The 61,688-nt window shown below is 36.5% G+C and overlaps 2 protein-coding genes across 2 annotated transcripts; one reads left to right on the forward strand and one right to left on the reverse strand.

The window, feature by feature from the left end:
* Positions 1-14,831: 14,831 nt before the first annotated feature.
* LOC137393212 (blastula protease 10-like) lies at positions 14,832-40,958 on the forward strand. The gene is made up of 17 exons (XM_068079663.1): positions 14,832-14,945; positions 16,420-16,542; positions 17,026-17,187; positions 17,899-18,004; positions 21,204-21,314; positions 22,375-22,511; positions 23,534-23,615; positions 24,152-24,249; positions 25,032-25,146; positions 27,438-27,676; positions 30,941-31,059; positions 31,763-31,893; positions 33,390-33,446; positions 34,243-34,361; positions 37,251-37,401; positions 37,868-38,061; positions 40,692-40,958. The coding sequence occupies exons 1-17, from the start codon at positions 14,844-14,846 to the stop codon at positions 40,788-40,790; spliced, it is 2,145 nt and encodes a 714-aa protein (XP_067935764.1). The 5' UTR covers positions 14,832-14,843; the 3' UTR covers positions 40,791-40,958.
* A 141-nt stretch (positions 40,959-41,099) lies between these two features.
* On the reverse strand, positions 41,100-60,584 carry LOC137393213 (uncharacterized). Its single transcript, XM_068079664.1, has 4 exons — positions 60,434-60,584; positions 59,793-59,940; positions 44,984-45,163; positions 41,100-41,882 (listed from the first exon to the last, which is right to left on the reverse strand). Exons 1-4 carry the CDS (start codon positions 60,572-60,574, stop codon positions 41,644-41,646), a joined length of 708 nt encoding a protein of 235 aa, XP_067935765.1. The 5' UTR covers positions 60,575-60,584; the 3' UTR covers positions 41,100-41,643.
* Between the last annotated feature and the right edge of the window lie 1,104 nt (positions 60,585-61,688).

A 61,688-nucleotide genomic window follows, 5' to 3' on the forward strand; every position in this document is an offset into this window, starting at 1 on the left:
TGCTAGCTAAAGACAGTTTTCACAGTGCCGCGGTTTTGTGTCACACAAAAATTGGTCAACACTATTTGCTGTGACTGAGTAGGTAACTCCATGAATGTTGTCCGCAAAACTTTGGTTTGGCAAATTATCATCAATTTTTGTGTATGCAGATGTTGTATTTTTTTAAACATTAAGAACACGGTTTACCGTTTTTGGATTTTCTATTGGGTGATCCAGCTTTTCATCCGGCTACAAGACATATCAGCAGAGACATCATTTTGGAGATGTTGTTTCCGGTTGCTCACCAGTGTTCCTTGAAGTTTGAGCAGCCCGTGGTTGAGTAGATATAATTTCAACTTGTATGAACCGACACAGTTGCCTGCTGGAAACCAAAATCTAAATGGTTCAAGAGATAGTGAATTAAGATGGCCATCTGTTCCAGATCATTACCCAGATTTATTGCCTTTTTGGATTGATAAAGAGCAGTTCTGACAATCTGCCGTTGGCTATCAGCTTGAATCGCCTGGTACCAGATCGACAAGCAGTTGCGAAGTGCCTCAATCGCACAGGGCAACCTTTAACCCTCAGGTCTGGCGCTACCATAGGCACCTACACAGAAGTGGGAAACCAGCAGTTAGACGACGATGATTCTTAGTAGGAGAAAACTATGGAAAGAACAGCATCAAAGAAAGGAGTGTCTGCACACCTAGAAGCCTTGCTCAAAGTTACTCAAACCAATTACCAAGAGCCATGCCGAGCCAAAAGGTTGAATGACCTACTGACCAGCTACCCACCGTTTTGAGCACAGTTGATTGAGACGTAGAGCAGACCTTTGAGATTGAACATTTCCTCTCACTCATGACGTGCACTCGCCTTCTTTGCCAGCTTCTCCAACTGTTTGGGATAAAAAAGAGGCAGAGGCAAAAAGACAAGTGTAAGAACTTCTGCAGAAGAGCCTTATTGATTCCGCTAAAGGAACCTAAAGCTTGCTGGTGGTGCAAATCCGGAAAAGGATTAAAAGTGGTAATTATGAATTGAATACCTGGTCATGGAGTGTTTGCTGCATGTCCTCTATTGGCACACCCCCTATTAATATATCTGAACAATATAGTTGTGATCGCTCTGAATTTTGAGGCACACTTGCGCAGCCTCAAGGTGGTCTTTCAAAGACTACAGTAAATCAGACTGAGGCTGAAGCCATTCATGTGCAAACTGCTTCAGCTAAAGTTTGATACCTTGGCCACATCGTCAGCAAGGACAAACTATTCACTGACTTGGCCACTATGGAGGTGATGAGAGAGTTTCCTGTGCTTTGAGAAAATCAAAAAGCTGCAAGGGTTTCTGGATACTATTGGGTATTACCAGCAGTTCATCCCCGAGTTCGCCACAATTGCCTAACCACTGCATAAGCTGATAGCTAAGGGAAAACCATGAATTTGGTTCAAATAAGAGCAGACAGGTTTCAAGAATCTCAAAGGCAGCATCATTGTTGTGATGTCCTGGAATAGCTGAATTTTTAGGGGCAGTATATCCTGAATATAGACTCCAGCGAACACTGTGTAGGGAAAGTGCTGTCCCATATGCAAGAAGACAAGCAAAAGGTGATGGTAGCATACTACAGCAAAACTCTGACACCTCTAAAACAAAAATTCTGTGTTATGCATACCGATTTTCTGGCAGTAATTAAGGCCGTAAAGCATTTCAGGCCATAATTGCATGGCTAGATCATGCCTATCTTTGGTGGCTATAACAGAAGAGTGAGCCCTTCAACTAAGTGGCTGAATGGCTGGGGATATTAGCTGAGTTCTGTGTCACTCCGCAACACTGAGCTGGCCAGTAACATGGGAACGCAAACAGCTTAAGCAGGCAGACCTGCAAAGATTTTTGCCACTGCAAATGCATCGAAGTGAATGACGGTAGGCCCCCTTTGGAGGGAGCTGACCAGGGAGAACCAAGAAGGGCCAACTCATGAGTGCTAAACTACACAAGGGCACCAGCCTGCTGCATAGAAGTGTCTTTCGCCTTGAAAGTGGCAGTTTCCTAGGATAGCTCTTGGAACTAGAAAGCCCTAGGAGCTCCCTAATGGTAGCTCCCTAGCTCCCTCATTAGCCCAGCTTGGAAAAATCAAAAAGAGAGAATCGTACTCCTGATGGCCATATCCTGGCGAGTCACAAAAGAAGCACGTCACTCACACCAAACAGTAAGTCCTAAAAGCAGAAAGTCACTGGAATAAAGCTTGGGGCTTGGCAGCACAGGGCCTGGGTTCAGCTGGCTTTTTCACTATAGTTCTGGTCTAAAAACAGTGCATCCAATGGGGGATTGTGCAGTGAGAGCTAGCCAGCCTTATATCCGAGCGAACCTATCAACTTGGCCTGACTCGGATTCACTTGGTTTAGCTCAACTTGGTTCAGTTTAGCCACGATACCAGCAAAGAACCAGCCACAAAGGGAGGGGCTGTGGAAAAAAAGACAAAGATGTCACAAATACACAGCTGTGGATGGAAGAGCCACGTCAGAAGGGAATGGCCACAGGCCGCAACAGCCGGGCTGACTACTGATTGCCCAAAAGCCTCCAATTTGTAACCCTGACACTAGACAACCCATGTTAGATTAAAGCCCTACACAATGGCCTCCAGACGGCCAAAGGCCTTTGTCCAAACCGGTTTGGCCAAAGGCCAAACCAGAACTCTACTCGACTCACTTTATCAGGAGTCTCGAATGCAACTATATACTATTCAACTATGCAGATATATTGTAAACATACACTAAGTATAACTCATTATATTTATTGCGTAAATATCCTTTATTCTCAGCTCAAATTGGCTGGTTCTTACAAGTGTGGAGAAGTAAAGAGTCGCAGTAGAGTCTTTATAATACATAACTTTTTCAATGCATGTGATTGAGCTCTTCTGATGCAGGCTGTTGAAGCCATTCAAGAAATAGTCAAACAAGTGATTACTCAAAGTGAGGGGGAAGTTAGACCACCCGCCATTGTGTTCTGCTGTGAAAGTGGCAGGGACAGGACAACCACCGGCATGTCTTTGGCGGGACTCTCCTTCTGCAATGCCAAGGTACTAATTATAGCTTGTTTCAATCCATTAGACACTACATTTTCAACTTTGTAATTTTCCTCAATTTAGTGTTTTAGATATTTAGCAATAGGGTTTATGCTTCAAAAGAAGCTAACAAAAATTACAATCAAAAATAATTAGATTTTGTAATATTTGAGTGATTTGATGACAAAAAATATTAAATGTAAAAAGCCTGATATAAATGCCGCTGAAAAAGTTGAAGCAATTGGTGGCCTTATTTTGTGACAGTTAACCACAAGATGTGGTGTCATTTTATAGTAAGCCCATAGTCTGAATGAATTGTAAACAAATTGTGCTGAACTCGTGTTCATTTAAATAAGATTGAACTTTTTGGTCTTCTCGACTTATGAACGATAATTAAAAGTCAACTAACTTGAGAGATATGATGGAGGCACAAGGCTGTTTCTATCTTACACTATTGTATGGTGGGAATCACACCAGGTCTTTTCACTTTCATTTACATGCTGTGCTAACAGCGATTATTACTAAATAGACATGTAAATAGACTCTGTATAGTCCTACGACCAAACGAGCGGGAGCGAAGTTTGAGAGTTTTTATGATAAATGCATGTGCACACAACTTACGAAAATTATTCATCAACAACGTCGCAAACCCTTGTATCGAAATCTCATCAACAAATTTAACCATTTCTTTGTAGAGTCGTTAAAGTATAATAACGATACAAAACACATACAAGCTTATTTGAATATGTTACCAAGTCATTGAAAATTGTCGACATATTCCTAAACCTTACCCATTTGATCGGATTATACACAAATAGACAGATTAATTTGGCCGAAAATCTTTATTAAAACTGGCCAAGCCTTACTTTTATCAAATATACATGAAGGACCGGCAAACGAAATGCCGAGCGACAGAGAATAGAACCATTAAGTCGTGCGTATTTCACGAAAAAAATAACGTGCAAATTTCACCAGTCTATAGCATTGTCGAATTGCTGAAGGTTTCTGTACTTAACGTAGAAGTACAGAAATCATTTCTTTTTTGCCGATTTTAAAGTAACTGACATTTTGGAAACTTGAGTACTTTGGTATTCTAACTGATGTCCAACGCAGTGAAAGTAAAGGAAATGACGATGATATTTTTTTCTAACGATTCTTATAAGATTATCACAACTTCTTGATATTGTTAGCTATGACGTTTTGAAATGTAAACAAAATTGTGCATTGGTTTTCTATTATTACCGTATTACTATATTAATAATATTGGTTATTCTAATAATATCAGTGCATTTTACTTCTAATATTGAATTTCTCCTATTGCAGGGGGAAAGATATAAACATATAATCTTTTCCTTTCATTATTGCTGTTTGTCATGACCAAACACTTTTTTAAATATATTTTCTAAAAATCTATATAAATATTACAACTTCTTGATATTGTTAGCTATGACGTTTTGAAATGTAAACAAAATTGTGCATTGGTTTTCTATTATTACTGTATTACTATATTAATAATATTGGTTATTCTAATAATATCAGTGCATTTTACTTCTAATATTGAATTTCTCCTATTGCAGGGGGAAAGATATAAACATATAATCTTTTCCTTCCATTATTGCTGTTTGTCATGACCAAACACTTTTTTAAATATATTTTCTAAAAATCTATATAAATATCACAACTTCTTGATATTGTTAGCTATGACGTTTTGAAATGTAAACAAAATTGTGCATTGGTTTTCTATTATTACTATATTAATAATATTGGTTATTCTAATAATATCAGTGCATTTTACTTCTAATATTGGCCAATATTGCATTTGTCCTATTGCAGGGGGAGAGATATAAACATATAATCTTTTCCTTTTATTATTGCTGTTTGTTGTATATAATAACACCCACACCCAGTACATTACAGCTACCATTGCAGTTATCATATTGCACTGCAGTGCCATTTGACTGGTAATATTGCATTTCTCAACCATCAGTACCCTTTTTTTTCAATATCACTTTGGTCGTGGGCTGTATGACAGGAAAATTTCTAGTTTATAATATATATTCTATAAACTATCATATACAATCTACAGTCTACGATTTATAGTCTATAATCTATAGTCTACATGTAATGTTTATGAACAATAGTTTTTGTGATCTTTAGAACCTAAAGATTATGAACTATAGGCTACAATCTTTAATCTATGATCTCTAATTTATGATCTCTGGAATGGATAATCTTTTAATGTATAATCTGTAACATAACTTTGCAATTGCTGTTCCTAGAATTTGTCAAAACGTAAAGTTTATCTATGACTTTAGGGCTATGGCCATGGAGCTGCTAAAGGAGAGGAAGAGAGAACAGCAATATGGAATGGCATGTACACAAGAGGAGAATTCAAGGTGAGTATCTTTAGTTGAAAATCAATCAGAATGGTAAACTGGAATAACATCCGTAAGGTCACATCACTATTATAAGAGAGGAATAATACATGTAAGGTATAATAATGTATAATAAGGTATAAGAAGGGCGTCGGAGGGCATTCATCTAGTAATCTACACCTTATACACAAGGCAATTGTGTACACAACAAGTAGAAAGAGTGCAGGCTGATTGGGTTAAAGATGTGATTGCGTCAAACTTCAGTTGATTTTAACAAAAAGTATCGATGTTTTTCTATCATTTGAGATGTTGTTTGTTGTTTTATGGGATCTCACTGTCAAGATATTTAAAGATTAATATCGACAAGAAATTGATCGCGGTAAAACGCTCAGAAAAAATATTTGCCCGGACTTGCCAAAAATGATGTACGTATTGAGATGGTCTGTCTCAATTCCTCGTATTCACATCGGCTATTGCGATAAAAGTCGAGTCCTTCGCGGCTCTATTGGCATATATTTTATTTTGTATTTGCTCATGATTGCTAGAATAAAATTTTACATCCCGCTACAGATACATTATTATGTCTCAAACGCCTCAAATAAGGATACTTAAAATTTGTCATATTAGTTTCCTCTAAATGCTGTGTAAACATCTGAGTATTGACTACGATTCTGCCAGTCTACGGTAATTAGGTCGTCGAGTTAACTTATTTTATTGCGGCCTTTGTATCAGCGAAGTTCTCAGTGGCTACTCACACCGGAAACTAGTTACTATAGATAGAATGAGCAAGCCACATCTTTGAAAAGAATATGTTCAAATATATAGTGAAACCAACTGTATCCTTAAAAAGTAATGTATAGTCAACGATATTTAGTCATTATTAGTATCAATTTGTAAAAAAAGTTCACTGGTCACATTTGATTAGTCGATTCAAGTACAAAACAAATGGTTTTTGAGTTGACAAAAAAGTGAACGCAAAACAACATCACTTTTTTTAAAATCAATGCGATCCAATAATTCAGTAAATTCCTTAACGATGAGAATCTATGTTTTACTAGCGAAAACATTTAATATAAACTATATAAACATTTTATGCTAATGATTGGCTAAAGAAAATATCATATATTTATTGCTTGCGGACTCTTTCATATACGCTCACTATACACGTCACAAATAAAGCACTCGCTTGAATCTGAGCATTTCAAAAAATGATCTCATTCAAACGCTCATATCTCTGGACAGGGTTAGTCTACAAAGACAAAAATGACATCAAATTGTAGCTGATGTTTTAGCCTTATATCGGTCTTAATTTCATTTGAATGGTTTCAATGGTGCAATCACATCTTTAAACTTCTGAATAAGAAATTGGTTTTATAGCGTCCCAATTCAATCTTATGTGAATTTACATACACAATTATCTGCTGTATCCATTGAACACTGTCTCTGCTGATACGCTATTATAAATATATTATATATATATATGTTGACATTATCGTATATATTACTATATATTATATAGACTATAATCATTGTGAAATTATAGCTATGGATTTTTTGTCTTAGAAATATTCTCTAAATCAATTACATTTTGATGATTTGAGGATGATGCTTACAACAGAATCCACAAAAACCTGTGAAACAGGACAATCCAAGTGTGAGCTCTGTGAAACAGGACAATCCAAGTGTGAACTCATGTATTTTTGGTTTTTGTAACTTAAGTGATGTTAGCTTTCACTCTTCAATTGATCTTCAAACTGACCAAAAAGGAAGCACCAAAAGTTATAAGCTGAGCTGTTAAAATTTTGTAGCTAGATAAATGAGAAACAAAACAAGTTGCCACGGAGTTATCATTATTTGAATAGATAACTCCTGTCTAACAGAGCTCTGTGCAGTACACAGTGTGATGAATGATGCTCATAGTTAATACCTGTATGTTTCATTATAATCATTGATGAGATGCAGCAGCTCAAAATTGTTGCAGAAAAGTTAAAAAGACATTTGTAATGTTGCAGATAATTCAAAGGCTAGTGTCAGCGATGCCAGGAGGACATCAGAGCAAGAGGGAGGTGGACTTTATTCTGGACCAGTGTTTCGAGACCAGCTCTATGATGCATTACCATGTTAGAGAGGAAATATTCGTCATATATAATAAGGTGAACTTGAATACGATGATATGAACTTCAGTATCTTTTGGTTTTAGTGATTGCGAGATACCACTATAAATGTGTCTTTCGTCATCTGCAGAGTACAAATGTATGCCGATAATAAAGTACTATCTAGAGAAATCAGAAACATTAAGTTTTATAGTTTCAGTTGTAAGCTATTTTTCTATTCTTAGCTTTCATCTCTTGCTTGCCTTTGTTTCTCTCCAAAACATGTACATGTATCATGTATGTAAACATGCATGTACATGTTCCTATGTTTCATTCGTTTGTCCTTTCAATCAAGATATATACATCTTACATCTATATATTTCTCCAAGAATGTCTGTCTTCTGTCATATATCTGTACGCATTTCGGCTATCGATCTTAAAATCTTGGAATAAAGAATGCATGCCGAAAAAGATTTGATCTCGGACCCACCCGCTCGCAAATCTAGCGCTGTACCATTTAGACCACAGAGATCGATTGCTTCACCAGCTGATATATGTCGCTATATGAGAGCAAATGCCCAACAGCTTTGCGTACAACGCAGGGCCATAACATAATGTCACGAAAAGCTGTTGACTCTCATTATTAAGCGTAATCAAATTTTTCATTGGCAATGTACCAGGCTAATAGCAAGTGGAAAGGCAACTCTCATTACTTCTCATTGTTTGAAAGCTGATTTTTATTACCCGGGCAACGCCGGGTAGCACAGCTAGTATACATACCCAGATGGGCTGTTAGGAAATGCTAACAATCTGTTGAAAGTTTCCTAGCTTAAACTTACAGAGGTTCTTAAAGGTTGTCTTGCAACAAAATTCACATTACAGTTATTTGGTATCAAAAGATTCACCATGTTTTACTCTGCTGTGTTGTAGGTGCAAAATATGTGGGAATGTGATTACAAGCTCTTAAAAGCTCAAAAACGAACAGTTAATCGCAGCCATCACAAAAACCGCCGTAGATCGGAATCAGTTTATTTCTCTGACGTAGTTATTACATTTGGTTATTGTTTTGTCACGTGATGTTCTCATGTAAATTAAAAGGCCGATAAAGGCTCAATATAAAACTTCTCGTCGCACTAGTTTATGACAAACACTTCGGGTTTTACCGAAAAGCCCATTTTTCGATTATCACAGGTGACCAACAGGCTCGTCATGTTTATCAGACAATGATATGTACTCCTTCGAGCTAAAGTTAAAAAATTAAATGAATTTTCATGATAGGTTATAAAATATCAGTGTTGAAAGCGACAGCATTACAATGACGATAAAATAGATGCGTAAGAACAATAGACATGGTTTTATTGAATGCGTGAAGTATATTTGTGAAAATATTTTGACGAATGAGATTGCGTGAAAGTGTAAACAAAAGCCATCTTGTACAACTACGTCCCATTTGAGCCGTTTTGGAAAGAGATTCTAATCTATGGCGGTTTTGTGATGGCTGCGATTAACTGTTCGTTTTTGAGTTTTTAAGAGCTTGTAATCACACTTCCACATATTGTGCACCTACAACACAGCAGAGTAAGACATGGTGAATCTTCTGATACCAAATAACTGTAATGTGAATTTTGTTGCAAGTCAACCTTTAACAGTAGTCAAGCACCTGTTATCATATGTACTTCTCAAGGGAGTTCATCTCCACTCATGGCTAGCAAGGCTAGTGATGTACTATTTGAATTTGTTCCTATCAGGTGCCATTCTTTAGCACCTGTCTGATGATGTCATGATTGGCCTTTGATTATGGCTAGTACTTTGTGTAGGATAGCATTTTTGGGCAGTTATTGTCAGATATCGTTATCCAGTAAACACTCCTACAACATAAGTATTCCGCTCCAGGAACATTTACATTATAGGGTTTTTACATTGCGTTTACATTATAGGCACAACACTCTAACACCTGCACCAATCAACCTCGTTTAGGTATTTCTGAATAATTGTACAGCTTCTTATTCTCTCCACTTCATCAGCACACCTGGTGATCTCTCATAACACACTAGACTCCCACGGTACTAGCCGATATAATAGTGATACCTCTATACATTGTTTTCTCACCTAAGTGTGGCATGAGAAGTAAGATATTTCTAAAGCTAACTATCAGAATCTTGTTATGCAAATAGAATTTGAAAACTGGTATATATATTCATATGTATATATTGTACATATATATTTCTTAACTTGTATTCTTGTAACAAAATTTGCTTTCTCTGTATCTTTTGAACTTGTCTGTTAAAACTTGTTACTAGGCAACACTTGTTTTTTGTTTATAGCCCAATATATAAGGTGACCTGGAACACCGTTTCCTTTTTGCAAGCATAGCTGACATTTCAGTAGTGTAGGAGCAGAGAATTGTGATATGATTGCTTTTAGTAAAATCAGAGAAAAACAAGAGAACACTATTGAAAGATTTCAGCAAATATTTGGAGAGATTGTTCTTAGTTAAGGTAGTGTTTACGAATGGATAAAAAAGTGTCAAGGTTGCCCAACCAGCATCAAAGATGAGGCCAGATCTGGAAGACCAACAACCAGCTGAAATGAAAAAAAATGTAGCTCTTATCTATGCCAAAATCTATAGAGTCTGGGGAATAACATGCTGAAAACCGGTCAATGATAGTGGATTATCAATTGGGCGTCTACTGGACATCTACTGGACAGTTTACTTGACAGTTTACTGAATGTCTACAGTCTACTGCAAAACTGGATATGATACGCGTTTTAGCAAAGTTTGTTCTACGGGCAGGCGTTAAGTGATGACCAAAAGGATTGTAGAGTAAGTCTGCAAGAAATGACCATCTGACCAAGCGTCCGCGAAACATGCATCTGCGTCAAACAAAGCGTCTGACCCTGAGTTTATTGACTCATTGATAACAGGCGATGATTCCTGGGTGTGTGGCTATGACACAGAAACAAAATTACAGTCGTCTGAGTGGAGGTCACATCTTCTTCTTACCCTAAGAAAGCCCGAATGTGTCGTTCTCGGGTCAAGACCTTGCTGGTAACAGTTTGTGATTCTAAGGGACTGGTGCATTGGGGTACCTACCAGAAAGTACCACTGTCACAGGTAATGTATACATAAAAATTTTGTGGTGTTCAAAAAAGAATAGGTGATGCAGGAGACCTGAACGATACCATGCTAACTCATGATGTTTTTATCATGACAATGCCCCCATTTCTAGAGCCAAGAACACCAAGGAGTGGCTTACAAAAAAGGTATTATTGTTGTGAAACATGTTTTTTATCGGCTGGATTGGCTCCTAATGATTTCCATTTGTTTCTGAAGATGAGCTTTCACCAATAGGAGAGCGATTTATGAGCATTGCAGCTGTTATCAACACAAATCATGTGCTTAATACCCGAAAACCAAAGGTTTGTAGATACTGCATTACAAGTGGCAGGAGAAATGGCAAGAGAGGTGATAGGAGATGTGGTAGGAGGGGTGGCTGGAGGGTGGCAGTAGAGGTGTTAAGAGAAGTGGGCAAGATAAGTAGCAAAAAGGTAGGTAGCAGTAGAGGTGGTAGGAGGGTGGCAAGATAGGTGTCAAGATAGGTGTCAAAAGAGGTCGGCAAGATAGGTAGCAGGAGAGGCGGCAAGAGAGGTGGTAGGAGAGGTGGTAGGAGATGTGGTAGGAGAGGTGACGAGAGATTTGGCAAAAGAGTTAGCAGGAGGGATGGCTTGAGGGGATGCACATGTTTAAGTCATTATATGAGAATTTTATAGCTTTCTCATTAGCTACCTTAATAAAACAAGAACTTTAGTAACACTTCTAGAAACTTTTTGTATGCCCCTCATACTTAACCTTTCGTTTAGCGAGGTGTGTAAACTAGATATTTTAGTGTTGAACTGTCATTACTTTCTGTTTTTCTTTTTAGAAAGAAAAGTTTCGATTGGAGTTGGCGCGAGATACTGATGGTACGGGCACTATCTGCGTCAAAGGGCCAAAAAAAGGCACCGGCCTTGAGATAAATGTAAGGACATACTATGGTCAGTTGCACAAGCTCTCTCTTGATAACCTGGAGAAGTACGCCTTTCTCATCATTTATAACCACTACCTCAGGCATAGCGAGGTCATGAGGGGATGTGATAACTATGCGTCCTTTGAAGTCTGGCTACGGGAGGTAAGGAACGAAGCTACTGGTTTATTTTAGATGCTTCTATCTATGAGTCACTGCTTGAGTTTCTTATTTCTGTTTCTATTGCAAGATGGCGACAGCTAAAAGAATGATGAATTTACATAAAGCTACAAGTAAATGCTTTATAAGATCAATTGTAAGGCGGATCAGAAGTCCAATATGTGCATTTAATATAGCTTCATTCTTGAAATTCTCAAGTTAGGTCTTTAGTGCGATACATGTTAGCTTTGTATTTTTACAGATGTTAACCTGTGCCCTACACAGTACATTCTTTTGGCAGTTTACAACGCTGACTGGCCAGTGCCCATGCATATTCGATAACCAGCTGAATCTCTGGCTCTAAATTTAGCATTAGCTCTCCTCTTTATTTCCTAGTGATTTTATCCATAATTGTATTTGTTGCTTTTACTAGGGTACATACACATGTGCAAATTATCTTGGTACATTGCATATAATTTAAATTTTCTTATCATTAGATTTCAAACAGAAACTGACGTTTTCATTGGGCTAACTGCCATAAACAAAATTCCGAGTGTACACAAAGACTTCTTATATGAAGAGGTGTAAATATAGTATGCTGTCAGTACTGAGAGTGTTAACACATCAGCTGGTATGTTACTGAGAGTGTTAACACATCAACTGTTATGTTACTGAGAGTGTTAACACATCAGCTGTTATTTTACTGAGAGTGTTAACACATCAGCTGTTAAATGCATGCTACATTTTCAAAAGCTGCAGCTGCTTTCACCAATGTAATGAACAATCATATTTGTAGAAGTCATGCCACCCTGTCTCAACAATTATGACCTTAACTTCTGCTGATTTATCTTTTGTTAATTAAAGAAATTGTACACACTTCATAACATTGTTTCAATTTAATCAGATTCGTACCTAGTGTATTATAGAAACCTGTCGGGCAAAAAAACATGGATAAAATGTGTTCTCAATATATTCAAATTATTGCAACGTTGCTCAAATGTTGAGAGTACCTATTCGCTAAAGCCTTTTGTCTAGAATATTATGAATGTACATCCTTTTTTTCAGGTTGGTTTGAATGCAGGACTGATTCGAATGCTGGATGAAATCCAGTTTTGGGAATTTGAAGATGCGTGCCCTCTGCAGTATAGATTGGGTAGAAATTGCTATCTCCCACCTTCATCAGAAGCTCCGCATGGTATCTAAGATATGAGAATGCCATGCTACGACTCTACTACTCACAGACTCTACTACTCACAGATTCTACTACTCACAGACTCTACTACTCACAGACTCTACTACTCACAGACTCTACTACTCACAGACTCTACTACTCACAGATTCTACTACTCACAGATTCTACTACTCACAGACTCTACTACTCACAGACTCTACTACTCACAGATTCTACTACTCACAGATTCTCATCTGTGATTCGCTAGTTGTGTTCTCGCTTGCTTATTAAAACTCATGACCGGCGCAGGTTATATTTGGTTCTCTTGCCTGTTGTGCACACCTGCTTCGACTGACTAGATGTCAGCTACTATTCTCTGTGTCTTTTTCTCTTGGAGTTGTCTATGAACTTAATCTTGACCATATATGGTCATTTGAGCTTATGCGCTTTACAGAGTAAGTATTGTGTAGATCAGTAACTATTTTTCTTGTCACAAAACCTTTAAAAATGGCCGTGACAAGGCTATCTTTAATAGTTGTGGTGATACTGGAAATATCTCCATTTCATAGATAACTGTTACATGGTCACACCTTGACTGTTACATGGTCACACCTTGTTTGTTACATGGTCACGCCTTGAATGTCATGTGTTTTGTTGGAAAAACATGATGAATGACCAAGTTAGATTAGTCAAACACAATTTTCACTCTATATTTTATGACAGATGTTATTCTTTGGAGCCCATTATAGTGGATAGGTTAAAGCTACCTCTAATTTTACCTTATTCTTGTGTTTATCAATTTTCTATTTCTTGCTAGATTTCAAGCCAAATTAATAGAGTTTATTATTTTTACACAAGTAGGTTTTAGCAATCCAGCATATTTTTTTATACTTAGATGAGTGGTTCCACTGGTTTGCTGTTGAAGCCTTGATGAATAGTTAGTGTTGAATTGACGATTGTTCATGACTTTCCGGTATACAATATCAGCCTATAATTGCCTTAGATTCTCGTTAGATTATCATAAGTTTATCTACACCTTTTATTTGTATGTTTTCTCATTTCTCATCATCATTATGTATCAGCTGTTGTAGTGGTACCAGATATCATATAATAGAAATATGCAATGTCTTGAAGAGTTGTCCGACCAGTTCGTTCTTGTTCTGTACAATAAACATATTTGCGGTTTCGCAATTGTAGGCTCTTCTGAATACTAGATGTGAGGTAATTTAATGTATTCAATTGGCAATAGATCTGTTCCTTTTGTGTCAAGGTTCTACAGTCAATAGATATGTCTTGTCTGCTTTTAATAAGACATATTTGAGGTGTCTAGTTCATGTATCTATGGTCTGTGAAAGTTATCTGTATAGATTTTAGTGGGTGGGTTATTCCTTTCTGCTTGAATTTTTTTAAGTTGTCTAAGTGTTTGATTTGTGTACATCTATGCTATAAAGGCTGTACATTTATTGCATGTACATGCTTTGGACTTTCATACAGAGTTGCAGATAGATGTATGTTTATGTTAGTCTCCTGTAAAACCAACTATTAGATGTGCTTGCCAGACCAGCTATGGTGAGTGGTTTTTTAATGAATTTGTTAGTTCTAAGCAGCTATGGTGAAGTTCTGTAAGCTAGTTGCAACACGGCACTGAAGGTTAAACCTTCCAAGTAGCCTTACCTTTTGCTTTAGGTGAGTTGCCTTTACTTCCCTTTCTCAATTAGCAATTAGGATTTACTGTCTTGACCTTTCGGTGTTATCATTGAATTGGCTTTTTCAAGTAAGATTTCTTAGGGATACTACGAGTGTTGCTAATGGAGTTATCTTCTCGATGTGTTACATTGGTGCACTTCGAGATAGCTATTCTAAGCGTATCAGAATGATTAATGTTCTGAATGATTGTGTTATTATTAGAGTTCGGCTATCCATCATCACCATAGTGACAGTTTTCAGCGTCTGTGGAAGTACCTTATGCATGCGCTGAAATGTTTAGTCATGCCTTGAAGCTGAACGATGGTAGAGGCACAAAATATGCTTTCATACTGTGAGCAACTTCAAACATTTGCTGTTTTTACTGTAGTAGTGCAGCTACTTCTGACACAAGTCTTTGCTGAGGTAAGTTGGCGGCACCAGTGTGCTCCAATACGGTTGGTAGCCATTCTCGTTACTACTTGTTAGTTATCAGGAGTCATTACAACTTGTTGGTTACCAAGGGTCACATCAGGAAAGCAGTGCGACAGGAAGAAGCTAGCGCAATTAAGCTTTTAGAAGGCCGGTTATAATTGAACGACTTTTCAGTGGAAGATTTTGAAGCGTAGTGCAAAAGTAGCAAAAACAGGTTTCTGAACATAGTTCTATGTTGTGTATAAAACAGGTTTGTGAAGGGGTATATCGGTCATGCTGTCAAGAACTGTTTAACAGCATTGTATAGCCAACCATCTTAGAGTCTAACGAAATTACATTTTAATTTAACTTTCTCCTTATAGAGGAGAGTTAAAAGTTGAAAATAGCTGAAATAGTGCAAAGTTGAACTTGAACAGCTTCAGTTGACAGTTGTAGGAAAAAGTCATCATTTTTAATTTGCAGAATCTGGATCAACATTTTTTTCTTTGGTTAATTTCACTGTGTGGTATGCCATAGCTTTGTCTTTCACATTGTCCTTTGCTTCAATAAATTTATTATAGCCTGACTGTCATTATCTAAACATAAGAAGTCAGCATCACGCTAATACCTATTCATAAAGTAACAGTAAGGCTAATTATAGAAGTAAGACCTCAGACTAGAGAGTAGTATCATTGCGTGGCCACAATTAAAAATTTTTGGCCAAGTTGAAAGTCTTGTATGAATCTTTTTCTTCAAAGGTTTTATAAAGTTGTCATGGTAACTTATTAATGACAGCACCTCTGTTCTGCTGCTTACTTAGTACAAACCTGGGCACTACTTATTTGTTTGAACAGAGATTCAAGTCCTGCAGATCCATATCACCAAGTTGTTCAAGTCTTGCAGATCCATATCACCAAGTTGTTCAAGTCCTGCAGATTCATATCACTAAGTTGTTCAAGTCCTGCAGATCCATATTATCAAGTCGTCACAAACCAGAAAACACTCAGATCTCATACTAAAATTATTGCTTATTCGTTTTCTGTTAACATTTGATCACAAACATTTCACTTTGCCTGCGCTTATGTCCATTTTGTGGGCGCATTTAGTCACTTTTTGGTTAACTTTATGAGCATGCCTGATGATAAGAAAGTGCTTATATAATTCAATCATATGGTGCAATCATACTCACTTCTCGACATGTGTAGCCGAGATTCTGCTGCAGATAAACCTTGTTTATAAACGAATAATTATTAAACTTGTTTTACTTTTGTTTCACTAATTTTCTATTAGCTAAAATAATGCATTGTTCATGGCATTTTCGTACCAACAGCATCTTTCATGGTCAAGTTTGCTGTAGCTGCTGAGCAAATAACCTATCTCTTGCAACATTCCACATTCCATATCTTACTAGGATTTTCACTGCCTGTTCATGTCAATTTGAGTTTTATAACTCTGCATCAATTCATATGTCGTTTTGCATCTGTAGGAGGTCTCATGTAGTGGCTCCGCAGTCGATGGAATATCTGAAATGGACTACCGAATAAAACAGTTCCAGTTGGCGAGGCAAGACATATTGTACGAAAAAGATGGAGAGATTCTAGATTTTCAGGTAGTTCTTGACATAAACATTCTAGTCTGTTGTTATATAGTATAATCAACATCTCATAGTCTGTTGTTATATATTATAATCAACATCTCATAGTGTGTTGTTATATATTATATTCAACAACATCTCATAGTGTGTTGTTATATATTATAATCAACAACATCTTATAGTCTGTTGTTATATATTATAATCAACATCTCATAGTCTGTTGTTATATATTATAATCAACATCTCATAGTATGTTGTTATATATTATAATCAACATCTCAGAGTTTCCTGGTACACAATGCAATAAGTAGTCTGTTGCATTGCCTTCTTGAACTTGTTCCATTTGAGAATGTTGAGGCCAAGCAATGTTTAATATACTGTTTGGACTTTAGCATCGAACACTTTTACATTTGTGTCATTTATGCTCGATAAGAATTTCCCACCTTTGAACCCTGTTAGTATACAAGGTTTTTAGGTTCGATGAATTTTTTATTTTAGCCTTTGTCATACGAAGCTTTCCAAGACCTCACAATGATGAAAACCATTGCTGAAACCAACCAAACAATGGTCACTTCTGATATCTATGATTCCGATACTTTGCAAAGTACATTTACAGATATAGAAACAAACTCGGAAGATGAAGCTATCCCCACAGATACCGTAAGAAATTGTTTCAAGTTGTTCCTTACTATCTTTCATTATTCATGCAGCCAATAGATAGAGAGAAATGAAATAAAGGACTATTGTCCATGGGTCAGCGGTAGTGGTCAGTAGGTCATTTTATTGCAAGAATTCTCATAATACGGTAGGCTGAACAATGTATTGATAGAAGAAATATAACACTCACATTCTTGTCCTCTACAGTCTAGTCTACAGTACTCAGGTTAAATGAGAAAAAACTACTCCAGGTGTAGATGTATTTTATGTAACTGTTTTACTGTAATCATTTAACTTTTTATGTGTAACTATACAAAGTTATATATATAGATTACAGTAGTACATGTCCTAATTTCCTATAATGACTCTCATCAGATTTAGCAACCCCTCAGTGAACCAGAACTATTTTTAAGTTCTCTAGGCAATTTGATAAGCTTTAACAGCAAAAAAGGACATCGGTGTTAATTATGAGCTCACTTCGGGATTGTAGAAAATAATTAATGAGGTTTTGTGTTCAACTAGTTTCACCCGTGAATGCTCACACGATTTTTTTTCTTCAAATGGCAGAACGCCAAACGTTTCTGGTTTCTATTTTAAGTTCTTGATCACTATTGTTCTACTTTTGTTTTTTTAAATAAGAATGTCGTAAGTGGCTTAGACAACAATACCCAGTGATGTAATCATTAATAAAAATCATATTTTTTGCTCTTTCAGAGAGTTAGAAAAAAAAGACAAGTTCGACTATCAGCTATCCGAGGTGCTAATGTATGGCCAAGCAATATTGTTGTTTACTATATTGACCTCAATACTTACCGTACAGGTAAATCTTCACTTTCTTCTTTTGGATTATAAATCTTTATAAATAGAAAAACAACCAGATATTATTACATTATTCTTATTATGCTCTAGGTTGCTCTGCACGAGGTATATTGTTTGTTATCCGTAAGCCTTGCCCAGGTTTCTCAAGGAATATATTGTGAAGGCTGAAGAGACGGAGTAATAAAAACTAGCTTCGGTTTAAAAGAGGAGGAAAGAATAGGACAATTTTTCAGGAATAGTTACTTTTAGCATATAGCCTATGCAGTCGACTTACCTACAGTTTAATACTTGATCTTCAAATTAGTTAAATACCTGAATGATGTAAATAGTTTCTATTATCGCTTGGACCTAAAAAAATTTTCAAAAACATAGTATGCTAGACAATAGATTTTACACTATAAACATAATAGAAAATGAAAAGTGCAAAAATTAATTAGAACTGAGATTTCGAACAGAATGTGAATCTTCGGTCAATAATTATACTAAGTGAACAATTGTCATAGATTCATTCTACATGTACTCTCATGTCCTTGAGCTGTTGATGTATATGAGCGGATAACTCTACACTAAGCTGATACGGTAGAGGATTGAAGTCATTTTAGCTATTAGCATTCTTGGATTATTACAACATAAGTTATTTCTGCTTTCTCAATATGTCCGCCCAAGTCTAATCCTGCATTTATTGGAAAATCCGATAATTATTTATTTATCCTAGCAGCGAGATGATAAGCAATTTCAAAAATCTTTCAAAATTACAGTGCTGAGAATAATGCTTTGTAACAATTCTTTTTAAAGTAAAAAGCAATTGTTGATATACTGTTGCATTTTCCGGCTCTTCAATATTAACAAATAAAATAGAAAACAAAGTTTGTATTGCAATCGTTTAAGATGGTCTAAGATGGTTGTGTCTCAAGTATTTCTTTCTCTCCACTAAAAGCCTTGATACTGCACTCTCTCCAAGACACTCGAGTTTGATTGGCAAAGGAAGCGATGGCCTACTAAATTTCTATTGGGATAAAGTGTGCAGGAAGCCTCATGGCTCGTGTTTTTGCATTTATAATAGGTGTATTCCGTGAAAGTCTATTAAGGTGTGACAACACCTGATTGATTAAGCTCTTCCGTTATACAAATTTATGCAGATTCGATTTGCAAAATGGAGAGGCTGTTTGAACAGGCACGGCACCATCTACATTATTTGAAAGATTTTGGCAGAATATATGCTGGCACTCACATCATCCTCTCTAAAGAAAACTTATAAACCTGATAAACGATATTCCACTTGCGCGTGCTATGTACAAGCTGACTCCATGGGTCCACTTGCGAGTGCTATGTGCAAGCTGCCTCCATGGGTCCACTTGCGCGTGCTATGTGCAACTGCCTCCATGGGTCCGGCGGTGCAAATCATTCTGCTTTGTTGAAAATAAAAACCTTTTTGAATGCCTGGTTCAGTGGTTTCATATTTTCTCATAAAATCTATTCACATTATTTGCATCAAGTAAAAATGTGTTTTCCTGCGACCAAACGCGAGCGGAGCGATTGTTTGAGAGTTTTATGATAAATACATGTGCACACAACTCACAAAGATTATTCATCAACACCGTCGCAAACCCTTGTACCAAAATTTCATCAACAAATTTAACCATCGTTTTGTAGATTAGTTAAAGTATAATAACGATACAAAACACATATAAGCCTATTTAAATATCTTACCAAGTCTTTGTGAATTGTCAACAGTCTCTTAAAACTTACCCATCTGATCGGATTATACACAAATAAACAGATTAGTTTGTCCGAAAATCGTTATTAAAACTTGCCAAGCCTTACATTTATCAAAATTAAGACTGGCAAACGAAACGCTGAGCGACAGAGAATAGAACCATTAAGTCGTACGCATTTCGCGAAAAAATAACGTGCACGTTTCACCAGTCTATAGCATTGTCAATTGCCGAAGGTTTTTGTAATTAATGTAGAAGTACTGAAATATAATCGTTTCATTTTTGCCGATTTCAAAGTAACTGACATTTTGGACACTTTTGAGTACTTGGGTATTCTAACTGATGTCCAAAGCAGTGAAAGTAAAGGAAATGTCGATGATATTTTTTCTAACGATTTTTATGAGATTATTACAATATTTAATTATAAGTTTGGATGACTATTGAAGTCTTATAGTCACACTAACAACATTAATGATGGGCAATATGTTACTGTTATTATTTTTTCTAAATACATGTAGTTTTGTTAAATAGATTTTCTAAAAATCTATATAAATATCACAACTTATTGATATTGTTAGCTATGACGTTTTGAAATGTAAACAAAATTGTGCATTGGTTTTCTATTATTACTGTATTACTATATTAATAATATTGGTTATTCTAATAATATCAGTGCATTTTACTTCTAATATTGCATTTCTCCTATTGCAGGGGAAGAGATATAAACATATAATCTTTTTTCCTTCATTATTGTTGTTTGTTGTACATAATAACACCTACACCCAGTGCATTACAGCTACCATTGCAGTTATCCTATTGCACTGCAGTGCCATTTGACTGCTAATATTGCATTTCTCAACCATCAGTACCCTTTCTTTTTTCCAATATCACTTTGGTCGTGAGCTGTATGACAGGGGAATTTCTAGTAACATGAAAATGAATCAAATTTAAAACTATGTGCTGTCCAATGGTCTATATATTAACTCCCAAACAACTTTTTGAACATCTGATATTTCCTTTGTCCTTTTTAAGCCTATCAATTTATATGATAACTACAGCATCTTGACAGCCATGTTTATCGGCCATGTTTATCAACCATGTTTATCAGCCATGTTTGCTTTTGCATTTTTAGCTTTTAATCACTTTCTATTGACTACCTGTAGTTATTTGTTATATAAAACACATGCATATACTTTCTATTGACTACCTGTAGTTATTTGTTATATAAAACACATGCATATACTTTCTATTGACTACCTGTAGTTATTTGTTACATAAAACACATGCATATACTTTCTATTGACTACCTGTAGTTATTTGTTACATAAAACACATGCATATACTTTCTATTGACTATCTGTAGTTATTTGTTATATAAAACACATGCATATACTTTCTATTGACTACCTGTAGTTATATGTTATATAAAACAGATGCGTATACTTTGAACATTTGTTAAATGTTTGTAATAAAACAATGTTTTAGCTTTCTCAAGAGGGCTGATTCAAACTAAAGTGAGTGATGGGCTACGCGCCTTAGAGTTACTAACATGTGTGAAGTTTATAGAAAGAAGTAAACTGGACTCAGTCACCCAAGGTAGTGTGATGACAGTCGATAAGATAATGCTATCATTCCATATCTTGATGTTGTTATAATCCACTTGCACTACTCTGTTGAAGCCCTCTTTGCCCACTCAGCTAGAGACTGTTTCTAGCATGTAGGATGTCCACTCAGCTAGAGACTGTTTCTACCCTAGCATGTAGGATGTCCACTCAGCTAGAGACTGTTTCTACCCTAGCATGTAGGATGTCCACTCAGCTAGAGACTGTTTCTAGCATGTAGGATGTCCGCTCATCTAGAGACTGTTTCTACCCTAGCATGTAGGATGTCCACTCAGCTAGAGACTGTTTCTACCCTAGCACATAGGATGTCCACTCAGCTAGAGACTGTTTCTACCCTAGCACATAGGATGTCCACTCAGCTAGAGACTGTTTCTACCCTAGCATGTAGGATGTCCACTCAGCTAGAGACTGTTTCTACCCTAGCATGTAGGATGTCCACTCAACTAGAGACTGTTTCTACCCTAGCATGTAGGAGTACCAGACAATCAAAATTCATAGCTTTCCTACTAATACAAACTTTCTTAATCTCTGGAGATTTATCGACCAATTTCGTATTACAATATTTACTAAAGTGAATTTTCTTAAGCTAAAAGTGAGACATAAATCACAAGTCTCGTTTGGCTAGCAAGAACTAAGGATTCTTAACATTCAATGGTTTGTTGCAATCAAATAACTCAACTGTCATATTGAAGCAGCTGAGTGCAAAACACACCCGATTTAAAAAGGCTTATTTATTTTCATTTCACATCAAATAACTTTATAAGATCTTCTCGATATACTAAATGTGGCTTGTAGTCGATATGCCAAATATGGCTTATTTGGCATATTGCGAAACCTTTTTCGTAATTTTAGTTTGATATCAAAAGAGATGGCCAACTCCCTTTGAGCGCTATAATGCTATTTTTACATTCTTTGCCTGAGGAAACTGCTTTATATTCGGTTCTTGTCAACGCAGTCAGGACCTCAGCAGGTCACTCAGTTATTATAGCATAACGTACAGCTACTGTAATTATACACAATTTAATCACTTATAGCAAGAATTGGTCACAGACATTCTGTAAGGATATTCAATGGAAACAGATGTTGGTCTCATTCCGGCTGTACAGGATGTCACAGACAGACTTCGATCAGAACTACTCAGGATCTAAGTCTAGCTACTAGCTGCACAAGCGTAAGTACATAGATACACTCAAGTTTTAGATTGTTAAAAGAGACAAATAGTTGGTATTGCATGGCAAAGGAGAGAGATGCGCACTCAGTGTGAAGTTTTGGTGAATTTGTATACACTAGCATAAGTACAACTGGAGAGTTTTCTGCTCACTGATATAACTATCACATTCTAGTTTTCACTCATGATCCTTGTTGTTTGACAATTTTAGGATATTTATAGTTCACTACGGAAATATGTTAATTATATATACATGTACACGCAATAGGGGTATGTATCTTATACAATCGTCAACGGCAATGCTAGTCCATATATAACAGAGGGTGCTATGCCGCCCCCTATTATATTGAAGACTGGTTAGCTAGACCAATACATCAATTGTACAGTATTGTCAGTATGGTTATTAATATCCCGTTTCTGCTAGCAATAATCATGTTGTACATAGAAACGAGGGTGTGATTGGCTAATAATTCCTCACATATGTATAACCTGTCATTACTTCCTAATTTGCCCACCTGGCACTTGGATATATTATAGATACAGGCTAGTATGCTTGGATATATTATAGATAGAGGCTAGTATGCTTGGATATATTATAGATACAGGCTAGTATGCTTGGATATATTATAGATACAGGCTAGTATGCCTAATTCTTAGATACGTCTGAGATAGTGTTGGAGTTAATATACTTTTTATGTGTTCATCTTTACCAAGGATAGGGAGATTTTGAATTGTGCCCATTAGATGTCACCTATTGCTATAGATTTAGACAAGAACTCAGTTACTTTGAGTAACATTTGATAGCAGGGTACTGCTCTCAGTGTTTATTAAATATTTCCATTATAACGGCTAATGAGGCGACATACACATTCATACCAGCGTACTAGGCGCACGTGTTTTAGCAATCAAGCTTTGGGGCGATCTCAAGCATTTTTTGTGCAACTTAGTGGAAATATTTATCCTTAGCAGGTGTGGTGCTGTTTGGTAGCTGTGGATTTTCTACCAGGTTTCTTATGGTGTTATAGGCTGAAATTGTACAGCATGAATTTGGACATGTTTTGGGACTGACCCATGAACACACAAGAACAGACATGCACAAGCACATAGGTTTGCTTTCCTTATTAAATATCTCCTTCTACTCGACCAGTATATTTGCTCTCATCTTGTCTGCTTTAACTATAAGCCTTTGTGATTTACGTTTAGGGACTTAAAATAATATTAGGAATAATTTAATGTAGATGAAAGGCCATGCTGACTTAAAATTCCTGCATGAAAGGGAGTAGGAAGAGGGAGAGAGAAAGAGAGTGAGGGGGAGCGGGAGAGAGAAAGGAAAAAGGGACAATTGAGAGAGGGGGAGGAAAGGGATAGAGGGAGAGAGAGACTGAACCTCTTTAGCAACATAACGGCTACCAGAATCATGTCTGAATCAACTTTAGTTGGCGGGTGATTGAAGATATATGATAAAGATGAAATTATATATTAATGAGAGATTATAGATTCAGATTAAGGGATTAACTAACCCAGATTGGTACTTTCTGTTTATATATATAGATTGGTTTAATTATTCACGCCGCCTGCACACGTTTGCTACGACATGTATCAGCTGGTGGTTGTTATAATAAAATTTTAGTTTACTCTTTCAGTTGTAAACTACACTCTAGTGAGAAATCCTGTGGAATTCTACAGAAAGACACACCCTGAGTTCATCAATAAGGCACCCTACGACTTGAGTAGCATTCAGGTAGGAAGCCTGGAAGTCATGACCCAAGCTGAGTCATATTTTAGTCAAAATCTTTATATGTAAATTTTGTGTCTGTCCAGTTATAGCAATAAATGTTTAGTAATGAAAAGTCCACTTGGCCAAGGGTTTGATCTTAGAATCTCCAGTTTTGGAGGACTCAACCTTACTTACTGGACTACGATGTTCAACTGAGCATCGCAAAGAATAATGGTAAAGGTATTCATTACATCGGTTAAAATACACATAAGACATTGTGTCACTTGTAACAATTATCAGCTGGCCTCACTAGGTGAATGCTCGGTGTTGCACAGGTAGTAAATGCAGCTTATAAACGGTTGCAGGTAATGCAGTGTAAAGATAATTTTGTAGGTAAAGTAATGTAGATAAAGTAAGTTTATAAGCTGTTTCTACTACATGTGGGATGCGGGGTATTCAGTTAGTATGACTATATAATAATTGTATATGTTACTACATAATATAAGTTCTTCAAAACATTGTACTACCATAATTTCAAAGTTCTTTTTAAGTGATAAATTGACTTGTGTTTAAGCCATTCTTAAACACAATCGCTTCAAACTTCACTGCCTTGTTTCGTACTAGCAGAAGCTCGTAGTACAAGTTGCTGTGAGTTGATGCAAAAACATTAAATATTTACAAAAAAAGCTCAGGTTGTCAAAATATTTTCGGCAAATATTTGCTATGAGCCTTGAAAGTCCACGATTTTTTGTGTATGAATAATTCTAATCAACAGAGCAAGTAGTAAATGGAACGATATGTTGTAGCACTACCAGACAAGTGCCCTACTCACTCATAGCCCTGATGACATGTGGTTAAAGACCGGCATTGGAAGATTGACACATTACGATGAGTGGAGCATAAATGCGGCATACTGTGCAGGTGAGCTAATATTTTTATCACATCCTTGCCAGAAGCAACTTCCTCAGTCATTTGTAACTAAGAACCACAACTGGCTCTTTATGTAACATACAGTCGTGGTGCGACCAACTATATACTTGGACCTTAGTCTAATGTTTTATAGTTGAGACAATACGTCCCCAACTTGTACATTCAAGGTGACACAGTTAGATTTCTGAACTTCCTATTTTTTGTTGACAGTCAACATGAAATCCACATAAACATTTTTGTAACTATTTTATTTTATTTTGCTATCAGTGTTGACAAACTTTGATTTTCTAAACGGCAGAAAACTCTGCTTGCTAGAATTGACTAATTTTAAGACAAATCTTCAAAATACAACTTATAAAACTAATACCAGTAGATACAAAGAAATGCTTTCTTTAACTACCAAGTATTGAAGATTTATCTATACTCTTCTCAGTGATTGCCTATATTTTATCTTAGTACATATTATATTATCCTTTCAAGAATTATATTTTAAAACATTGTTAATAGGAATAAAGAAGAAACTGTGATATATGTATGGTTTCTCCTAAAAGATGTTTGTTAAGATTGAGCGAGTGCTAAGGACACAGGAATGCAGGGGAATTACACAGTAATTTTGCATACATTACAACTTTTCTAATGTGCAGGAGACACTTACTGCCACTAAAACTGCGCCCCTATTGCAAATTGCCAACTGCGATCTACTGCGCATTTACTTTTATGACGTATCACCTGAAATGTATTATTGTTGAATCTGCATGTGTACTGCATCTGCGCATTAGTATGAAGTTGATACTTTGAATCAACTGTCACTGTTGATTTTACAAACATCTGAACTGCATTATATACAATCAGATGTTATGTTCAGTTACAGAAGCTTACTAGAGTCAGCTTATTAGAGCTAACTCCAATATTATTTCAGAATAGTGAGTCAGGCATTATTAACATTCCGATCAATGAAATTAATGTCGTTGTAGTATATTTTCGTTAACATTATACATTACAGCTATATAAACTTTTATTTCAACTGTTTATAACATGCAAATTGTGATCAATTTGTTTGCCCACTCACACTAAAGTTTGAGCAGCGTTCAAATCTAGCAATCGTGTTGTGATTGCACCTTAGTCAACTCAATACTTGATTCTGTGATGAGTTTTCACGACAATGTGCTCTGTCTATATCTAGAGTGTAATGCAAAAGTTCCTACTGCATCTACTATTAAGAAAAGCATGCTAGCAACATACCCACGGCGTCCAGCACAGCACATTCTGTAGTAGATAATATAGCCACTGCACCAATACTGCATACTGCGCAGTAGCAAAATTTAATAGTTGCACTGCATGTATACTGCATACTGCGCAGTAGTAAAAGTGTGTAATGCAATTTTATTGCATACTGCATGGTTGTGACATGTTTACTACTGCACTGCTAATGCTACTACATACATGTAGATATACAGGCAAACCCATTATATCCACATTTACATGTGCGTGCCTGTGAGTACTTATCAATTCACAGTTAGGATCTCGCTTGTATGGTCTCAACTTCGCTACTTCCTACTCGCCTTAGTTGTCCAATGTCGACAATTGTCATGTTGTTAACAGCGCACCATTACAGCTTACTCAATAGTTTTACCATTTCCGTCGCTCCTAAAGTTGTGGCTTCACATGTCTTATAACGCCATCAAGTATTTGACAGAAGCAACGAGTTTACCGTAATATTAGCGTTCATCGTATCTGCACTGTTGATATGAGCAGAAACGAGAAGGCACCATTCTAGCTATGTGAATGTCTAAATGTCGTTCGCCCAGTCATTCTTCTATCGACAGTTTTGCTCTAGCCATGCTTGTTTATGCAGAATCCAAAACATAAATTAGGGAGACTCACAGAAACCAATTATAATATGTGTTTTTCATAATTCCACACTGAAAATAACTAGAATACATTAATCTACATTATAGTACGCAGTGAAACATTTTGAAATAGTCATAAGAGACTTGAACCAATAAGGTACAAAGTAGTATAATTACATATATTATATAATGACATATATTATATCATGACATATATTATATAATGACATATATTATATAATGACATATATTATATAATTACATATATTATAAAATCAGCAGACTTAATTGATGACTCACTATGACAAACAACAAACCCATTGAGAGGTCAAATGTCAGAAAAGACTCATGTTTTGCTTCTCCATTATCGTATCACTTACCCCTCTCATCAATCCAAGCATCATAAAGTTCTGTGCTCTTTATAACTTGCAGTTGGATGTGACAAGTCACTATGTAAAAACGATGGTTATATGACCAACAGAGATGGCAGGTGCAAATGCATATGTCCAAAAGGATTAACTGGGCCTACCTGCGAAGTGATTGCCACTGATGTTGGGCCAAAGTGTGGTGGTGAAGTTCAACTAACATCTCAATATCATCAGAAAGTTCTAGAAACACCAAATCTTACTCAGCCTTATGACTCACCCATGACATGCGTTTGGTTAATAAAGGTAAACGAAATGGCTTCTTTTTTAAAGATGCAGTTTGCAGTTACTTCCTGGTCGAAATATCGAAGTAGCAATATTAACAACTCAATTTTTAAGGTTTCTTTATGAGTTGAATAATTGTTAAACAAGATACAAGCAGCTAAAGTAGATTCTAAGCCAATCATGCTGTTTAATTCTAAGCCAATCATGCTGTTTAATTCTAAGCCAATCATGCTGTTTAATTCTAAGCCAATCATGCTGTTAAATTCTAAGACAATCATGCTGTTTAATTCTAAGCCAATCATGCTGTTTAATTCTAAGCCAATCATGCTGTTTAATTCTAAGCCAATCATGCTGTTAAATGCTGATAATATGCAATTTATGACCTCAATATTTGCAAGATTTAGCTATGCAGATTAGGATAGAAAATCCCACGCATTTGAGTATTCCCTCAATCTTCAGTAGGATCTTGATAGGAGAATAAAATTTTCAAAAGAATTATTTGCTAAAATATCCCACTTGTATTTTAAAACAGTTTGATTGTATCAAAAGGGTCATTGTGAAAAGTTGTTACAAGTCGCGAAAAATCTACTTGTCCTAAATTTAAAGACATAAGACCATATTCTTGAGTTGTTTTCTGGTGCATTTCGTTTTGGAAATACTTGGAAAATACTTTTTGATGCGTTTGAATAACCATAAAATGGGCCCTAATCAAAAAATTCAGTTTAAAATGTTGCTTCTGGTATAACATTTTGGCAGCTGTTCTCCTAGTTCAATAGTGTAATAAAAGTAATTCAAACTTTCATATTGTTGAAGCAATGACGCTGTCGTTGCCATCATTCGTTGAAATGATGATAGCAGTTATCAGCTAATATCAGCTAGAGTTCATAGTAATATCTACACGCATGCATGATGGAAACCGGGTGTATGTTAACATGATAGGAGCACGAAGTATATGTTAACATAAACGTAACATAGAGTATATGTTAACACGAAAGGAACATAGAGTATATGTTAACATGAAAGGAACATAGAGTATATGTTAACACGAAAAGAACATAGAGTATATGTTAACATGATAGGAGCACGGAGTATATGTTAACACGAAAGGAACATAGAGTATATGTTAACATGAAAGGAACATAGAGTATATGTTAACACGAAAAAAACATAAAGTATATGTTAACATGAAAAGAACATAGAGTATATGTTAACACGAAAGGAACATAGAGTATATGCTAACATGATAAATTCGCTCTATAAAGATATTTGATACAAAGCATGTGCCACTAGCAGCTTTACTAGACAATGCAGTCTATGATAGACATTGGTAGCAAGTGACTGCAAGATGAAGGTGCTGGTCTGACAGTGAAACCAATGCGGTGAATATCATGAGATTCACGAAGGTTTTTTGGAAGATAAAAAACTGCCTATCAAGCACTTTGACACAACATCCTGTCACAGGTGTAGTTTTATGACTTCTTGACCCTTTTGTTTAATCTGATTCACCAGCATGGTTGAGGTGTCCTTCAACTGAAAATGCATAGGCTTTTTGAAGGTCATGCGAAGGTCACGTGAAGGCCATGCGCTTGCTTATGCCATTTTTACTGTTTTCTGGCTGCTTTCAAGTATCCTTAAATGTTTCCTTAAATGTTTAATGTTATGTCAGCGGTGTAATGTTATAAAAAGCTTTTACGTTGCTCAGTATATCAATAGCTGTACCACAGGTATTAGCAGTAATAGCGGTATTCCCCAGAGAGAGAGAGAGAGAGAGGGAGAGGGAGAGGGAGAGGGAGAGGGAGAGGGAGAGGGAGAGGGAGAGGGAGAGGGAGAGGGAGAGGGAGAGGGATAGAGAGAGAGAGCACAAATCTCCACTTTTGAGATTTTTCAAGTCATTACGTACCAGAATGTCTGATATTTGCATCTACCTTAACTAGCTGTACATCTATCAATAGTAGTGCATACATCTAAAGGTGCAAACACACTGGGCGATATTTAGTGCGATATCGCGCTAATCTGCGCTAGAACTCGCTCAGGGAGCTCATGCAGGGTGATAATGCTAGACATGCTCTATTACAACTTTATCACTAGCGAAATGCATTTCGATTAGTTGGTTTTTCCCAGAATGCACATCTATGGCTGGGAATTCTTTCGTATCTACATATATGTTCACCAACATACAACGACAACATTTTGCTATTTTGTGATGATTGAAACATCATCAAAATGAACACTGAATTGTTCATAGATTTAATAAGAGCACACCCAGTACTGTATCACACAACACACAAAAAGTACAAAAAAACCCAGTTGAAAACCAACATTTGGGAGTCAATCATTGCGCGGGTTGGTCATCTTGAGAATGGTAAATATTTATTACATTAAAAATAAACAACTACTACAAAGTACTGCTGTAAGATATTAGTAAAATTGAGATATTACTGTTAAAAATACAAGAATCGTTTTTTCTTATGACTCTTCTTGTAGTGTACAATCCGTGAATAGGCCTAATAATAAAAGCGAAAGTTGTTTACGTCGTTGCCTAGGACTACTGACTTAAATTTATTAACAAATCCGAAGAAACTAATGATACTGAATTTTATTGGCAGTTTGTGAGCGTGCCCGCGTTGTTGTTTGCTGGTGAATTGCTCGTCTGTTTAGGGTGATATCTCCGAGCTGCTCGTGACAGGCGTAATAAAATCGCCTAGTGCGTTTGCTCCTTTAGACTTTACAAGCCTGGCCACGCCAGCTGATTTGTGATGGCTATTCACGCAGATGCACAGTTGCATGCATGTAGTTGTACTGAAGTGCTTTGCATTGCTCGCATCGCATTTCATTATGAATGTTTCGTGCGCGGTTCTTTTTCATTTGACAAAGTAACAGAAATGAAAAGTCCATAAAAGCAAAAGAGAGTTGAAATGCAAATGAAAAGTAGAAAAAGATCATTTCCAACGGTCTTGATGCCAACAGTGCGATAGTCTACCAGTAAACAGTCAGTTCAGGCATTATTCAAACACAGCTAGTAGCTGTAAAGCATCTTACGGAAAACAATATGTTTAACTTCGGCTTGGTTTGGTAAAGGCTTCAAAACTATGCCCTTTTGCTTCCATTGGTACACTAGAATTTCTGTGACCAATGCATTATCGATCATTGATCTCTGTATCATTTATCCACCAATCTTCCATCATTCCATCCGTTTACTTCCTTTCTCTCCACATCTTTACAATCAAGCTTATCAACGGTTTCCGGCTTAGAAAACTTAAATGATAGATGACATGTATTTTACAGGCCCCTGCAGGCAAAATTATCGAGTCTAAAATCACATACTTGAATTTACCTGCGGACAGTTCTGGCTGCAAGCATTATGTTGAGATAAGAGACAAGCTCCTAGGCCAAGTCGCACGAGAGTAAGTGTCATGCCATAGCAATAGTTAAGGAGTACTTATTCAGTTCTACATGTCGGTGGGAACGTTAGGCGATCAACCCTGCCATAACCTGCCATATGACCTCCCAGGCAATATTGTTTATCAATCTTTAAGAGTAATTCATTTTTCCTTTGGAATTTGTCCGAGTGCCACCTTCCTTGTGTTGTTCCCATGATGCTTATTTCGATATCTAATAAAGGAAGCTCATCAAATAACCTTTATTATTATTGGATGACATCCTGATCTGCTGATCATTGGATCTGCTGATTAATCTGTTGGAAATTCCACGACTCAGTTCCTGTCACTTGTGACTAAAAGCCTGTGAGCAATCATCTTGACTGACAACATTAATTAAAATTTTGCCGGTCTGCAATCTCCGCTTTGTTAAACACGGCGGAATTGGTTGCAGTTGAATGCTTGGCATTTATCTGCTTCCTCCTGTTTGTAAACCTGAGATAATTTACTTCGCGATACAACATTTAATTACAGAACATATGTACTGGTGATCGCAACACGGAGTTAAGACTGTGTCAAATTTATGTATTCCAAACATGCTTCCACTTTCTTAGCAGCATCTGCATAAAGCAGGAGTTTGTTGAATTAATGGAAATATTTGGAGTAACTTGTTATGTACAGTTTTATTCGTGCATCTTTGCTCGCTACTCCATGTGAAATTTGTTCACAGGAAGTGTGGCCGCTGTACTAATGGGAATTGTTTCACGAGTCAGAGTGCAGCTAATGTTTCCTTGGTGATCTTCGAAGCCCAAGAACATGCGGTTGCAGGGAGAGGGTTCAGAATGAACATTCAACTTAAAGGTCAGGAACTGATGCTTTGCCAAAAACTAGGTTAATCTTCACGACTGCTGGAGCAGAGTTGCAGACTGACTCGCAGCCGAGTATTTTAAATAAGCGTTAAGACTGGTTACTTGTGAAAGCAAATTGTTTCTCTTGTTTTTTCTTTTGTATGTAGTTCAGCAGAGATACTTTTTACAGTAAATACCTTTTTTAACAAACAATTATCAATACCATACTATACCAAGTAATTATTTAAAATACGATACTATGTTATGAAGTTATTTTAATTATGATAGGCCTACTATACAATAAATTATTTAAAATACGATACTATATTATGTAAATATTTAAAATGTGATACTATATTTATTAAGCAATTATTTAACCTGAGTAGGGTTTGTCTTAAATGCAAAATCTTGTTTTTCTTTGCTGTGATTTAAAAATTATTTGAAAAATCACAATTTTCATTCTTTCTGGATAAAATCGCTGATTGTTTTTCTGATCCATAGGTCAGCAAATCAATAATTTTATAGAAACATTCTTCTATTTTCTTGCTCAAGTTATTAAATTCTATTGCTATGTAAGAAAGGTTCTAGCAGAAATCAAGCAATTGTAGAGCTTGCCATATGTGCATCTTTTCAAATGAAAAGTTCCTCGTGTCTTTTGAACTAGGTTAGTACAACTAAAATTCATAACACAGTTTTGTCTGACAGGAAGTATGTAATCGACATGTTCAGAGCCAACAGAATAGAAAAATGTTATAATCAGCCGTGACTAAAAGAATTAAAGAATTGCTGCATAACACCAGCATTTTGATGCTTCTTCATTTAAGAATGAACTTATACAAATGTTTTGTAGATTTTATCAAAAAGTATTGGCATTTGTCTATCATTTGTGATGTTTTTTATGTTTGAGGTGATCAACTGCCAGAATGTTTCAAGATTAAAATTGACAAAACTTGATCGTGATAAAAACGCTCAGATCAATTAAATATTATTATGACATATATAATTGCAAAGAGACGGAATAGACGTGTAATGTTTTACCTTGAACCCTGATAATAGCTGATGTCAACTATTGCAATGATAACAACTAATGACATCATGTTGCACTTATTTTTTATAAGTGTTTTTTTCGCGATGAAGTTTTATCGATTTTCAGCTAGAAACATTCTGGCGATCAGATCACCGCAAACATCAAAAACAATCACGAATTATCGAAAAATACCGATACTTTCTGATAAAATCTACACACATTTTGTGTAAGTTCATCATAGATTATTTCTATTACTCATATTTCTTAGCAAGTTGAGGGCTATAAGTATGGTACTGTGGCAAGTTCATGTCCCACATAATCACATAATAACAACTAGTTAAAACCTTTGTTAGTCAGCAATATTGATGTTTGTGCCAAGAAACAGGGTAATTGACAATAACTGACTTATGACAGGCTTGCGAGTTATTGGAAGCTATAATAATTAGGGCGATGAGTTGAGCAACCGTCATATGTTGTTTCAGATGACTGCAACAATTGCCGAGGTGCGCCATGTCGAGATGGTCATTGCTATCCAAAGTGTAAGTATATTCCAAAGAGCGAGTACATCAATATTTACCTCTAGTCTCTGAACTCTGGGCTGCTCAATCACCCGTAGCTTCTCGATTCACCTGCATACCTTATTTTTGTTTTCCCATAACATTGAAGCATTGTTGTATCAAACTTGGCTGAGTTTTGCATACCTTGAAACAAAATTTCCAAAATTTTACGGATGACTGAACAAGTTTTTCCTCAATTCTGTGTCCTGTATAATTACTATCATATGATATATGTTGGAAAGAACAAAAAGAACGTTATCTTTTTGAGCTGAGCGGGAAAGCTGGTCAGGGGGTTGCAACTCCATATTAAAGAGATCAGTCAGTGGGTAATCTGACTTGTCCATATAAGGGCAAACATTTGTTAAGCTGTCATTATGTAGCTTGTTATCTGGCTTTTTTCTTTCAAGTTCAACATAGAAGAATAATAGACTTGTTGTCTATTTGAGATATACAGTCAGACCTCAACATAGACTGTTCATTCGCTTCAATATTTGCTTTGAGAACATCAACGCCGTTGTATAAGAATACATTCGTTTGATTTGGTTTAATTCGCTTCAGTTTGCTTCAGCGCTCAAAAGCAAAAGTAAAAACTTCCAAGTATTATTATATAGCATTAAACAGCTTTTTCATAAGAGCGATACCATCCCGTAATTGAGGTAGTCTTTCTCTACCTACAAGTATATTTTCTGTTTCACTAAACAGCCTATATTACATCGATGCTTAGGAGTAAGAAGCAGTATAGCCAAGTTGTATCTATGAATAAGTAGCTCTATTGCAGATGGTGATATGAGGTGTGACTTTGAAGAAGGTTTGCTGGGAGGATGCTCAGATATTAAAATTCATGATGCCTACCAAAAGCCGTATGACGATTTCACGTGGACCGAGTCTGCATGGGAGGTTAGTAACAGGTGTTATGATGCTTGTAAGCCAAAACTTGGGTAATATTTGGATGACCAAACTTGGCAATTATTGAAGTTTGACAGCTTTAGCTAAAAATAGTGGACTTCACAAAAAGAATGACGCGTATGCAAAAAGACATTACTTGTTTTTGCATCGACAACAATAAATGAATAAATTAGCATTTGGCTCATGAGACATTCCATGAAAAACTTCAGCCACCAGGTGCTACAGTGATATTATAGGAGCTGCAGAGTCAATGATAATGCAGAAATTTAAAGCAGAAATTCATACTGTGCACAATCTCAAACAACATGCAACAGAAATAGAATCCGGAAATTAAATAGTAATGTATTGTAATCATGTTGTACGTAGAATGTTTGCTAGTGTAGAGATCAATGCAGTTATACTGTTATGGTTGTTTTGTGTTTGAGCAATCCCGGATAGACCGACTATGTCTCCTTTACTCGCTGGCGGCTAGCAGAGGCTGTGATTGCTCTTAGGAGCATTGTTGGGATAAATGTTGATTCTGTGATCTTAGCTGGCATGCGACCTCTATGATTGGTGACATTCCCAATTGAGGTGGTATGGTTCAAGGCTAGTTGCTATTCCTGCCACCATTGCTGGCCTTTTCTAGCAGTATAACTACCTTCTGTTCGCGGATCAGGTTGCTTTCAAATACTGGTCTATTATTTGACCCTAAAAATACTTTGACTTTAAAGGTTGACTTGCAACAAAATTCACATTACTGTTATTTGGTATCAAAAGATTCACCAAGCAAGACTAATACTGAAATGATGTTTTTTTTCTTGGTTTCTCTAAAGTATAGAATAGGATTTACTCCAAAGATTGACTACACATCTGCAGTCTATTGCCAACCCCAACCAAGTGCAATGATTGACTACACATCCGCAGTCAATTGCCAACCCCAACCAAGAATTCTTGTCCCAACATTGGCCTACAACTCCAAATGTTTTAGTCTCCGAGAACTTCTTCTCTGTTTTGTACGTCGACCATTGAATGTTTGTTCGTAGCTCCTCTTTTTTTATAAAGCTGTTGGCCTCTTCCAATCAAGAGAAGAACACTGCCGACATTTTTCGCAATATCTCCCATCAAAATTTCCAAGAATCTTGCATCAAAACATGACTGTTTCGGTTTAACAATAGGCGGTGCAAACGTCATTTATGCCGAAATACATTGTTTATAAATTTCACCTAATCATCGAGTCGTAATCTGATCATGTGACCCATACTTGTTGCAAACAGCGCGAACAATTTCCGAGGCATTTTTCGATTAACACCGGTGACCAACAGGCTTGTCATGTTTACTAGAGAATGATATGCAATCTTTCAAGCCAAGATTAAAAAATTAAACAAATTTTTACGGTAGGTTTTGAGATATCAATGCTATCCACATTACAATGATGATGAAAAAGACACGTAAGGACAATAGACATGGCTTTTTTAAATGCCTGAAGTATATTTGTGAAAATATTTCGACGAATGAGGCTGCATGAAATTGTAAACAAAAGCCATCTTGTTCAGCTACGCTCCATTTGAGCCGTTTCGGAAAGGGATTCTAATCTACGACAGTTTCCTGATGGCGGCGATTAACTGTTCGTTTTTGAGTTTTAAAGAGCTTGTTATCACATTTCCACATATTTTGCACCTACAACATAACAGAGTAAGGCATGGTGAATCTTTTGATACCAAATAACAAGTTGAATTTTGTCACAAGTCAACCTATGACTATGATCAAGACTGTGCTGTCTCGCCCATGCCGTAGAATGAAGGGGGCTATGCCTCGGTCGAAAAGTAAGAGTTTCAAAAACCTGTCTGATGACTTCTTGACAAACTCTCATCAATAATTTCTATGGTCAGTAAAAGTGAAGTAACTTCTACAATTGTTGAGAAAGAGGTTGAAACAAAATCTTCCAGCATGCTTCAGCATTTACTTCAACATTTACTTCAGCATTCCAGATTCTGCATTAGCCTGAGCCCTGAAGTAAATAAATTAGGCAGCTAGTCCTCAGGCCTGCCAACCCAAGAGTGGAGCAATGCTTGAGATTTGGTTTTGGGGCAATTGATGTATCGATGATAGTATATATAAAATTGTGGAAATTGGGGCAAAAATCTCACACATTTCTCACTCATTTTCATTTTTTCTTTGGTGTGATTGCGTGAGTCTCTCGCCCCATGCGTGAGAGTTGGCAGGCCTGAGTCTGCCAAGTGCGTCAGCTCCTTGGGTTCTGATTTTTCCTTAGCATGTGATGCCAGTATATTTTAAATCTGAAACATAGCACACACTGATAGACAAACTCGGTACTTGATCAGCGACTATGTTTAAAATGTTAAAATTTTTTAACCCACTTATCTGAGCTTATAGCAACAAAATAAGACTATGATATACAGAGTTATCTACCCTTTCAGTAATGATGGAATGAAATTGAACAAAAATCTTCAAGGTTATAGGTGATCATGGAAGCTTTCACTAAACTGCAAGCACAATTCATTCAAAAACTGTCAATGCGTGAGCAGCCAAAGCTCTTTTTAGTATAACTATACAGGTGAATTGAATATATAAATTGTGTATAGAAATTTCTTTCTTGCTCCCAGGACATTTTCTTAGTAAATTTGAATGCTGCTACCTATCAGATACATGAGCTACTTGCCAACTAAGAAACACAAAAATATGATTTGATTACATTTTCATTTCAAACTACATCAAGAATAGACAACTTATTTTTGCTCCACCTTTTTTATGACTTTTATTATACATGTAGGCTACTTAGGAATAGCATCATACTAAGCCTTTCGGTTCAAACATGTAGAAGGGACAACTAACGATATCCACCATTGCTAAGTGTTCTATGGCATGCTAACATTTTAGATAGCTGAACAAGGTCCTAGATTGACTGCTAGAAATAGCATCACAAGATCAGCTGGTGGCCGGCTCCACCTACTTTCCATTAGACCAAGAAACCTTACCCGAGGCCCTTATGAAGGGGTGTTCAGAATTGTCCCATATATGATATATCCAGGTAGCTGTTCAAGGCTATTTTCTGTTTATTAAGCTTATACATGCAGGCAACAGATACCATACATGATACCAGATGCTCATACATGTTGCTAATCATGTCATGTTTCTCATATAAGTTTTTTAATTCATTATTTCCATCTGCACCTTGTAGATGGCGTCATCTATATAATAGGCGTCATCTATATAACAGGCATCATCTACCTATATAATAAGCATAGTGTGCCAATATTGTGATAGCTTAGCTTTTAATCTACCAACTCTAGAAATCTTCATACTTAGAAGGCGCTACGAGGCTATTTCACCAAAATTTACACGATCTATCCGAGTGTTTGCAAGTAGAACACAAAATTATGACTAGTCATTTTGGAATATAATCACGAATAGGGCGACTCTACGTAAGCTCAGCTGACAATTGACAGTTAGTCTTCATAGTTGTACCCTTTTTCTCATACTCACTCATTTTGTAGAAAGGTCACGGTGTCTGAAGTTTGAGATGTTCCTGTGTTGTGACAGTATGGTGACGCTAAGGGTGCACACCGCTATGAATGGAGAGCTCAGTACAAACCCAGTGCTTTTTGTAACCGAGCATGAAAATAGATGGAGAGAAGTCGAGTTGGAAATCAAGGCACCGACATACTTAACCAGCCCTGAACCGATAGAGGTAATGGATTAAAATTGAAGCAAAGCTGTACCTTCAGTCAGCCATAGAGCAACCTTTTACACAATCACTCTTGCTTACAGTGTCTTTTATTTATTTTTCTCGAGTTCAGTTGGCATTTATAGTAATAGAACATGGCTTTAAGAGCTTCACATTCAGAGATCTACTATTAAAAAAAATGAATGCATTAAAAAAGATAGAAACGTTTGCTTGCAACCTTAAAATTAATGTTATGATACACTACCTTTTAACAAGGGAGCCCAACTACTGCTGTTCGATTTTCTAGATGGGTCTATTACATTTATATACCTTGCATCTAAATATCTATAGATCTCAAAATTCGCCGTCCTCGCCTGTCTAGATTACAACTAGACAGTTATAGCTATTAAAAACTCGGAATGAGAAGCTCGCTTCGTGCTGGATTTAAACTAATGGAGATTGCAACTGCGAATATCTAACCACACATTTAACCACTGAGCTATACACAGTCTTTTGCATGTTATTGCTCTTATCCTATATCATATACCCTTTTCTCGATTGCACACGCTAAATGATATATTAATTGATACTGTGCGCCTACACCTTACGATATTCCTGTTATAAAATATTTTTCGCCTGACTATGAAGCACGATGCTTTCGCATCCTCGCCGTACTAGGATGAATTTGTTTTCCGCCACACAATATCAACAATAAGTTTTTTGAAACTAAACTTTGGCGATTGTTAGGCGTTATCTGTTTGTGAATCCGTCATGGTAAAAACGGATTTGCAAACAGATAAGTGATGAAATTTTAGTTAAAGGTTTACTAAAATACATACTAAAACTTCCTTCAAGTATGTTTAGTAAGATAAATTCATCTAAGTTAGATTCAGCATTTACGTTACATGTCTGTCTTGAAGGTAAGAACTCTGCACATGGTACATTGTAATGTTACATTTTCCTGCCAGATCATAACCACAAAACGCATGTGTTATTGTAGGTAACTATAGTCACTATGGTTAACATCAGAGTTGGCTCGATTTAAACCAGTGGTTTAAACTGAGCGGTTTAAACCAGCCAAAAAACCGGTTTTTATGGTTTTTTTCATTATTTTTTGTGAAAAACAATATTTTAAGCTCCTAGTGGTTCATGTGCGGTAGAAATGCAATTATATGTAATTATCAGCTGTGGAAGTTTATTTAGGACGCAGTAGTAATTTGATGGCAGAGTTCAAGTTGAAACTACATGACATCCTAGCACAACAGTAAATTAGTGAATTTCATTTTCAATCGCTTTTATCAAGTGATATAATGATCTCTTTAATGATGAAATATAAAAACCATGTGAAATACACTAATCCAATCATCGTCTCTAATAATGAATACTTTTTCAAGTCTGGTCAATGAGAAAGGATTACTTATAATTAGAAATTAAAACAAAATCCTTTTGAGCAAAAGCTTCAAGTTTGCAAACTAATATTTCATTTATTGGGCACAAGCCAAAGTAGTTGGATTGTTAGAATTCAGTTTATCAAGTTTATCAAATTTCCAACACACCTCGCAAACAGGATCCCGTTTGGCAGTTTTTCACTCGAACTGCAAAAGGTAAAGTTTTTAAGGCAAAATATAATAGGTGTGCTGTCGTAACGCGAGGTCACGCAGATAGGATTAAAGCCCACGTAGCAAAATGTTAAGCTGAAAACACCAACTTAGACAGCGATGTTAGTATTCAGGTGATAGAAGTTGAGTCATCTGCCACTGCTCCAAACACGAGAAATGTATCTGAATTACGCTCTGCTCTACACTACCACACGACTAATCACTGGGATTAAAGTTCCTACTTATACATAGAGCTGTATGTAAAATATTCACTTTATGTCATAAGATTTCTGCTCTGTATTTCATCAATCATGTTTGATTAAAGACTCATTCCGAAATTTCCATGTTTTCTTTCTTTTTTCCCATAACAACTCCCGCAGTACCATCTTTAACAGATGATTCCACATATGTATGTTCAATACTCAATCATGCAGCTATAGTAAGTGATGTTAATTAGACAAAATTGCAAAAACCTTAGTAAAATTGTAAAAACCGGTTTAAACCAACTCCAATCCAATCCAACCAATCCAACTCTGGTTAACATATTGTTTTGTTACTATTTTTTAATGATGCTATTGTTGATGATTTTTACCAGGAGGCGATTGCATTAGACAACTACTATGGGTTTGTATACCACTATGTCTATACGATATTTTCGCCTTGTTATGCCAACACTGAAACGAACTAAAATCATATAATTCTATACCGAATAATTTTTCACTGTAATCATAATAAAACAGACAATATTTAGCCATTACTTGCTAATGATTTCACATTTACATTTAAAAACTGACAGTTTTATTTTTCCTTTTAATTTATTTCAACAAAACACTTCTTTTGAAAAAGTTTAAAAACCTTCACAGTTGTCTTCTTTTTTATTTTAATTCATCTGAACTGCACAAAAATCGCTTCGCATGATATGTTTGAATGGTAAATGTTGTATATAAATACAAGTTTTTTAAAATAAGAATTTTCTCCTGAAGACTTTTTTATTATCCGGGCATTCACTAGTTTTTGTATATAATTAAGATAATAATTGTAAAGTTTCTGTTACAGGTGGTATTCTTTTCAAGTCATACAGTGCCAGCAGGGCGGGGTACTGCCCACCTCGGTATAGACAATATAGAATGGAGGTTCGGTAGCTGCCAGCGATAGGCCACAAACTATCAAGGACCTCTTTGTAGAAAAAAGATATCACCATCAGCCATGTTTATATACATATTACCTCAACACAGCCAGTCCAGATATCAAAAGATGTCCTTTCTGCACCAATCAGCATCGAGCAGATTTTATGAACGGAATAAGTACAATGACGCAATAGATACGGTTGTATATATGAACCAATTGGATTACAACCCATTTTAGCAAATTAATTCAAATGCTAGCAGACATCTTGCATTCTGTTTAGCTTGAAGATTTCCTGCAATCAGTATTATACCAGTTTTGATTTTACTAGCCCCCATACAAACAGGTTAACATTATGTATATATTAGACACCAATCAGATATTTATATCAAGCTGCGGTCTAATAAAATTAGTGATCACTGTCAACTGTATATAACGATATATATGAAATAAAAGAATGTTTTGTGATTAATTATATAAAATATTTGTGAGCAGAGCTGAATGTCACTTGCATGGTTAAACCTATATAAGCTATGTATATAAAATATCTTTGTACGAGATGCCTAGCAGAGTAAATACTACTGATTTAATGGTAAGGTATATCGATAGTTTCCAAAGCGATTAGATTATTGTTGCTGGTGAGAATGCAAGGAGCGTTAGAGAGAGCACAAAGAGCAATAGATTCACACAGGACTAAATACCTTAGGTCTGGGTTATACCCTAGACAATATGGCCCCAAGGCTAGGTTGTAGGTTGAAAGAAGTCAATGAGCAGACGTTATACACTGGTACATCGAGTAAAGATCCCTTAAGTAAACTAACTAAAAAACTAGTATGAAAATTACTTCTACCATTGGCCAACAAATGCATCGCAATAGAGGCAATCAGAAGTCGTGATCACTAGAGAGGTTAAAGTACTGAGCACTGAACTTGTTAAACCCAATCCAAATACAATCATCGGCATCCAGCATTGTCTTGTACACGCGTGCCATTTCTGACCTATTCAATGGAAACAGAACCTTTCCGCTAGAGAGATCCATTTTCCAGCCATGCCAAGGACAGGTGACGCAGACAGAGCCAGTTGTTGGTAGCGCCTCAATGTCTCCGAGGTGAAGTGGTCCACCTACATACAAATGCTCAATCGAACCAACCTGTGCGAAGCTATTAAGGTCAAGGCTATTGAGGACTTACTGAAAGCTTATCGGAGAGCCGAGTCAACAATGATCTCTTGTATAATTCAAATTCAAAGCTGTATAGTCAAACCTCGACATGAGGTTGCGCACGAGGCTGATGAACAGAGATTTGTCTTGACATAATTCATTTCCATCCAACAAACCTTAACTTAAGGGCAAATCTACATATGAATTTTTTATATACAGTAACACCTAAAACCTGATCAAATATTTGTCTCAATAATATACAGTGTTCCAAATTGTTCCCGCAACATTACAGATGCGTACATAAGAAAGTTGGTAGAAATTAGAAATGGCCTCTTCAGTAGAAGCCATTTCTAATGGTGCTTCTCTAGTACTAAGCAGTCCTTCATACCCTCCAATGTTAGTTTAAAACCACAGATCTTAAGACCAGTTCGAGTGGTATTACGGTGAAAAAGAGGTAATGTTTTTGGTAACTGGACTTTTGGGGGACAGTCAACAGGGCGACAGACACTTAGGGGACACTTTCGGTTCAAAAGGCGACAACTTCAGACGGAAGGGCAACAATTTTTTTGGCTGTTTGGTTGAAGGCTATTATGTGTATTATATTATGGCTATTATTATATGTAATGTACTGACAAACTATGAGATTCTGCCGTCGTGTACAATGCTTACGTATATTTTTGAAAGTAGCCTATTGTTTTATTTTTACAGACTTTTTTTATAAATTGAAATAGTATTTTTAAACGCCATTGGTGGGATTTTTCTGATCATGCTATTCAGATCATGCTATCATGTTCAGACATTTAACAAAATATTAAGGCTATTTTTATAAAAATATATCTAACTTATTCAATTAAAACACCAAAACTTGTTTTTGTGTCAGCATGTTAGTTCAAAACGGTTCGAAAAGTCACGTTCTCGGATGAAATGTCAACAATATTGTTTCTGATTGTCGAAACTTTAGAGTTATCTCATCTCGAGAAAAGATAGTTTGATGGTTTCGATCGTCAAAATTCATAGTAGCCTGGGAGAGAAGTTTGCTCTTTGTGTGAGATGAAAAGACAATTCCCTATTATTGTGATTTCTCATTTACTTGTGGAAAGAATGATTTCCTTATCCTTGTTTCTTTATAATAGGCTAAATTACGGTTCACACTAATCTATGTTTGTTGAGATTTTATTGGAGTATGAAGAATGAAGGCTTTTTCTGACATAGGTGTCTACGATATAGCCATATTTTACTAACTTCTGCAGTTTGTCGCAAGAAAACTAAACAGCATCACAGAAAGCTTATGGAGAAATTATCCATTCCAAAGCATAGAAATCAACCGGTCCTGATGCCATGTTACCCTTAGAGCCACTTGAGATATTTGACCGAATCACTTTTGTCACATATCCCGATGGCACACACAACTTGTAGTTTGAGACAATGAGAAGTGATCAACACCTCAAAGACCTTTGTGATATATACTCAGCTGCAGGTTAATGCTGCCATGTGCCACATCATATACTATATTTTGCATTTTAACACGCACTATGAATCTTATTTATACACGACTATTTTAACAAAGGACAGACTTCAGAAAAGATTAGAAAATATTACATAGACTTTGATGATAACTTTATTAAAGAGCGGTGCAGGGAATTTCCCGCTATTATTTTTGTTTATGATTGGAGGTACAAGTACATGCGAGTACATGCGAGTCACTGTTTATAATTATAGTCCTGTAGTTCAAGTTATCTTTTCATGTAAGTTTTAGAATTAGTAGAAAGTAATATTCAGTTGCCAATTTATAACCGTGAACCTGATCTCGTCATTCTAGATAGGAAAGAGAAGTTCTATCCCTAGGTGGGTTTATCTACATAGTATCAATCAGGATAAAGTCATTGTAAAAAAAGAATGCTGCAAACTATTGATAGACGTATTTTTGAAAATAATATATGATAAAAATCAGCTTTACTATTTGTATAAATATACCAAAAAGCAAATTTATTAATATGTATCAAGCTACACTCAAATGTATGTATTTATTTTCATACTGCAATTAGAACAAGAATATACATTAGTTAGAGAGTTACTACTGAGGGTCCTAATACATGATACATGAGCCAGCGATAGTATAATTCATTAACAGCAATATGTTATTGACTCAAGAATGTATCGCTTCAAAGGGGTTAAAAAAGTTGGTACCTCTATGATGTCATATATTAGGCAGTAAGGAATCTCAGACTCTTGCCACATTGATAAGCAACTTGCCAGTTTTCCCAAGCATTCAAGGAAGGAAGTGAAAAAGATAGTAGTGACTGTCTAAATGACTTCTGAGCATGTGGAGTTGACAAACTCTAGAGTTCAATTTGTGGAATTTTGATGAACAGAAGAGTAGTTGGGCTATTAAAGACAGATTAAGCTCAGCCGTTTTTTTTTTAATAATAACCATCTCAATTAAATGAATAGTTGGGTACCTTCATTAATAGATTATAAGATTCTGTTGTGTGTACAAGAATAATGTAATCAGATTAATGAGGATATAAGCAGGTAATAGATGCCAAGGAAATAAGGTGGAGCAATGTGTGAAAAATGTACTATGTAAGATTTCCGATCTGGGCATCAATAAAGTTGGCGTCTTGTTACTGTTCACTACTAATTTACAACAACATAACATTTGAATTAATTCTGTCCTCAGAATTGTCGCCTCAAAGTCTGGAATTGCCGCCTGTTTGTCCGCTGTGTCGCCCTTCCGTCTGAAGTTGTCGCCTTCTAAACCGAAAATGTCGCCTAAGTGTCTGGCGCCCTATTGACTGTCGCCTAACCGTCCATAATTCAATGCTTTTGTTTTATAATTGAAACAAATAATTCCAGTTTGTCGGTAGGTCACATAATGACCAGATGCGATTGACCACACATTTCCGATGCTTTATGGTCAGTTTTAATATTGAAGACAAAGATACTGGAAAACAGAATGCTAACATAAGTCCAAGAGTTGATTCCCAGAAATACATGTACACTGTCAACAGAAAATTGCAATGTCTCTCGCATCACCAAAGAAAAGGGTTAAGATGTTTCTTACCAGCGTGTGGACATTTTTCCATAACAGCAAATACGCTCTCTTCAAACCTGAAGAGGGCAATGAGCTCCTCATTGACTTCTACTGTAGACCCAGCAGAACTTTTTTGTGTTACCAGTCCTCTTGTTGGGTTCACGGTGGTTACACGGCATTCCGATTGACGACTGGACCAGTCATAAAGATCTAAATGAAGAGACCTAGGGTGAACTTGACTTAAGTATGGCTGTATATGGAAGTGTATGGCTGTGTATAACCGCATGCTCTCCTGTATAAAACTGTGCTAGTGTACAAAGTACTCTAATAGAAAAAAACCGTAAATAACTTCAATTCTAGATCAAAAATAGTTAGCACCATCAACAATCAATGAATGATAATGGAAGATTGTAACAATGACCACAAATGGTATACAACTGATACAAGTCGACCCTATAAATCGTACGTAACTAATTGTAACGAGCCGTATGTATATATCAGAGCAAAAGGTTGTAGAAATGAAGCTGGTTTTGCAATCTTAGTACAACACCAATTCTGATGGGTGAGTAGTTGTATAATTAGCGTATCGTGTCTGCTTAATCGAAAGGAAACAGTCATCTGTTTGCGTTGAGCCAATGGAAAACATGTTTGCATCTCACCTGACCTTACGCCTGGTTCTCACATACACCGCAAGCACGGTGAACTGGGAACCCATGCGCCAAGTACCGCCAGTAGTTGCCGGCAAGAAACGCATAAGTTCAGCGCTGTTCAACGTTCACAAGGAGCTGCAAACAAAACCTTCCTAAAATGCACTGTACAAGTGGAAGTCAGCATTTTAAAACGGCGTGGCCATTTTTAAGCAATCATTAGCGACGCAGCTTTATGTGAACATAAAGCTGTCTAGCCTAGCGCAGCAAGCGTCTTGCTGCACGAGATTACCACCAGGGTCTTTCAGCTGATATGGAAACCACGCTTTAGTTTCGTTTTTCAAAAGCACATTTTTATAGCAATTTGTTCTTCGAGATGATCAGAAGCATTACAGTTATAGGAATTTGTTCTTCGAGATGATCAGAAGCATTACAGCTATACAGGTTTCACTAATTCTAGATCAATGGACTTCCGATAATTATCTATTATCTTAGTACAAAACAGGTTATACAGGTTTATACAGGTTTCACAAGTTGTCGATTAATGAACTTCTGATGATTATCTATTGGGCAATAATAGTAGTAGTGACAGTGAGTATTTACTCTTTAACAGTAATAATAATGCCGTAAGTTATAGTAATAGTAGAAACTCATCTGACTCGGAACTTGCTTACCTTGTCCACCACGATAGTATGAAAGGGACAAAAAAGTGTCAGTATTACTGCAACATGTGTAGCCTTTTTATGGCATTAAATGATGTACAATTTTATGCTACTTTAGTAGCTTAAATGATATGGCAACTTATATGCGCCAATGTCAAATACATGTATTTTGTTTACCGAATATTTGTCTTCATAAAAATTTGTTTGGTAGCGAAAGAGTTAATTATAATGGTAACCATTGTTGTTATGTTTTACTTTTATTAATAAAGTTCAGTTAATAAGGGTTCGGAGTTATAGTTATGAAAATTAAGTTACCATTATGTAATTTAATTTGCTTTCAATCAAATTTACGCTCGTATGAGTCAGACCCCTTAGTTTTGTACAAAATCTTTGCGTTCTAGGATCGGCTTATATGCGGGGATATACGGTATATAATTATCAAATTACATACATAACCAAAAAAGATTGATAGCCTATACATATCTTTATAAATATATATATAACAAAACATATACATTTATAACATATTTATATACATATTTATTAATATATTTATAAATATATACACAGATATAAATATGTATATATACATATTTATATATGTATATATATAAGTGTGTATATATATATATATATGTGTGTATATATATATATCCTGACACCCTGGCAGCTGAGGCTACAAAATAAGATCAAGGAATTGCGCAAGAAAGTTAGTAGGCTCAGTAAGAGATCTAACCACAGTTTGGAGCGACCAAAAAAGGAAGCCACAATAGAAGCTCTAGAATCTGCCAAACAGCAGCTAGTAGCACTCTCGGCATGACTGAAGCGGTACACCAAAGAGCGGGATAACAAGAGAATGAACAAACTGTTCATCAATAATCCATCTAGAGTGTATTCTCAGTTCAAAGGTGAACTGAAGAGGCCAATGTCAGAGCCTCCCCGATCTAGCACTTCAAAGTTCTGGAAGGACATCTGGGAGAAAGAGACTACTCATAACACCACTGCAAATTGGCTGAAGAGGCTTAAAGAGAGCCATCAACACACTGTGGCTCAGCAAGGACTCACCATCAGCCAAGTGGACATCAAGGGCAGAGTGCAGCGTATGAAGAACTGGGCAGCACCTGGCCATGACATGATTCAAGTCTTCTGGTTAAAGAAATTGACATCACTTCGCACTAGAATGGCTAAGCAGATGGAATGCCTCGTAGAACAAGGTGACCATCCGGAATGGCTGATCAAAGGATGAACTGTACTTCTGATAAAAGATCCAAAGCAGAGGTCGATTCCCAAAAACTATCAACCAATAACGTGCTTGCCCACCACCTGGAAATTGCTCTCAGCAATAGTTGCAGACAAACTGGAAGAGCACATAAGCCACTATATGACCAGTGCTCAGAAAGGAATTGGGCGCAACACCCAAGGAGCCAAACATCAGTTACTGGTGGATCGGACGGTCTGTCAAGACAGCAGGAGAAGGCAAACCAATCTTACCATGGCTTGAATTGACTACAAGAAGGCCTATGACTCAATTCCCCATAGTTGGATACTTGAGTGCCTCGGTATGTACAATGTTCTCCCTGCTCTTGTGGCATTCATCAAGATGTCAATGACTAAATGGAAGACGGAACTGGAGGCTAATGGCAAAAAGCTGGCGAGTGTAAAAATTGAGCGAGGCATCTATCAAGGTGACTCCTTATCACCGCTGCTCTTCTGCATATGCCTAAACCCTCTAAGCAATGTGCTGGAGGAGACTCAATATGGGTACCAGTTTAAAAGTGGCACCAAGATAAACCACCTCTTCTACATGGATGACATCAAGCTGTACACTAACAAAGAAAGGGACATTGATTCGCTAATACACCTCACTCAGGTATACAGCAAGGACATCGGAATGACCTTCAGTATTGAGAAATGTGGAAGGCTAATTCTTAAGAAAGACTATTCTATGCTGACAGATGGCCTAAGAATGCCAAATGGTACCATCAAAAATATAGAAGAAGGGTACAAGTACTTGGGGATGATGCAAAGCAACATCAACCACGATGCCGAGGTACGTCACAAAGTCATTACAAGAAACGCCTTCGGCAGGTCCTACGGAGCCAGCTCGATGCCAAGAACCAAGTCATGGCAATAAATACTCACGCACTGCCAGTAATAAGATATCCGGCAGGCATAATAAAGTGGACTGGGGAAGCCATCAAGGAAACAGATATAGCAACTTGTAAACTGCTGACCATGCATGGTGCCCTCCACCCAAAATATGATACTACTAGATTGTATCTCCATAAGAAAGATGGCGGTAGGGGACTCAAAAGTGTACAGCAGACGGTGAAAGAGAAGGAGCAAAGCATCAAAGCATATGCAGCCTCCATGGCCACTTCAGATAAGTTGTTAGCTGAATTTCAACCGGCTGCTCTTACAACGGACCTACGCCTTGATGAGGAAATTGACTGGCACACAAAACCTCTTCATGGTGCTTACCACCGACAATTATCTAAGGTTGGCGATCTTCACCAGACATATATGTGGCTGAACAAAGGAAACTTAACAGCCAATACAGAGTCGCTAATCATGGCAGCCCAGGAGCAAGTGCTCCCAACAAGGCAACTCCAAACAAAAATCCATCACACTAGAGACGATCCTAGATGCAGTCTGTGCAAAGATGCACCTGAGACCATCCAACACATCATAAGTGGATGCAAGCAGCTAGCAGGAAACGCATACACTGAGCGGCATAATCATGTCGCGGGTGTTTTGTATAGAAGTCTATGTGACGAGCATGGCCTTAGCAAACCACAACACTGGTGGGAAGCTCCTGGTAAGGTGAATGAAAATGACCGCGCTAAAATCCTCTCGGACTTCTACATCCGAAGTGACAAGCATGTCCTAGCAAACCAACCAGATATAGTGGTGGCGGTCAAGGAGAACACGAGGGCTACTATAATAGATATAGCAGTACCAATGACTACAATATAGCCAGCAAAGAAAAAGAAAAGGTAGAGAAATATCTCCCTCTTGGAGAAGAGATTGAAAAATGCTGGAATGTAAGAACAACTGTAATCCCAGTAGTCATTGGGGCACTGGGCGCAATAACACCAGCGCATAAAATGTGGCTTGCCCAAAAACCAACAGCAATCAACTCAGGCGAGTTGCAGAAAAGTGCGCTATTGGGAACGGCTAAGATCTTGAGGCGAGTGCTCAAACTCCCGGGTTTCTGGTAGGAGACCCGAGTTAGAGCAGAAATTACCACCTATACGGGGTATCCGGGGTGAGGAAACAATTTTTTATATACATGTTTATCTGAATAAAGCAAACTCTAATCTGAAAATAAAATTTTTATGCTATAAAAAATAATATGGGAAAGAGGAAAGATACTTAATTATGTAGATACTACAAAACTGTTTCATACAACGGCACTCTTCAGATGACAAGCGGTTCTAGATGGTAAATGGCTGGTGGTATGTATATATATCATCAGCCATTTACATATGCGGTATATATATACATACTATTAACCATTTACCACCAGCCATCTGAAGAGTGCAGAAGCACAAAACAGAACTTTAGTGACTCCAGAGAAGAACACCAAGCCGAAAATGATACGTACAGTTAACCTATCCCGACACTCTAGTTATTTCCAAATCCAAATATATACACACACTAGCTGTGCTACCCGGCGTTACCCAGATAATAAAAAGGCTTTGGTCAGAAAATTAATTTGTATCTAACATATAACAACATTTGCCATTCTAACTTTCAAACTCCATATCATGAAAAAAGTGTTTTGTGTAGTTGAAAGAATATACCAGAGAAAATAAAAACATCTGTAAAGGTTTTCAAACTTTGTCAAACAACTGTAACTTTCAAACTTCATATCATCAGAAAAAGGTTTTGTGCAGGTCAAATAAATTACAAAAGATAAAACAACGATAAAAGGGTTTAAATATAAATGTGAAATAATTAGCAAGTAATAGCTAAAATTGAGTCGGTTTCGCTATGATTACAATAAAGGATGATTCGGTAATGATACAATTTTTACAAACTGGGAAAACAAAATAAAAATCCTGAATATTTGAATTAATGATAACAATTCTTGTGTAGAAGTGTGTATGTTAACCCTTACACTCCCATCCATGTACAATTTTAGCTATCGGCCTACGGCCAGCCATTTCAACAAAAAATTCCAATATTGCTTCATTATATGTAAACAATATTTTTTCAATTTCAAACTCATCTAGAACATTTTTGTTACATATTTTATATTTTTAATATGTTAAAAACGCTGCCATGCAATAAATTCAATGTACATGTATTTGTACTTTGTGTATTGATAAAGCAATGTGCTACGATCGCTACGAAACGATCTTCTACAACGTTCCTTACTCTTACAAAACTATTACTTTCACCACCATAAGAGTGAGTGCTGCTACAGTGTATTTTACTTATTTGTGTAATCACGAAAACCTGAATCAGCTATTTCAGCAACATAATTGAAATTCTTGCATAAAAGTGTGTGTGTGTTCGAAAAAGGTTACTATTCCACCAAAAGATATCCATCAAAACTTTAAAAATGACGATACTATTATCTCAAAATACTGGTACAAATGTAAAAACGAGATTTCGTACTTTGTCTGACCGAAAGGAGAGAGAATGTCGAGACTCTTCTCACGAATACAGTATACTTGTTTGTGCGGAAAGAATATAGTAATTAAACCTTACGAAAAATATTTCTTAACAGGGGCGTCGTAACGCGTGGCGGTATCAGTAAAATAATCAGCATGCGCTAAAGCTATATCTACAGCCGGAATGCAGACAGACGACAAACATACTTTGAGAAATATATGTATAGATACATCTATATATATATTTTTCAAAGTTTGTGAGGATGTGTATATGTGTATGCGTGTCTAGCTATAGCAATTAAAATTTTAGAATAAAGAATCCGTAAAGCAGATTTGATCTCGCAACCTCCCGTTCACCAGACCGACACCTTTCTAACTAAACCACGCAAGCTTGATATCTTTGCCAGGAAATATGTGCCGCTATACGGGAGCAAATAGGTGACCGCAAAGTCATGACATAAAGTAGATAGCTCTTGTTAGTAAGCTTACTCAAATCATCAATTGGCAATGCGCTAGACTAACAACAAGTGGCAGGCAACTTTTATTACAGCTCATTGTTTATAAGCTGATTTTGAATACCCGAGCAACGCTGGATAGCACAGCTAGCACACCTATCTACTATATAAACGGCAATCGTTGTCTGTGTGGGTGTCCGCCTTATAGAGTACCGTACCTTTCGGACTATCAGCGGCTACTAGGTATCTAGGGCACATTAATGGGAATCTCCGGTTAGTACACGCCTCTATACATAACCTATTCATCGTTTGCCGTTTTCACACAAAAATGACGTAATAATTTCAACTCGATGGCTTTCTTTTAGCTTCATGACACGCGATGCTTTTTTGTCCTCGACGTATTAGGGCTAATTTGTTTTCGGCAAAACGATATCAACAATAGACTCTCTCGATATTAGAATTTGGCGATCAAATTTTATTAACTCTATGAAACACGACGCCGTTTTTGTGAACCTCTATTTCTGGCTTTTTTTAAGGTTCAATTGCTAAATCGCTGTTAAGGTCACTACTTTTCACGAGGACAATTGCATTATCTTGAGTAGGAATAGCATCTAGATTCTCTCACCTTCGATCTGACAAAGACACTACAATATTTTATTTTTACATAACATATCGTCGTACCAGTATCGTCGTATTCAGAGTTTTGATGGATAGCTGTTGTTGAAACAGTAACTTTTTTATACACACACTTCTATGCAAGAACTGTTATTATTAATTCAACATATTCACAAATTTTATTTTGTTTTCTCAGTTCGTATTAATTGTATCATTACCGAATCATCTCATATTGTAATCGTAGCAAAACAGACTCAATTTAGCTATTACTTGCTAATTATTTCACTGTTACATCTAAACCTTTTTATAGTCGTTTTATTTTTAAATTTTATTTGACCTGCACGAAACATTTTTCTCATGATATGAAGTTTGAAAGTTACAGTTGTTTGACAAAGTTTGATAAACTTTACAGTTGTTTTTATTTTCTCTTTATTTCAACTACACAAAACACTTTTCTCATGATACGTTACCTATCATGTTTTCTCATGTTACCGATGTAGTTTAAATGTTAGAATGGCAAATGTTGTTATATATGTTAAATACAAATATATTTTCTGTGCAAAGACTTTTTTATTACCCAGGTACAAGTACAGCTTATGGTGTAAAATGTTGAAAAAATACTTTACCGAAGTTGTTTTCTTGCCTTGGAGCGGATTAAAATTTACATTATTTTATTTTAATGGGAAAAATTGTTTCAGATCTCGAACAACTCGGTTTTCGAACCACCTTCTGGAACTGATTATGTTTGAGAACTGAGGTTCCACTATTCGTTATCAAATGATATAGGTCACTGAAAGTTATAAAATTTAAAATTTACATTAGTTTGAAAACCTTTACAGTTGTTTTATTTTCTCTCGTAATTCATTTCAACTACACAAAACACTTCTTTCATGATATGTAGTTTGAAAGTTAGAATGGCAAATGTCGTTATATGTTAAAGACAAATCAATTTTCTGTGCAAAGACTTTTTTTACTACCCGGGCAACGCCGGGTAGCACAGCTAAGCTTGGGGCCGTGGCGTCACTCGGGGATGCGCGGAGACCTTTTTTGCCCCGAGTACAGCGAGAGTCTCCAGGCGCAGCTTTCCGGATGAAAGAGTTGGCGAGTGCGAGGCGATTGATTGCAAAGCAATTGAGTGCTAGGCAATTGGTTGCGAGACGATTGGTTGCGAGTGCAAGGTGATTGATTGCAAGGCAAGTGCGAGGTGATTAATTGCAAGGCGAGTGCGAGGCGACTGATTGCGAGTGCAAGGCGATTGATTGCGAGGCGAGTGTGAGGTGATTGCGAGGCGATTGATTGCGAGGAAAGTGCAAGGCGATTGATTGCGAGGCGGGCCGATTGATTGCAAGGCAATTGATTGCGGGTGCGAAGCGATTGATTGCAAGAACGCGATTGTCAACTGCTCGGCGGGTAAAGACTGGTCAGCCGAGGCGGGGGCTCAGCGGCAGAAGTGCGCGATCGTCAACTGCAAATATAGACGAGGGTGAACGGATGCATGAATCTAGACACATGAATCTAGAATATTTACTAGATTTTACACGCATCAAGCTGTAAGACACATTGCAGATTTCCATTGTTCTCCCTAACATTGACATGTATATGTGCATGCATTATCTGATCAGGACAACAATTTCAGTAGACTGCATATTTAGAGTTGTTTTACAGTATGAAAGACAACTCTCAATAAACCTTATGCTGCACGTGAATCTGTCCCTGTAGACGGTAATGCAGCTAGTACATGTATATATGTGCTTATATACATGTATATACATGTGCAGTAGAAATTATACATGTACTGATGAAAGACTCTACATATGAAATTTTACATATACAAAACATATTTTGGTGAAGACATTCCTCTGACTTACAGGTGTTTTTCGATACATAAGGTTTTTTAAATTTAAGCCCATTGACAGGTGGGTTTCTATGAGAAGGATGCGACGACCATTATTTCATCATCCAAAATAAACTAGAAATTCCCCTGTCATACAGCCCACGACCAAAGTAATAATGGAAAAAAGAAAGGGTACTGCTGCTTGTTGAAAAAGTAGTTCCAAAAGGTAAGAATTCTACAAAAGTAGAATTCTTTAGTTAGATGTTGTAGGCTTCGCCTACAACATCTACTAAAGAATTCTCTGAATCAGATGAGTTGTTATTATTTTGAGTAGCGAGTTGTTGAACATTAGCATTTGATGTTGATGGTTGCTGTGAGGACCTTCTATTTCTCCTCCTCCTCCGTAATAATTGGGAGACACGTGGACGGCCAATGCGACGACGTGGTGTTCTGGGAGGTTGTATGTTCATGGTAGTTGTCAAGTTGTTTTGAAATGAAATTCAAAAGGTCAATTATGCAAAACAAAAGGTTGTATAAAAATCAGGCCTAATCTACTACTATCTTAAACCTATGTTTTACAACAATAAAATAAATATTAATTCAAGCTGTAGACCAAACCTACTGTATGTAATTTAACTAACAACAGCAATAAAGAAATATGTTTATTATATCTCTGAAATGCAATATTACAAGTAAAACGGCACGCTGCCATGTAATATACAGTTTGAAAGTTGGTTGTGTCGTGAATGTAGAATGGTTTTGACAGCGATATGTAACAGAAAGCAAGCATTAGCATTCATGCGTCTGGAAGTTTTCCGCAAACTGGAGTGAAATAAAGAAATATTCTTGTCATAAAGGGGCATTGTAGTTCCGTCCTAGCTTTTAGATAAGATGTAAAGAAATCTGGCTAATGTTCTAGGTAATTTAAAAAACTTCGGTAATTGGACAAAATACGTAGGCTGATAAACTGTGTACCACATTGTCTTACCTGTAAATTGGTCTACGCCTCAAACAGTCTACGTTAATTACACAAACCTTCGGCAATTAAACAATGCTATAGACTGGCGAAATGTCCACGTTTTTCTCGTAAAATGCTGACGACTTAATATTTCTACTCTCTGTCGCACGGCTTTATCGGTGTTTCATATGCCAGTGTTAACCGTAATTACAATAGGCTTGTAAATTTTTTATTTCGATTCAAGGCCGAATTAATCTGTCTATTTATGCATAATCCGATCAGATGGGTTAGTTTTAGGGTTTTGCGGTATTCTTTCAAAGACTTGGTAACATATGTAAAAAGGTTTATATGTGTTTTGTATCGTTATTACATTTAAACGACTCTACACAAAAATGGTTAAATGTGTTGATGAGATTTCTGTACAAGGGTTTGCGACGGCCGTTAATGAATAATTTTCGAGATTTGTGTGCACATGTGCATTTATCATAAATCTCCCAACCAATCGCTTCGCTTGGTCGTGGGAATACATTGTTGAAAAATTCAACGAAATCTCTAAAATCATTGAAAAAAAACAAAGACCAAGTTCGACCAATCAGAACCAATCGGACTATCTCACACTTCAATAATGTTTGGCGCATGCATTTCAGAAAAAGTATAGAAGTCAACAACAGCAAACACCGTTAAATCGATTATTCACAAAACGCCCGTCAACAGCCACTGTTGAGAATGCACAAAAGAAGCCGAGAGAAGACAAAGATACGTGTCGCGGTTAAAAGAAAAGAAAGTGAAATTTCAAAAATAAAGTTCATTTTAAATTTACTGCATATATTTTGGAATTTAGCTGTCAATCATTTGCTACCTTCTCCCAGTTCCTCTGACCGCTGTCTTCCTATACCCTATGATCTTCACTTGTTCCTCTGACCGCTGTCTTCCTATACCCTATGATCTTCACTTGTTCCTCTGACCGCTGTCTTCCTATACCCTATGATCTTCACTTGTTCCTCTGACCGCTGTCTTCCTACACCCTATGATCTTCACTTGTTCCTCTGACCGCTGTCTTCCTACACCCTATGATCTTCACTTGTTCCTCTGACCGCTGTCTTCCTATACCCTATGATCTTCACTTGTTCCTCTGACCGCTGTCTTCCTATACCCTATGATCTTCACTTGTTCCTCTGACCGCTGTCTTCCTACACCCTATGATCTTCACTTAGCCACTCTGACCGCTGTCTTCCTATACCCTATGATCTTCACTTGGCCAAACATAAACATATAGTTCATTGTTTCTATTTGTTATTTCTCTGTTCTTTCTTATTTATGATGCAGTAATATAATTCTAACATGTTTTTGTTGCAGACTTTAACAATAATTTATAATTTATACAAATACTACGTTCAAGTTTTGTGGAAGCTTGAAACGAATTAAGGCATTTATGAGGTCAAATTTGCTCTTACTTAAAAAATGTTTTTTTACAAAACAACTTTGCAAGTATAAGTTCTACTGTATGTATGTATTACATCAATTGAAACTTCTATTTAAAAGCTTGGCCTATTGCAAAAAAACATTTGCTACTGTCATACACATTAACCACATCAAAATACACTCGAGCCTCCCATATCTTGGTGGCTGCTACAAAATTTTTTTAAAGAATAGAGAAAGCATAATATTATTATGCTTTATTAGTTATCTTGAGGTGTTCTAAAACGTTCTAAATGTTCTAAAAAAAATCAAGGAGCTTGACCAACGAGAAGCTGAGATATAGCCAGCCAAACACAGGTCTACCTAATAACAAATCAGGAAAAACCTTCGAAAATCCTGAGAATTGTGACGTATGAAATCGACTTATTGGTCATGTGCCGGAGTTGCGCACCCTTACCGCCGTTACATATGATTGTTTTGGCTACGAAATGTGAAACGCATCTAGCGATAGTAAAGAATTTAGTCTAGCTCTGGTTTCTCAGGAAAATCAAGCAAACATTGTGTGGTGAAGGCATTTGCCCACAACCCCTCGCCATGATTTTTCAAAACAGAAGAGCAGATTTTGACTATTGTGCTTCAAATTTTAACGCGATCTCCACGGATATGCTCCGAAGATCCTCTCTCTGTTCAACGAACGGCGCGTGTATAGTCTATATGCGACATCCAGGATTTGCAGTTTGTTTAGAATAGGAAATGGCAATGTGAATTTTTGTTCATTCATCATTTTTCTACTGTGTACCTACTGCAGCATTCAGTTGATTTTCATGATTATCGTCACTATTAACAGACTGTAAGTTCACTACAGCCATTATTTTAAAAAGAATAACTTGACTGTGCTGCTCTTGCTGTAAGAAAAGAAAATGATAACTTTTGATTTGATTTTTCTATTGATCTATTATCTTATCTATGATTATTTTTATGATTAATATAATAATCATAATGCAACTTATACAAAATAATAATATAACTGCATATAGAATAAATGATGTAACTAATATAATTTATAGAAAATTCCAAATGATAACCGAGATTGATGATTGATTTAATTGATTCCATTTATTAGCTATAGTTAAAAAATCTGAACAGCGCTAAAGATGAGTCTGAATAGGGAAGCTAAGTAGGAGAACAACAAAACTGAGCTGAACTAGCAAGATAGCGAAATAATAGATGCGTGTAATTATTTTATGCTAAAACTAATCTACACGTCAGAGGGACTGGTTCGGAATTCTCAGAGCAATGATTGTTAGGCCCAATTTGATTGTTCTATACTTCCAGGGATTAAACCAATTAAAACGCCGTGATTGTCATAGGAGAGCGCATTAGTTGGCTTAATTGACCAATGGCACACAAGTCGATTTCATACGTCATATATTGATGATTACCAAAACACTTATGTTCTTTGGTAGACCTGTGTTTGGCTGGCTATATCTCAGCTTCTGGTTGGTCAATCTCCTTGATTCTTTTTTTAGAACATCAGTCAACGCCTCAAGATAAATAATAAAGCATAATAATATTATACTTTCTCTATTCTTTAAACGAAACTTCACATATCATCCTTATAACCAGCTGTTAAAATGTAAAAACTTGAAAGTGGAGCTGATTGTCAACTATATAATGATAACAACTGTAACTTAATGTACATACGCTTTACCATTACTTTCGTGTGACAATCACACAGCATCCACGGCAAAGGCTAGTACTAGTTATTTAATCTAGTCATCTTAAAGGTTGACTTGCAACAAAACTCACATTACAGTTATTTGGTATCAAAAGGTTCACTATGTCTTACTCTGCTGTGTTGTAGGTGCCAAATACAGTGAAACACGGATAACTCAAACTTCAAGGGACCGAGCAAAAGTGTTAGAGTTATTAGAGCGTTCAAGTTATCAGGACAGTCATAAGTGCACGTATTTATCAGTAGACACATGCACATATACAAACTATATATCAATCAAAAGCATAGATTGCTTGTTGCAAGTTAAAGGGTCTCTCGTGTGAAGTTTTAAATATTTTTAATCAGAAAGTATAGATATTTTTCTATCACTTGAGATTTGTTTGTTGCTTTAGGTGATGTGACTGCCAGGACGTTCTCAGATTAAAATTGGCAAAACTTGATCGCGGTTAAAACGCTCAGAAAAAATACATACGTATTTTTCTACCGAGCGTTTTAACCAAGATCAATTTTGCAGTAAGTCAGTTATTACAAAACTGCTTTACTATTAAAAACCCATTATCAATTTTGCCGATATTACTTTAAAGTTATTCAAATTTTACCTCGCTTTTCTTGCATTCGGAGGGCTTATCGCTAAGCGGATGTTTGGTAAAATTGGTTTTTGCAAACCTTTAGAAAAGTCGTTAATGAAAATATTTGCCGATGTTGGTAATAACGAGGCCTAAAAACTACTAAAAGTCGACGTTTATCTCTATGGCTTGGAATAAAGTGATATTCTAAAGCGATAGTAACAACCGTCTCTGTAGCCGTTTGGCAAAAAACTGTTTGAGTTAACGAAGTTTCGGTCGAGTTATCTAAAGCCATTTATCATTGCGTGGGAACGGACCAAGCAAATCCATTGGAGTTAACCATGTGTTTGATATATCCGAGGGCGATTTATCCGAGTTTCACTGTATATGGAAATGTGATTACAAGCTCCTAAAAGCTCAAAAACGAACAGTTAATCGCAGCCACTGAGACCGCCGTAGATTGGATTCGCTTTCCAAAACGGCTCAAATGGGACGTAGTTGCTACAGGATGGTTTCTGTTTACACTTTCATGCACCCTTATTCGTCGAAATATTTTCACAAATATACTTCACGCATTCAATAAAACCATGTCTATTGTTCTTACGCGTCTGTTTTATCGTCATTGTAATGCTGTCACTTTTAGCACCGATATCTTATAACTTACCGTAAAAAAATCATTAAACTTTTTAACCTTAGCTCGAAGAAGTACATATCATTGTCTGATAATCATGACGAGCCTGTTGGTTACCTGTGATAATCGAAAAGTGCTGCAAAAATTATTTGCGAAGTATTGGGTCATGTGATCAGATTACGACTTGACGATTGAATAATGCCAAAACCAAACTGTAAAGTAGCGAGCATCTATATTTGATAGGGGTCTTCGGTGAAAACCGAAGTGTTTGTCATAAACGAGTGCTACGACAAGTTTTATATTGAGCTTTTTATTGGCCTTTCAATTCACGTGAGAACATCACGTGACAAGACGATAACCAAACTGTAATGACTATGTCAGAGAAATAAACAGATTCCAATCTACAGCAGCTTTTCGTTTTTGAGCTTTTAAGAGCTTGTAATCACATTTCCATATATTCTGCACCTACAACACAGCAGAGTAAGACATGGTGAATCTTTTGGTACCAAATACACTGTAATGTGAATTTTATTGCAAGTCAACCTTTAAAGCGAGACAAAGTTATCCTAACACCACTTACTTCTTTCCCTAAAGTGTATTGTAATGGTCTACCATTACAATACACTTTAGGGAAATAAGTAAGTGATAATGTACCTACAAAACAAGAAATAAGTTTTGAGGAGCTGAAAGTATACCTTCTAGCTTGAGATCTGGTACCTTCAAGTAAAGCAACTTATCATTAGATACTGAGGATTCCTGAGCAGAATCCTTAAACCTCGATTCATCCATGCAAAATGACAAGGGCAGCAAGTGGTTCTGGACGTTTCTGGTGTTTGTTTCTGGCTGAAAGTAGAATCATTTATCAAGATTTGTCAACATTATGATTGCTAAAGTTATAAAAATAAACTGAAAAAAGTTAATATAATTGGAGAGAATAATCGGTTTATAAAATCCAATTCTTTTGAAGTTTGCATTTCTAACATACATCTTCATAACCTCCCTCAAACTTGAACTTGTTTGTCAAGAACAAATTTGACTCTATCGGAATGGCAATTAACAATGGAATTAAAAAATAATATTAATAACGCAAGCATTAATGCGTATAGGCGCATACAGAACTGCGTCCAATCATGAATCTTGTGAAACAAATTATCCCATGAGCGCTAAAACAAAGCCTAAAAACCTATTGGCTGAAACTTGGTTGTATGTTATTTAATTGTACTATTATCATGGCAAAACAGCTCATCAAAGGCTCACTTGTACTGGTCAAGGTGACACCTGAACAAAATACTTAAAAGCAGGACCATATTTCCTAGTACTGCACTAAATCAGATACCGCGACTTTACGCTTGGTTGGAGTCACCACTGGTTTCTGAGGAGAAACTGCCTCCTCTTTTTCCCAGCCACACATCGGAGAAAGATGTGGAGGTCTTTCAGCACATTTATGTGGAGAGACATGCACATGGAGAGGCTGCATATTTTCTGTGTCCATCTAGAGAATAAACACCAAGCGTTAGTGACAGCAACACTTTTAACTATCACAGTCGACCTTTGTTAAAATAGATTCCGTTAGTTCGAATATCAAATATGATGGGAATGGTCTACGATAATGGTAAGTTGTCTTTTATTATCAAGAGGTGAAATTTGACTTTGAAGGATTTGAAGCAAGGAACTTTTATCATATCTTCTGAAGTCGATGTTGTGACTTGGCCAGAAGACACAGCAGATAACCCTGGCTACCTGGTGTTGACAGAAGAAATAGCTCAGGATGTTCTAGCCATTGAGAACAGACAACATTTTAGCGAAACTCTCTCTCTTGTATAGGAATAACTTCATAATATGAATGGCTACATCGATTTGTCACCAGAAAGTGAGATGCAACAATATCATCAACATTTGAGTCCTCAAAGAAATTAATTATTACATGTAGACCAGATCAGCCAGAAAATCAAAAAAAATTTATTTCTTCTTGAAATTTGCTCATTCCGCCATTGCAAAAAATTGACAAAAATGTCGATAACCCATGACGACGGCTACCCCAACCTTCTAAAAGTGGTTATCAGCCACCAACTTTTTCATAAGAAACCACCATATGTGTTGATAGTTAACGCCCATCACCTGAAGCTCACTAGCCATCAACATAAGATAGATAAATACTTACTTTACTTTTTTGCATCTATACTATAATTTTTTTCCCCAGGCTAAATATCTTAAAGTACATGCATTATAGTTTAAAGGTTCTTAGTTCAAATCCATTGCAAACTGAATTTTTTGGTTTTTTGAAACTTGATGACTATAACTGGACACCTGACAGACAAACAGACAAACAGACAAATGCTGAGATTTATATATATAGATATGACATATTAGTTAAACCAGACAATCAGTTCAACTGGACCAACCATCTATCTCTATTATTATGCATGTTTTAAAGGGGGTCAACTGTACTTAGAGATTATTCTATAACATACATGTGCTCTTAAAAATGTGAGCATTGTTTCTAAAATGTACCTACAATTGTTATGAAGAATAGTAATGAATTTTAAAACGTCTACCAATTATTCTTGGAGCGTTTATACCTGATGCAATAA

Source organism: Watersipora subatra, chromosome 4 (genome assembly GCF_963576615.1).
Source record: "Watersipora subatra chromosome 4, tzWatSuba1.1, whole genome shotgun sequence".
NCBI lineage: Eukaryota > Metazoa > Bryozoa > Gymnolaemata > Cheilostomatida > Watersiporidae > Watersipora > Watersipora subatra.

Coding starts and splice junctions, on each gene's coding strand:
- LOC137393212 (XM_068079663.1), top strand. CDS start 14,844: ATGGTAGAGGCACAAAATATGCTTTCATACTGTGAGCAACTTCAAACA. Junction 18,005..21,203: donor CCTCAATACTTACCGTACAG/GTAAATCTTCAC, acceptor ACAATGTTTTAG/CTTTCTCAAGAGGGCTGATT. Junction 33,447..34,242: donor TGGTCATTGCTATCCAAAGT/GTAAGTATATTC, acceptor GCTCTATTGCAG/ATGGTGATATGAGGTGTGAC.
- LOC137393213 (XM_068079664.1), bottom strand. CDS start 60,574: ATGCAGCCTCTCCATGTGCATGTCTCTCCACATAAATGTGCTGAAAGA. Junction 59,941..60,433: donor CAACCAAGCGTAAAGTCGCG/GTATCTGATTTA, acceptor TTCTACTTTCAG/CCAGAAACAAACACCAGAAA. Junction 41,883..44,983: donor GGAAAAATGTCCACACGCTG/GTAAGAAACATC, acceptor ATTTGTATGTAG/GTGGACCACTTCACCTCGGA.